This window comes from Impatiens glandulifera, chromosome 1 (assembly GCF_907164915.1).
Source record: "Impatiens glandulifera chromosome 1, dImpGla2.1, whole genome shotgun sequence".
NCBI classification, from domain to species: Eukaryota; Viridiplantae; Streptophyta; class Magnoliopsida; order Ericales; family Balsaminaceae; genus Impatiens; species Impatiens glandulifera.
The window spans coordinates 155,503,628-155,575,716 of record NC_061862.1 but is presented as its reverse complement, the minus strand read 5'-3'; the positions used below and the strand labels follow the sequence as shown (position 1 = coordinate 155,575,716).

Genomic DNA, 72,089 nt, shown 5'->3' with positions numbered 1-72,089 from the left:
GTTGATTAAAAAGTTATACTTGTTTTGTTATGTTGTAAGTTTGAACCATACCTATAACATTTTTAACCGTTTTAAGTTTATGAGCGGGTCAACCCACAATCCGACTCAAGTATCAATTACTCTCACATATATATCCAAATTAACTATATTTCTCGACCCGGCAATCCGGACACTTTAAAAATTAAGCATCATTATATATATATATATATATTAGTTAGTTAAAAAGTTGAACTTATATTGTTAAAATGTCCTATGTTAATCAAATTTGGTGTGAATTTATAATATAAAGTGTTATTAGTCTAGTTGGTTAAAGGAGTGTATTTGTTTTGTTATGTTACAAGTTCGAACCATACCTATAATATTTTTAACTGTTTTAAATTTATGGGCGAGTCAACCCACAATCCGACCCAAGTATCCATTTACTCTCACATATATATTCAAATTAACCACAGCTCTCGACCCGACAATCCAGACACTTTAAAAATTAAGCATCATTATGTATATATAAATTATAATTGACCTTCTACAAAAATGTCATTTTGATAAAATATGAATTTTACTCTAATAATAAGTGAAAAAATATTGCTAACAAATTGTCAAAATACATAACATAAACATAATACTGGATTATAACGTTTATCGATTCCCAAAACAACACAGACATAATCATTTATGAGTAACTCAACCATTAATTAAATAGCCGAATTGGCACACTATTTAGATCAATTCAAATTTCGACGCTCTTTTTATCCCTTCACAATTTGAAGATCATTATAGTTAAAGTTATACCAAATAAGATTTTGTCTTAAAAATTTGAAATGTCATTAATGTATTATTTATGTGATATTTATAAATAAATAAAATATTTATATAATTAATTTAAGGGAAAACTACCTAGGTGGTCCTCAAATTACTTACATAGCTTACTTTTAGCCCTTAAACTATTTTTGAAAATAAATCGCCTCTTAAACTTTCAGAAATGGTCACTAATGGTCCTTCTATCAATTTTTTGGTTAAACATAACGGTTTTAACTAAAAGCCCTCCAACAATTATGATAGTTTATTTTTGACCCTTCAACTATTTTGATAGTTGATTTTTAACCTTTGAATTATTTTTTCCCAAAACTATCAACATATTCAATTTTGACTATTTTTTATTTTGTTTTATGACAAAATTTGAAAATAATTTGTTCTATTGTAATTTATCAATGTTTTTTTTGACAATTACAGTAGAGTTTTAAACAATTGCAAATTCCTTTTTTATTTTTTTTCTTTATACAATAAGATAAAAAAAAATTGAATGTGATTAAACAATTGCAACATCTAGACAAATAATATTCATTAAAAAGTACTAAAATCATTTATAATCATCTTTTACATACTGCAGTTAAAAATCCAAAAATACTACAGTTAAAAACATAAAGACAAAACATTACACTTAAAATGAAAAAATATATACTCTGATAGTTTATAATATTCATATACTAAGCCCTAAAATATTGATTTTCCCATCATCATTTGCTTCATCCTCTTCTTTTGAATAGTCACTACAGTTAAAAAAACAAAAGGTCTACCATGCAATGTAAATACATTCAATAAATCAAAATATTCAAAGGATCACCTGATTTACCCACGTACACATATTCATAACATCAACATCGTTTACAATATTCCTTATGTTACATTTCAAAGGATCACATGGTTCCACATACGAGAAGAACATATTATTGTTGTCATACCTAGGTCTTTAGTCATTGCCTTAATCGATTGGAAAGACAATCTATCAACATCATAGTAATCAATGTAATCAACATCACCACAAACGTATAATAACCCATCTCTTCTTCCTTCATGATAAAGTTTAATGCTGAAAATTTTAGACTCAAGACCTATAACCCAATATATGTACATTGAAATAGTATAGAAGTTAGAAGAATATATAAATATTGTAAACTTGATATCAATGCATAATTAGAAAATGAGAGTTTTAATTGGAGAAAAATGAACATATTATCAAGTATATTATATAAACTAGTAAATTTATATTACTTAAACAAGTAGTCTTAGGTTTAAAAATAATATATCTTAAGTAACAAGTAGCAATATATCTTAATACATGGAGCAATATAAGTTACTACAGTAACAAGTAGTTCAAGTGATTTTTACCTAACTAGAAGAATCATTATATCACATAATAAATGTAATGTTTTCTTTCTTCCAGTATCTTTTCCTTAATAAAGATAAATTTATAGCAGAAATTAGGTACAAATGAGATAACTATAGTTAATACATGGAGAAATATATTTAAAAATAATATATCTTAAAGAAGAAAACTAAGAACTAGGTATACACCAACAAATACTTACCGTATACTCGATTGGAACTAAAATCGCAATTTCTAGGTCTAATCATCCAAGTCATTGCTCTAATACTATGAACTTTATCTTATGTCTTTCTTTATCCCTCTAGTAGAACCTTCTCTCGCATCGATCGCAACTTAGGGTTTCTCTACTTCTCTAGCAGACCATTCTCTTTACAAATCTATGAAAAAGAAGAAATACGATATTAGGTAAGTAGGTTGTCGTAGAGAAGATGTAGAGTCAAGAATGATGGTTGAAAATGAAGAGTCGTTATGATAATTGAAAATAAGGGTTTTAATTCGAGATGTTATGTTGTAACGGAAAAATTGACAGAAGGGCCTTTAGTGACCCTTTCTGATAGTTTGAGGGCCATTGGTGACTTTTCAAAAAGTTTAAGGGGTAATTTGTTTTACAAAATAATTTAAGTGTTAAAGGTAAGCGATGAAAGTAATTTGAGGGCCACTTAGGTAATTTTCCCTTAATTTAATTACCGAATTTCAGCGAATTAAGGGTTTTGATTAGCGAATTTGAAAGAATCGGGTTTTCATATTTGTGGTTGTCTTTGTGTCTAGATTAGCGTAAATAAACTGCATTTTGTGTTGTATGTTCTTTCTAGAAAGAATCAAAGTCAGAAAAAAAAGAAAAAAAAGAAAAAAAAGAAGTAAAGGCTAATGAAATTTTGGGTTTGGGAATATATTTTAGGTAACATATTGTTTTGCATATTGCTTTTTAAATATACATATAAACCAAAATATATCGTTTCAATAATATTATTCTTACACATGTAACAGGCGCGTGAGTATTTTTTATCTACAATTACATTTTTTGAATAACAGCCTCCAAGTCACCTATTTCAAAAGTAGATATGCACTATCTACCATTTAAAAAAATTAATATTTAGTATTTTAGTTAATTAATGTATTGATTTAATAAATGAGAAAAAATGTGAAGTAAACTAAAATAGAAAGCCTAATATTTGTGGTTTAAATCCACATTTTTATTCATTTTTAAAATACTTGCCTGCTTTTTTAAATCCATTCATTAACTAATTAATTATATATTTCTATAAAGTAACTTAATTTTATAAATATAAATATATATAAATGCATAAATAATTAAAATAAAATAAAATTTAAATAATATATATTAAAATAAAATATATTACATAAATATTAAAATAAAATAAATTTAAATAACAAGTATATTTTATATTTACTTAATTTTAAAATATAATATATATTTAATTAAAATTAAAATTGCTTACAATATTTTTTATATATATTATATATATATATATATATATATATATATATATATAAATTAAAATATTAATCTTACTAATCTTAAATATCATTACTTAATTTATTAATAATTATTCCAAATTATCAATAATTGTTATTATTTTTCATAAATATATATATATATATATATATATATATATATATATATATATATATATATATATATAATTATAGGGGAACGAAAGTTTTGCAGCGAATGTATAGTGAAGTGATGCGAAAGTTTTGCAGCGAATGTATAGCTAAGTGATGTGGAAGGTGACTGCCCATGATGACTAAATATAATTTCAAATGTTTATTTATCTCTCTCTTATTCATTAATAATTTATCTTTCTTATCTCCATTAATTATTTGTTTTTTTTTCTCTTCAATGTATATTAATAATTTATTTTAAATATTAATAGGTACAATAATAAAACAAATAAAAATATATATATTCAAATATATATTATATTTGATAAATATATATTTAAGAGAATAAAAAATAAAATATTTTTAATTAATTATTTCTCCCTTCTCTTTAATTTTTTTTATATTTTATTTTCTAATAAAATGTATTATAAATCCAATCAATTAACTCAAAATGTTATATATTATTTCTTTTTATATTATCCATAGTTAACTCTTATTCTAAAGTGTTTTTTTATTTACGTTGAATATTAATAGTTGATAGATTAAGTTATATTTATTTTGAATATTAGTATGTATGATTTGAGTTAGATATTGACAGCCCGGCAAGTCCTCTGGCTAGGGCAGCACACTCCCCAATGTAGCCCATTTAATAAAATATATAATTTATATATTAATAAATATATAAGATATATAGATAAATATATGATCTTTAAGAATATAATATTATAACAGAGTAGTCCAAGATGCAAACTTAAAATTTTGCTTAAGGAGTTCAAATTCCACTAAAAACAATATTTTTTTTAACCATTTTTATTACTAAATCTATGGCAACAAAAAAAATGAACTTTGTTTTATCGGGACTAGGGCATCCCAAAACTCGGGGCTATTGACAAATTCTTAGTTTTCCTATTATAACTCATTTTAAAAACAAATAAATAAATAAATTATTAATATATATATATATATATATTAATAGAGGAGAGATAATTAATTAAAAAAATTAAGATTTTTCATATTTATTTTATTGTTCTTTGAAATATATATTTATCAAATATAATATATATTTGAAAATATATATTTTGTTATTTATTTATTTGATTTATTATTGTTCTTTTTATTATTCTAATTTTTTTTAAATAAATAAGTTAAATAATAAAATATATAAATATATATTTACAAATTAATAATATAAATAAATTATTAATAAAGATTGAAAAGATAAAAAATAAATTATTAATAAAGAGAAGAGAGATAAATTATTAATGAATAAGAGAGATAAATAAACATTTGAAATTATGTTGAGTAATTAGGCCTAGTCACCATTTCATATCACCTCCCTACACATTCAAAATTTTGCTCCCCTATTAGACCTGGCGGCCACGAATAGAATTTTATTCGAGATTCGATTCGATTCGATTCGTTAAAAATTCTATTCGATTCGTCAAAATTCGATTCGTCAAGAATTCGAATTCGAATTCGTTAGAGTAAGAATTGAATACGGTTTTCAATATTTAAAATTCGAATTCGAATTCGATTCGGATTCGAATTTCTAATTCGACACAAATTATTAAATTTAATATTATAATAATAATAGATTATACGGTGTGACTTGTGAGTGTGAATGTAACTTGAGACTTGAGAGTGTTAATTACATATGTCAGATTTGGAACAAAAAATAATAAAGGACCGTGACTATGACTGATGTGAATGTGACTTGAGACTTGAAAGTGTTAATTACATATGTCAGATTTGGAACAAAAAATGATAAAGGAAGGAAGACGGAAGGCCATAGTATTTTTTGATGCATCAAATTCTTATAACCGTTTCATATTATTACCGTTTTTTTGTTACCGTTTTTACAAGCTTATTACACAAATTTATCAATTTTTTTTGAGGTTAATTTTGATATAGAATTAAAATTATAAAATTAATTCGAATTCGATTATAATTCGATTCGATTATAATTCGATAATAATTCGATTCGAATTCGATTCGAATTCGAAATTTTCATAATTCGTATTCGATTCGACTTATAAAGAATTGAATATGGTTTAATATTTTGATAAATTCGAACCGTGGTCAGGTCTATCGCCTATCCTTACACATATATATATATATATATTTTGAAATTATTAATTTTATTAAAAACAATTATAAGGCATAATTATTATTGTTGTTTCAAAATTGTTAAATTTAGAATCCAATTATGAATAGAGTCACATGGAGGCTTCAAGCCTTCAAGAATAAAAATTTGTACATTGGGAAAAAAAGTTTTTTTTTTTACCAAATTACCTTTTATCTTTCTATATTTTTATTTAATAATTGATTTATATTAAAAAAAAAGTAAAAGATAATTTTAGTATTTTAATATATAAATAGATAAATTAAATTAATGATGTGATGGTTAGGTTTTAAAATAAAAAAAATGAATTTTATCTCAATAACACATTTATCAAAAGTTATTTAGCGTCATTTTTTTTAAATTAGATGTCATTTGACTGTCTTGATAAGGTATAATGAAATAAAAAAAATAATAACCTATATAGAAACTAGTTATTAGAAATTATATATATATATATATATATATATTTAGAAAAAAAGATATACATATATTTAGAGAAATATAGAAGAGAGAATTTGTTAGACTGAATATGAACGTGGCTGAAAACATAATAAAAGAAGAAATTTTTATAATATTTTTATATTTTTTTTTAGTCAATGAACTCATCTTACATAATTCTCGTTCTAAAATTTCCTCACTTATTCCTCTTATATATGTATATATGTTTTTTTTTTAAATATAAATTAACTATTAAGTTTACCTTCCAAAAAAACAAATTTATTATTTTAATTAAAAATAATAAATTAAAAATTTATGAAAGCACTTGATTGCCTATATATATATATATATATATATATATATATATATATATATATATATATATATATATATAGCCGTATGCTAGGTCCAATAGGCTTATAAAAAGTAGAAATATGATTGTTCATATAGCTGTTGGGAAAGAGTGGCAATTTCTCGAGGTCACACTCCATCTTAGCTAAAAGTTTAACCTAGCTTGTAATGTATTTATTTAATATATTTTATTTAAATGTTTATTTAATATATTTTATTTTACTATTTATATAATATGTTATTTCGATAAAATATGTATTTTATTTTAATAAATTGGATTATAAATTTAACATTTTTTTTAATGTAACTTGTTTAAATTTTATTTAATGTTTATGCAAGGTGATTAAATATAATGTATTGATGATATGAGATATCTTTTCTAGAAATTCGGTGAAGGTGATCGGTGAACTCGTTGATGGTAAATGTTAGGTTATGCTTGTTCATTAGTGAGCATATTTTGTTTATATTTTCATTGTTGCTCTCAAATGATATTTTAAGTGTGCTTGATGACAAAATAAACATTCGTATTTTTGTATTGTTTTTGTCATTAGGTTTAAATCGTTTATATCTATTAAATAAACATTTTAAAAAATCGAGATGGAAGTTCATAATAGTGAACTAAAAATCTCTACGAGTACTGGAAAATTTTATAAGGGTATATTTGAGGAGTCATTTGAGGTCCTAAACTGAATTGTACTATTTTTTATTCAATTAGTACAACGCTAAAAAAGATATGTTGGAGGCTCATTTTTCGATGGAGGAGGTTTATGAGGTTATTAAAATGTGCGAAAGTGATGAAACGCAGAGATACGACGTGTTACTTTATTTTTTTTTTAAGAATGCGTGACATTTCTTAAAACCAAAATTATGGAAGGAATATATCATTTTTATCGTTTTTCATTATTTGATAAAAGTTGAATTTTACACAAAATATTTTTATTTCATAATTTCTCAAAATTAAATTAGATGGCGAATCTAAAAAGTTAAAGCTAGTCCAAAATTAAAACTTTTAAAACGAACTCTAAACTTGAGAGCAATGTGAGTTATGAGACGACAATTATCGAGCTGATGTGCGATACTCCCAAGTATGGATGACAATTATGATCCGCCCCGCGGTTTCCGATCTGAATTATCCCATTAATAGCATTTTTTCCCGGTTTAACCAGTAATTCACTATGAATGAGGGTGAAGATGATATTTGTGTTATCCGTCATGAAACCGTCTTAATCTCACTCTGATTTTACCCGAATACTAATAAATACAATTAAATATATATAATTAACAATATATTTATTTATTTTTCATAATTTATATAAAAAAAATATGTTATTTTTTATAATAATATAATTTTTCATATATTAATATTTAAAAAATCGTTTATATAATTTTATAAATATATTTTATTTTGTAAAAATATATAGTGTCCACGAGGATCATGGTAAAATAAACTTTAAAATAAAATGGGACAGAGATGATAAACGCATTTTTCGCCTCGTTTTAATTTGCCCCATTGTCATTCCTACTCTCATTCTCATAGACAAGATTTGAGAGTTACATAATTAATTTTTACCAATTATTGGACCCTGTATATTCAACTTGATTTAACTATAAACATAAATTTTATGAATGAATTTAGGTTGTAAAATCTAATAAAACAAAATTTATTTAAAATTATAAAATATAGTCTCTGTTTAGATATATATTATAGTTTATTCATTAGTTGAAGTCCAGCTACTCTAACTCCAGATCCATTCTTAACTATCATTACTTATGTTTGTCATTAACAACCTACCTAGCTATAAACATTTAAGAAATGAGAACCCATTTCATAAACATTATATAATAATGGATTTGATTGATTATAACATTTTTATCAATTCCCAAAGCTACACTCCATCGATCTTCCATCATCACTCAACTTTTCAAGTATTAAATAAAAGGAACTAATTCCAATTCTATTCGTCTTTCAAATTTTTTTTTCAAACTATTCAACTTTTCATTCACATTCCTAAATTACCTACCTTTCTCTTTTTAAATTATTAATCAACCTTTTAATTACATATCTTTCACATTAAATTCACTAATTATTTAATTTATAAATACAAATATATATAATTAAAATTAATAATATATATTAAATAAAATATATTACATAAATATTAAAATAACACATATATTTTATTTTTACTTAATTTTATAAATATAATATATATATAATTAAAAATAAGCATTATAAATTAAATAATACAAATAAATATTATAAACTAAAACAAAAATCATTATCTACACCTTTAATATTATATACTAAAATAAAATATATTATATTATATAAATAATAAAATAACAGTATATTACATTAAATATTAAAATAACACATATATTTTATTTCTACTTAATTTTATAAATATAATATATATAATTAAAACTAAACATATTAAATTAAATATCAAAATAAATATTATAAACTAAAATTAAATAAATAACATAAATCTTAAATAAAATAAAATAAATTAAACCTTAAAATAAATTACCTAAATTCTAAAATATTTATAAAAGTATTAATTTAAAAAACTTTAAAATTACAATAAATTACAATAAACTTTAAAATATATATGTTATTTTAATATTTATGTAATATATGTATTATTTTAATATTTATATAATATAATATATTTTATTTTATTTTAATAAATAATATAATATTAAAACTTTATGTGATATAATTAATTTTAGTTTATAATATTTATTTGAATTATATTTATAATTGTTTAATTTTAATTATATATATTAAAAAATATATATATTTTTATTTATAAAATAAAGTAATTAGTAAATTTAATATGAAAGATGTGTAATTAAAATGTTGATTAATGATTTAGAGAGAAAAAAAAAAGAATAATTTGGGAGTGTGAATGTAAAGGAAGATAGTTAGAGAAAAATTATTTAAAAGATAAGTATAACAAATTATTTCAAATAAAAGTGGCCAGTATTAATATCCTTCCTTCGGAAACTCTTCGTATCCTCCCAAGTTTATTAAATACCACCCACCATTAATGGAACTGGCAATTCGAAAATTGATCTATTAATATCTCATGTTCTTCATCTCTGAAACACCAACAATTATAGAAAATGAAACATTCTCGTTTGTCCGAAGATCTGATTCTTGAGTGTCTGGTTCGACTACCCAGAAAGTCCAGATACACGGCATCTCTTGTATGCCGTAAATGGCTTGAGCTTATCGAAAGCCGTCAATTTTACCTGCTCAGGAAACAACTTGGACTTATCAAACACTCGGCTTGCTTGCTCCATGCCCCTCCTGAGATGAGATCAGACAAACCTCCCACTCCCAGTTATGTTATCAATGTTTTAGACCCGTTGAGTGGTGAGTGTAAAACACTGGCCCCTCTTCCTAATTCCACAGTTGAGTTCGATGATCTTAGCCAGATTGTTAGCTCGCAAGGGAAACTCGTCCTTTTGAATAGTTATGATCCGTTCGTTAGTTCACTTTCGAATTCATTGTTTGTGTTTGACTTTTCATCTGGACGCTGGCGGCAAGGAAAGAACTTGCCAGCACGGAAGTTTTCTTTCGCGGTGGCTGCTTCCGACGACTTCCGGGTATTCGTCGCCGGTGGCTTTAGATTGTCAGAGCAAGACCGTGACTCAAATTCGGCATGGATGTACGATGTGATGAAGGACGAGTGGTCCGAGCTGCCTCCGATCAGAGATTATAAAGAAGGTCACTGCAGAGGGGAGTTGATTGGTAACGAATTCAGGGTTTTATCCATGTTCTCGACTTATATATACAATTTTGATGTTGGAGAATGGAGACATGTTAAAATTGTTCCGGATTTTTCCATGTTTCTATGTTCCAACTTCCATCCGTTTGATACATTACCATTGGGGGTTCGAACTTTATTGATTGATTATCAGAATGCACTAGATGGGGGATCGAACTTTATACGAGATGAATCAGCCGGTCATCTTGATAGGTTTGAGGTTCCTTATCACATTTTATCAAGCTGTTCTGTAGAGTTGCACTAAATTGAGAAAGATAAGAAATTATCAAATGTTATCAGATTTATGATGATGTTTATTCAATGTTCTGTTTAGAGGTGCACTGAATTGGACAGTAAGGTTGTGTTTTGTTTTTGTTGGTTTTCTTATCAAGAGAGTCCTACTTGTTTAAGGGCATCCTCTCATCTTCTTAGTGTTTTGTCCTTTTTCTAGCTATAACTTGATTATGTTGTTCTTATGACTGTTTCAATGAATATGCATTCTTAAATTCCTTTTCAAAATGAATTTTATTTAAATATAAAGTTAAATTCATAATACTGATTAGATATGTTATAGTATCTCCATTTTGAAAAAAATTATATATATATATATATATATATATTTAATTTTAATAATTTTGGCATAGTTTAACTTATTTTATTTTAATAAGTTTGACAATTATTTTTTTTTAATGTATCTTATTTTAGTTTTTATTTTTATGTTTACTCAATATATTTTATAATGTATTGCCGATAAAGATATGAGATCTCTTGGGAAAAAATCAAGACTTGGTCGAAGAACTCATTAAATTTTTGAAGAACCCCAAGATTGTTAACGCTAAATTTTATCTTATTTTTGTTTGTTGTTGATAATTTTTTTCTTATATTTTCATTATTGCTCTCAAATGGTTAGTCTCATTATATTTATAGGTGTAGATAATTTTCTTTCAATAAGTGGTTAGTGAATATGTGAATAGTTGTTTTTTTTTTTTTTAATATTTTGACGTTATGTTTAAACGATTATCGTTTATATCATTATAATTGACCTTTTAAAAAAATGTCATTTTGATAAAATATGAATTTTACTCTAATAATAAGAATGAAAAAATATTGCTAACAAATCGTCAAAACCCATAACATAAACATAATAATGGATTATAACGTTTTATCGATTCCCAGAACAACATAGACATGATCATTCATGAGTAACTCAGCCATTAATTAAATGGTCGAATTAGCTCACTATTTAGATCAATTTAAATTTCGAAGCTCTTCTTTAACACCAATTAGGCTTTCATTGTTACAACTATTAACGCTTATGCCCACTCATGAGACTAAATTAAGTATGAACAATGATAGTGAGTACGCACACTACCATTGGAACTAACCTATCCAGTTTTCCTAATAGGGAAGAGCTTCCGTAACACCCGTAACGAGAATGACTAAAATCCCTTTTAGAAAGAAAATATATAATCCACTGTAGGGCTGAAAATGAGACGAGCTGCTCGTGAGTTTTCCGCGAGCAACTCGGTCAAAGCTCGGCTCGAGCTCGGCTCATTATATAATCGAGCCGAGTTCGAGTAGTTATATACCCGACTCGAGTACTCATCGAGCTACTCGAGTTTATAATATATATTTTTAATTTTTAATATATATTTCATATTTAATTTTTATAATAAAAAAATGTATTTTATTATATTCACTCTATTGTATTCAGCCGTCAACAACAAAGAAAGCTAGGGTTTCTTTCTATAATCGGGTCCTCCTCCGTATTCGGCGAATCAGCGTAAAGCAAGTTCTTTCTCTTCTCTCCTCAGTCTCCAGAATCCTACCCGTTGTTCCGGTTGAAGACAGATCGAATATAGTAACTATTCCATGTGTTTTTCTGCGTAAATCTTCTTATTTGACAGATCGGGTTCTTGTTCTTGTTTCTTGAAAGTCATATGCTTTTGTGTTTGATCTTATCTTTAGAGAGAAAGTAGATGCATGAATGTTAATACAGTTTCCCATGGTTAAACGGGTTTGTGTTTGAATTGATTACAAGTTCAGTTGTTGTTGGTGATTATATATGAGAAAGAACAGAGAGGTGATGAAATTAGTTGCATCAACAACGTGCGGGGAGTATTTTTAGAACACCAACATGATTTTGATAAATCCATAGTTGTAAATCTATAGTTGTATTTTGGGTGGCTTTTAGATCAATCATGTCCGTACATGGTGGTGTGGCTGAAATTGAGAGCAATGAAGTTCAACAAGATGAAACATTAGGAATGTTGAAATTAAATTATACTAGTGTTGATGGGGAAGAATCACAACAAAATCAAAATCAAGAAGAACATGAGAAAGGTTTTCATATCAATAAAAGAAAAAAACGTCTACTGTTTGGAATGATTTTGAAACTGTTACGGCGGTGGATGGAAGTGAAAAAGCAAAATGCAAGCATTGCTTCTCTCATTTAACAATATGTAAAGGATCTACAACAAGTTTTTTGAGACACAATATAAACTGCATTAAAAAAAAGATAAATTTGAGAGAAGCTGAACTATAAATGAAGCTGAACTTTTTGCCAAGTGATTCAGGTTCAAATTCTCTTCCTTATTTACATACTGGAAAATTTGAAATGGAACAAATGAGAGAGGCAGGCTACTAACTGGGTTATGATGCATGAACATCCATTCACTATTATAGATGAGAAATGATTTAATTTGATGATGAAAATGAGGGATGCCTGAATGGAAAAAAAATTAATAGAGTTACTTGCAAGGCAGATTGCGTTAAGATTTTTGAGATTGAGAAAAGTAAGTTGAAAAAAAATTTGGAAAGTGTTCATACAATCAGTTTGACAACTGATAGTTGGAAATCAAAAAATCAAAAAATTGAATACATGGTTATTACAGGCCATTGAATTGATTTTTCTTGGAAGTTACAAAAAAGGTTCTAAGTTTTGCCAATATTCCACCACCAAGAGAGGTCTTCAAATTTCTAATGCTATTTTTAAATGTATGAAAGACTAGGGTATTGAGAATAAAGTTGTAATAATTACTGTTGACAATGCTTCGAATAATGATGTAGCTATTCGGTATATGAAAGATACCATTCGAAGGTCTAGATCATTGCCATGTGATGGAAATCAATTTCAGGTGCGTTGTTGTGCGCATATATTAAACTTATGTGTTCAAGATGGATTAGGATTGATTGAAGATATCATTGGTGATATTCGAGAAGTCGCAGAATATGTTAATTGCTCAGAGACAAGGCGTGTATAATTTGCTGAGTGTGTCCGACAATTGCAGTTAAAAGATCAGAAATTGATTCGTGTTTGTAAAATAAGATGGAACTCTACATTTAAGATGTTATGTTGTGCACTCAAATTTAAGGAAACTTTCAAAATGTTCAACGAACGCGATCCCTTCTACGATTGTTGCCCTTCAAAAGAAGGTTGGGAGAAAGCACAAAAAAATTGCTCATTATTAAAAGAATTTTGGACAACAACACACATCATTTTAGGTAGTGAATATCCCACTTCTAATTTTTTTTCTTCAAGAAGTTCAAAAAATAAAATCTACCTTGGATGGGCATGTGAATGATGAGGATTCTTTTATCAAAGAATTGGCTTTGAAAATGAAGAATTTTTTTGACAAGTATTGGGATGATTGCAACTTGTTGATGGCTTTAGCTACAGTTCTAAATCCAACCAAAAAAATGTTAGCAATTGACCTTTGTTTTCCAAAACTTTATTCTCATGGTGATGCCTGTTAAAAATCTTGTCTTGAAATAAATTACAAAAATATATATATAAAATGATGTACAAATAAATGAAATAAATAAAATATATGAAGAACAAAATCACCGATGTTGATTTGAGGCATGTGTTAGACACATTTTCCTTAAAACAGTTTCATCGTCTCCCATTTGTGCTGGAGCTTATCGTAGATGGCTGTCTCCCAAGGTACAATGAATCCAGTAATGATTCTGCACTGAAATCACTACTCGTCGAACTTGATCAGCGTACCTGAACTATTATCGGGTTTCAACGGAAATATCGAGCAAAGAACTCGAAGAACACTCACAAAACAAAAAGAAGACTTTTGGAAATTTAGAGTGTGAAAGAATGAAATGATGAAAGATTAGAGATGAAAGATTTTATATTATTGAAAAGTTAAACCATTAAATAAAATCATCATTTGATCCAACGGTTGGCATTGTTTGTCTCTTCATTACCTTAACGTTTTTCTCTTCATTATAGAGTAATTATTTGCCAAAACAATTAAGACATTTACAATTCAATACTAACGTTACATGGGTTTCCAATTTGTTAATAATAATATTAATTATCATAACAAATAATAATAATAACAAACTCATGTAAGTTACACTACAAATTAACAACATTTTGTTAATTGGTCATCAAAGAATTTTAGATCAATTAATTGATTTAAATTATACATTTAGATCAAATTTCACCATTTAATTCATGTTTGAATTTCATGTGAATTTGATTTGATTTTATTATCCACATTCTAATTTCCATTCATTAATGGAATTTTTAGAACTAGTTTAAAAATTCCTACAATGCTCAAAGAAATATGTGTAAGGTTAAAGATGCTCTTGCTAGACTTTATGATGTCTATGTTGCTGAAAATGCTTGTAAAAGGATTTCTCGTTATTCCATTTGGAAAATCTTGTCTCTTTCAACTCTATTGCGACTCAACGTGATTCTTCATCCAATTGGGATGACTTTGATGCTTATTGTGCGGAAATTGAGACTTCAGAGCTTTCAAAATCTTAATTATTAGACTATCTTGAAAATGGTCATTTGAAGAAGACTGAAATTCCCAAAGATTTTTCATGTTTAGATTGGTGGAAAATGAATAGACTACAATATCCAGTGTTATAAAAATATGTCAGCTGATATTTTAGCTATTCCTATAAGTTCGGTAGCTTTCGAAGCAACATTTAGTGCTAGGACGAGGGTCATTGATTCTTATCGTTCATCACTTTCCTCAGAGACGGTGCAAGTTCTTTTATGTGGAGGAGATTGGCTTTGACATTTGCATGGAGTGAAAAATAATACGAAGGTAAGTTAAATTTCAATACTCTTTATTTTACGTTAAAATATATTATTATTTGAACATTAATTTAACTATATATTGTTTTTTTACAGAAAGATTAAACTTATCAAGAAATTTGTCTTCCGGTGTTATTTTATGTTCGACCGATTTAATATGTTTTATTTTTGAACTTTTGAGTTTGGGCTTTGGAATTTGGATTCCGGATTCTAAGTAATGTTTTATGTTGAACTAATTCAATATGTTGTATGTTTGGACTTTGGATTTTAGATATTTTTAGTTGGAATGGTTATGTTTTAAGTGGAATAGTTTTATTGTGTAATGTTGAATTTTCTATTTGATGGAATGTTTATATTTTAGGTGAAATGAATGATTTTAGATGTTTGTTCAATTTGTTGTGAACTTTTGATATAGTGAAACTATTTTGAGTTGAAATGATTTGATATGTTTTAATTTGATATGTTTTCGAGTCGAGTTCGAGCTCGAGCTATAAATCGAACTAATCGAGTTGAGCTCGAGTCAAGCTCGAGCTGAGCTCTTGATCTCGGTTAAATCCAAGTTAATCGAGTTTGAGTCGAGCTCGAGCATTTATTTTGAGTTCGAGTTCGAGCTCGAGCCTTAATTTTAGTACTCGGTCGAGCTTGAGCTCGAGTTCGAGTAGTTGGAATTTTTCGAGCTCGAGCTCGAGTAAATCTCTACTCGAGCTCGGCTCGACTCATTTACAGCCCTAATCCACCGTCTGTAGTTCTTCATAGACGAGTCAGGGATCCATAATGACTTCATTGACGGATCACCGAGAAAGAAAGACGTTTTACGCATCATTTTAGGTCGGAAAATCCAACCTTCTCAGAAACACGCTTCAATAGTGAATCTATCATCTCAACCTTGGGTGATTGCGTGCAGATACATGTCCGAATGGAAATGTTCTTTTTGAAAGATCAACCAATTTGAGGATCATTATAGTTAAAGTTATACCAAATAAGATTTTGTCTTAAAAGTTTGAAACGTCGTTAATGTATTATTTATGTGACATTTATAAATAAATAAAATATTTATATCATTAATTTAACTAATTTTAACGAATTAAGAGTTTTAACTACCAAATTCTAGAGAACCGAGTTTTTACATTCGTGGCTGTCTTTGTGTCTAGATTAGCGTAGATAAATTGCATTTCGTGTTGTATGCACGGAAAGAATCAAAGTCCGAAAATAAAGTAAAGGTTTGTGAAGTTTTGGGTTTGGGGATAGATTAGTAAATGTTTGTGAGCCTCGCGCGGTTTAGTTGTCGACCGAGAAAACTAGCTCGATCAAACTAGCTAGCGATCGAGAATGTTGGCATAGTTTTTGACCGTAAATAGAGCGTCATATCTTGTTTTCTTAGATGGATGTCCAAAAAGGAATTCGACCGAGAAACACAACGTAAAAAAATATTAACTTGTGCCTCGCACTACTATAAAAATATTAACTTTTATTAATAAAAAAATAAAAATTTAAATGAATAATATTTTTTATAAATTAATATCATTAAAATTCAAATGATATAATTTTTTTTTTATAAATTAATATTATTAAAATTCAAATGATATATTAGATAATATAATGTATTATAGTTTTATTTATATTGTAAATTTATTTTAATTAATATAAATTTTTTAAATAAAATAATTTTTAATTTAATTTATATTAAAATAAATTTTACAGTGTAATAAAATAAATAATATATATATATATTAATATTAATTTATATTAATATTTAATTTAGATAAGGTTTATTTATAAATTAATATTTGTTATTCAAATATATTAATTTTATTTTTAGTATAATATTTATTTGAATTATTTAAAATTTAAATATTATATTAGATAATATGGTATGTTATATTTTGATTTATATTGTGTTTTAATTTTTATTTAAAATATTTAATAAAAATATTTAAAATGAAATAATTTCATAATTTAATTTATATTAAAATAAATTTTAAAATGTAATGAAATAAATAATATATATATATATATTAAAGTGAATTTTTATTAATATAAAATAAAATATTTAATTAAAATATAGTTTTGGTATTTAAATAATAAAATTAATTGATTAAATTGTTGATATAATGTTTGGATTTTAAAATTAAAACCGAATTTTATACCTATAATCCATCCATCAAACAAGTACTTACACGAAATCCTTAATCTTTTCAATTGCCAACTAAATAAGAAATAAGAACCCATGACATAAACAATTTTTTATTAATTCCCAATGCTACACCTTATACGTAGATCCTTCATGAGTAGAGTCGGGCAATGAGTTAACTAAATACGAACCGACACGATCCAACACGATATTTGTACGGAACGACACGATATGATATTATCTCACTCGGGTCTTGGGTTGACACGATATAAGCACGAGACGACACAGTCACGACACGATTATGAGTTTATACGATCGAAACACGGTTACGAGTCGATACGGACACGACACGAGTATAGACACGACACAAGTATAAACACGACACGACACGAGCACGAGTATACACACGAAACGACATAAACACAATTATGTCAAATAACCTAAGTTACCCACGTTAACATTTTCTAAACCTATTACATTTCTATTCAATTAATAAATTATTTAATTTCATAAATATAATATTTATAATTAAAATTAAACACATTAAAATATAATACTAAAATAAAATATTAACTTAAATTTAAATAATATAAATTAAAATAAAATATAAATTTATATGAATAAAAATGTGAGTCTATTAATAATTCTCTTTGATATTATTTTATTAATTATTTATTAATTTTTTTAATTATTTATAATTGCAATTATTATTAATACATTAAATAATAAATATATGATAATCATTTTAATTTTAATAATATAATAATATATATTTATAGATTTTACTCACCTTTCTCACTTTTTTTCCCATTTTCTTTCTCAAACTACTCAGTTTTACATTAACATTATCAAATTATCAAATGGTCACGTCTCTCTAAATATATTTACATTTTCATTAAATTTATAAATTATTTAATTTTATAAATATAATATATATAATTAAAATTAAATATACTAAAATATTAAAATAAAATATAAATATTAAATAAATTTTATGAATAAAAATTTAAGTATCGTAATAATTATCTCACATATTATTTTTATTAATTTACATATTATTTTTAAAATTTCAAATTATTTTAAAATTTTAATTATTATTAAAATATTCAAACAAAATATATGATAATAATTTAACTTTGATAATATAACAATATTTTATAAGTTTTAATAAAATTATAATTTAATATATATATAAATAAATAAATAATTAACATGAATGTCAAGACACGAAACACGAATTTAAACACGATACGAAAGAGTCCGTGAATCATAATATTTTGAGTAAGTCAAGACACGATACGACACACATAAGATTTAGACACGACACAACACGACACGATTGAGAGTCTAACACGACTTGCCCGAGTCGATTACGAACATTTATGTACAATGTTCAGCTCTATCCATGAGTCACTCAAGCATATTAATTAAACATAATAACGTTGGTTCTTGGTCTCTTCGACTCTTCCCAACTCCCAAGTTGATTAAACACCACCCACCATTATTAATAATGGCATTGGCAATTCCAAAAGGCAGACTTGCTAGTTAGAATTTCTCTATTAATATCTCTCATTTCTTTGTCTATTTGGAACAACAACAACCAATAAAAATGAGTCTTTCTAGTTTGCCCGATGAACTCATACTCCAGTGTTTTGCTCGTCTTCCCAACAAGTCCAGATACACCGCATCTTTTGTATGCAGTAAATGGTTGGAGCTTCTTGAAAGCCGTGAATTTTACTTACTAAGAAAACAGCTTGGACATTGTTGGGGAAAACCCTGACAGAACCACAAAAGAAGAAAAAAAACAAACTGAAAGAACACTAACAGAATTTGATAACGGAGTTCGGCCAAAATGTTGCCTACGTCTCCGAGCACTAAGGCTATCAATTAATAAGGAAGAAGAGATACAAATTTGGGTGCAATAAACTAAAGAGGGGAGAGTTTCTTTTATACACTAAGAAACTTCCCCAACTCCCATCATCTTCCGATGTGGGATTTATGCTAATTGTGAATATAGTTTCTTTTATATACTAAGAAACTTTTTTCACTCCCATTATCTTCCGATGTGGGATTCTAATTGTGCCAAAAACAACAAATCTCCACATTGGCACAATATCCAAATACTAATCTTCAATATTAAAAATAAACCTTCAGTGCTTCCAATTGGCGCTCTTCAGCGCCGACTCAAACGCGGAAGATGTTTACCAAATCTAAACAATTAGATTTGGTTTTCCCTATGTCTTTCATCTCAAACTCTTTACCCAATTGAGCCTTCAATTTATCAACTTCATATTGGCTCTTTGATGCTATCAACATATCATCAACGTACAAGAGTAGATAGATGTAAGACTCATCTTGCAATTTGCGCAAATACACACATGAACTGAATCTGCTTCTTGTGTACTTGTGCTCCATCATAAACTTGTCAAGTCGCTTGTACCATTGTCTCAACGATTGCTTCAACCTGTACAATGATCTGTTCAACTTGCAAACTCAATTTTCTTTATCAGTAACTTTGAATCCATCTTGTTGATAAATGTAGATTTCCTCGTTCAAATGACCGTGTATGTCTGCGGTCTTCACATCTGGTTGAGCTAGCTCCAAATTCATCTGCGCTACCAAGGCCAACAAAATTCTAATGGAAGAGTGTTTAACAACAGGAGAAAGTACCTCATTATAATCACCTCCTTCCTTCTGAGCGTAGGTTTTAACTACCAATTTTTCCTTGTAGCGAACATCAAATTTTTCAGGAAATCCTTCTTTCTTAGCAAAAATCCATTTACAACCAATAGCCTTCTTCTCTTTTCGTAGATGCCTCAACTTGCATGTCTCATTCTTCTGAATAGATTGCACCTCATCTTCCATAACATCTCTCATTTTTCCATTTTCAGTACTTCGACTGACATCTGAAAAAGTGGATGGAACATCATCTACGACTAGAAGTGCATAGGCCGCCATGTCAACAAACCGGCCTGGTTTTTGAGTAACTCGTCTTGGCCTGTTTACAGCAATTGATTCACGTTGTTCTGAAGGTTCTTGGGTTGGAATCTCTTCCTCATTTAACTCTTCGTCTGTCGTCGGAGAGTCACTAATTATTGGGCTCATCTTTATCTGCTCAAACTCCACCTGTCGCGGAGTACAATCAACTTTGTCTGGTGTTACCTTATTCAACATTGAATAATCATCAAAAGTAACATCTCTACTGATAATGGTTTTCTTTGCATCCAAACACCAAAGTCGATACTCTTTAACTCCCGTATTAAATCCCATAAAAAGAGCCTTCTTTTCTCGTGTATCCAACTTTGATTCAACTACATGATAATATGCAGTAGAACCAAAAATATGCAAAGAATCATAATCAGTTGCAGGTTTTCCAGACCATACCTCTAATAGAGTCTTGCCACCAAGTGCAGATGATGGTAGGCGATTTACCAAATGTTGAGCGTATGACACAGCTTCTGCCCAAAATTTCCTGTCTAACCCAGCATTAGACAACATACATTGAACTTTCTCCACCAATGTCCTGTTCATACGTTCCGATACTCCATTTTGTTGTGGTGTTTTTCTAACTATGAAGTGTCGAACTATGCCACACTCTTGGCATGACTTCTGGAATGGATCATTCTTGTATTCTCCACCGTTATCAGTCCGAAGAATTTTGATCTTTCTTCCTGTTTCGTCTTCAACTTGAGTTTTCCATTTAAGAAAAATCTCAAACACTTCACATTTGTTCTTCATCGTAAACACCCATACTCTTCTGGAAAAATCGTCAACAAAAGTAACAAAGTAATGTCTACCTCCAAGAGAAGAAGTCTTGGCAGGTCCCCAGACATCTAAGTGCACATAGTCCAAAATACCCTTGGTGTTATGGATAGTAGTGCCAAAGTTTACTCGCCTTTGTTTTTCCAGAATACAATGATCACAAAAATCTAACTTACAAACTTTTGTACCTTTCAACAATCCTTGCTTGACAAGAGTTTGTATAGATTTCTCACCAGCGTGCCCCAATCGCATATGCCATAGCTTTGTTGCCTCTAACTCTTTACTGCTCCCGGAAGTTGATACACATGATGTCCCATTTACTGTACTACCTTGATAATAATACAAATTATTATTCTTCCTGATAGCTTTCAACATCACTAGCGCTCCAGATATTACCTTAAGAACTCCATTTTCCAATTTCACATGTAGGCCTTTCGACTCCAAGGCCCCCAAAGAAATGAGATTCTTTTCCATATTCGGTATGTACCGAACATCTCTAATAATTCTGGTGGATCCGTCATCATTCCTCAGCTTGATTGAACCTATCCCCTTTATTTTACATGTATTAGCATCTCCCATGTAAACAACTCCACCATCTAGCTCCTTAAAGTCAAAGAACCATTTTCGAACTGGTGTCATATGATAAGTGCAGACTGAGTCCAATATCCACGCATCAGGATGTGATATTGTGTGTGACATCGATAAAGAGTATTCTGAATCTGCATCACCTTTGTTTTCTGCAACATTCGCATCTTCAGAATCTTTCTCTTTCTTCTTCAACTTTGGGCAGTTAATCTTCCAATGTCCTTTCTCACGACAGAAAGCACATTCATCTTTGGCAACTCTACTTTCAGATCTTCTTCCTTTCCCTTTTGATTTGCTCTGCTGACGGCCCCTGACCATCAATGCTTCATCTGATGTATCTACTTTGCTTTTCCTTTTATCCTGCTTTCTCAATTCATGACTATATAAAGCAGAACTTACAGCATCAAGAGAAACATTTCCCTTCCCATGAAGTAACGTTGTTTCTAAGTGTTCAAATTCATCAGGAAGGGACGATAGCAACATCAAAGCCAAATCTTCATCCTCAAACCTAACGTCAAGGTTTAACAAATCCGCTACTAACTGATTAAACTTAGTTATATGCTCATTCATCGTAGTACCTGATTGGTATTCAAACCGGAACAGTCGCTTCTTCATAAGGAGCTTATTCTGACCACTCTTCTTCAGAAACTTGTCCTCCAATGCTTGCCACAGTTTCTGTGCAGAAGTTTCATTCTTCACAGCATACTTCTGCTCTCTGGACAGGCACGACCGAATTGTTCCGCACGCCAATCGATTCATGATGCTCCACTCTTTTTCTTCTATACCATCTGGCTTTCCGACCTCAATAGCAACATCTAGACCCTGCTGAAAAAGACAATCTAGAACCTCACCTTGCCACATGCCGAAATGCCCAGTTCCATCAAAGATCTCCACCGCAAACTTCAAATTCGACATCGGTGTCCTCGTCCAGGATGACGAAGGAGTTGACGCCCCTTTTGAAGACTCCACCATGCCAAGGACGAACCTTCGGCTCTGATACCACTTGTTGGGAAAAACCCTGACAGAACCACAAAAGAAGAAAAAAAACAAACTGAAAGAACACTAACAGAATTTGATAACGGAGTTTGGCCAAAATGTTGCCTACGTCTCCGAGCACTAAGGCTATCAATTAATAAGGAAGAAGAGATACAAATTTGGGTGCAATAAACTAAAGAGGGGAGAGTTTCTTTTATACACTAAGAAACTTCCCCAACTCCCATCATCTTCCGATGTGGGATTTATGCTAATTGTGAATATAGTTTCTTTTATATACTAAGAAACTTCTTTCACTCCCATTATCTTCCGATGTGGGATTCTAATTGTGCCAAAAACAACAGACATATCAATCGCTTCGTCAAGCCACATCCTCCTCTTCCGACATGTTCTTCGAACCCACCTCCTACTCCAACTAGTCATGTTATCATTGTTCTTGGCATTGGGAGTGGTTTGTGTAAAACACTCCCTCCTCTTCCAAATCTCTCAATTCAAATTGATGATGATTGCAAGATTGTTAGCTCCGAAGAGAAACTCATCTTGATGAAAAATTCTGACCCCTTGAATCTTCATCTTGGGAATCCATTGTTTGTGTTTGACTTTGCAACAGGACGATGGCATCAAGGAAAGAGCCTGCCGGCAAGGAAATCAGCTTTCGCGATGGATGCTACCGTTGATGATTGTCGGGTGTTCGTCGCAGGTGGATACCATCCAGAAGGAGGAGGTGACTCTGACTCTTCATGGATGTATGATGTGAGGAAAGATGAGTGGTCTGAGTTGCCTCCATTCCAACATGTTCAGGGCATCAGCACTGGTAAAATAATTGGGGATAATTTCGTTGTTATGACTCTGTGCAGAATCAGGACTTGTTTGAAGACTCACATTGAGGTATACAATTTTGAATTACGAGAATGGAAAAAGGATCCAAAAAAAGTTTTCCGTTTAAGTTGGAGGCTTTGTGAGTATTGCTTTATTCCCAAAAACTCAAAAGAAATTCATTTTGGAGATAAAAATATGGTTTTATCTCAATAAACAAAATTCAAACAGATTGGACATATCAATCACGCCGCTTTCTTGCTTGCTCCAGTCTCATGCTCCGCTACGTTTTACCTGAGAGTCCTAGATTCATGTTAACGACATCTCTATTCTGTTTTTTATTTCTAGTTAAAATTTCTTGAAAAATCTTATAAATAAATTGATTATGTTGTACTAAGAGGTTGTTTGATCCTTGGGTTATCTGAATTTTATCTTTTAATTACTATTTTATCTTTTAAATAGATGAAATTGAAAATTGAGAAAGAATAAATAAAATTGAGTAATTTTGTATTTTGATGAATACAAATTTATTAAAAAAACAAACCATTATATCAATGAAAGGTCATAGTTGTTTCAATTGGAGATAAGATCTTCGACTACTTTTCACTCTTTTCTTCCTCAGAAGGAGAGGGACGTTATGGTAATAAAAGAAAACTTTTCTTTTATTACCATAATGCCCCTCCCCTTGTGAGGAGGAACAAAAGGAACACCTTAAAACGGTAGCAGAGTATATCCCATGTGTTTTGATGGATATGGTTAATCAAAATTGTTATTTGATGATTTAGATTGATACTAATGTTCAACTTTAAAATTACTAGACTAACTACATTATTTTTAATAATATATATTTAATATTTGTGTTATTATAAAATAAAATTTAATAAAAAAAATAAATTTAACATTTTCATAAATATTTACTCATTTTTCAAAAGTATCAATAAATTTAAAACTATTTATTTATTTATTTATTTATTTATCGAAGAGACATTTTCTATAACCATAACAATATATTAAAATTATTGTTTTCATAAATATTTACTCATAATCTATAATATTAAATAAATTTAAAACATACCAAATATACGAAAAAGATTGAAAATTGTGAGTGAACATATTGATTTTTATTGAGAATTTTGAAAACTATTTATAATAATTAAAATTAAAGATATTTTAGAATAAAATATTTTTAAATAATTATTTTATTTTATTTTTAAATTAAAAATTAAGAAAAAAGCTTAATTAAACGTAGGTACTTGTAGAACTAGCTTAGCTTAGTATGTCTGGAGGGAGAAAATATATTAATATTTAATTAATAAATATATAAATTTATTTGGAGAGAGAAAATATATTAATATTTAATTAATAAATATAGAAATTTAAAAATAAAAATTAACTATAATAACTAAAAGAGGCTAAATAAATCAATTTTTAACATATAATACATATGTTAAAATAAACTTTTATTAGTACATACGTCTAAATGAGCTAATATATTTTTAATGTGGGTTATGAGACGATGATTATCGAGCCGATGCACGATACTCCCAATCATGGATGATAATTATAATTTGTCACGTGGTTTTCAATCTGAATCGTCTTGTCGTGGACGATTTTTTCTCAGTTTAACTAGTAGTTCACCAAGGGTGTGGCGTAGATATTTGTGTTTTCCGAATCTGCCCCAATCTCACCATAATTATGCATTGAACACTAATAAATACAAATAAATATATCATAATTAACAATAATATATCAAATTAATAATATTATATTACATGAGAGAATAACTCTAGAGATTTTCGGTATGAATTTTTCGGTGATTTTCCGGCGACAATCGACATGAACGACACGATTTGCGAAGTAAGTGCTGATAACCTTAAATCTCTCAGAATTTCATTGGTGGCTTTTCTAGATTTGCGAGCATCAATGTGTTCTCTAGTCTTTGGTGTTCTTGAAGGTTACCTTTTGAAACGATTTTGTCGCTAAATCTTTAGGGTTTCTGAATGCCCTATTATTTCTGCATTAACCGTGCTTTATTATTTTGCTCTGCTCTTCAACAATGGGAAAAAAGAAAAGTAATAAAGTCAAGAAAGTCAAAGAGTTTGTTATGGAAGGTTGCAAGAAGATTACTGAAGAAGTCATTCAATAAAAAATAGGACAAAAGCAAAGGAAAATCAAATGTTGTAGAAAATTCAGAAGAAAATAATGCAGGAAAGCAGGGGAAGAAGATTTCTAAAGAAAATAATGCTGGAAAGCAAAGAAAGAAGGAAGGAGTCTAGAAGGTTGGTTACAATGAAAGAGTCAATTTTTTTGGCCTCAAAAAAAAAAAAAAATCACCAAGCTTCTAATGTGTTCTAAAAAATGAGAGATTATTCTTAATAAGGAGAAAGTCCAGCATATAACAATTCAACTCAATATTCATTATTTTCAGAACTGGAATTTGCTGGAAAAAAAAGAATATGAAGAGATAATAAACTGGCCAGTGGCTATAATGAGGGAGCAGATGAAGGCCCCTAAATCGAAGACTTATACTATCATGAGCAACTCTACCTATAAAGTAAATGAGGTATGTAATAAAAATGCAGGAAAAAAAGTTGAAGACCATGCATACAAAGGGAAAATCTTCTTGGGGGATGTTAAAACAAAAATAAAAGTACTTAATTCTCCTTTGGAATTTAAACTTCCCAATGAAGTAGAAGAAAAGTGCATAAAGAATGAGAAAATGTGGTGGTAGGGAATTATATTAGAAAAAACAGAGTATCATTCTCAATCACTAAAAAAACTTTAATGAAACAGTGGAAAGAAAATGGGCTGGAGAAGATCTCTACAAATATTAATGATCTCTAATTTTTCAATTCAAGAATGGATCGAATCTGAATGAAATTCTGGAACATTGGTATGCATATATTAGATCTAAATGCATGAAGTTGGAAAGATGGTTTGAAGAATTTGAACCTGTTAAGAAAACCTAAGTAGACAACACAGATATGGTTCAAGCTTTGGAATATCCCTGCACACATGTACAAAGCAGAAGCCATTAGTCATTTTGCAGGGTTATTCGGAAAACCATTATACATGGACCCAATAACAAGATATGATAACATTTATCATTGCTAGAATTAGCATAGATGTGAATTCTCGTAACACATTGCCGAATAATATGACAGTGGTCGACATGAAAGAAAAAATATAATGTCATGGGAATCACTTATGAGTGGAGACCGGAAATATGTACATTCTACAATATTTTCCAACATGCCAACACTAAATTTGCTCAAGCTATGAAAGATGAGCAGAATATACTGAAAGGCCAAGAAACAAAAAAAATTAGGAAAAAGAAATAGGGGAGTCTAAAAGTAAATAGCAAAATGTGAAAGAAGAGAAAAAAACAGAAACCAAGGAGGACTCTAAAAATGAAAAAATCAATGAAATTGAAGAAAATATATTAAGGGGGTTTATGTTGAAAAAAATAAATAAATGTAGCAATGAAATTAACATAGAATGAAGAAGATGAAGGAAGTTGATTCTCAAACAAGTCAAATTATAATACAGGAAATCAGAGAGGAAGATACTCAAAATAATCAAGCTGAAGTAGATGTTACTAAGGCTGTTGCAGAGGATACCATAGATGAAGTTGAAGGAAACAAAGTCAAGAATCTTGAGACTGATCTAGAAATTCAAGTTGAGAACAACAAGGTGAAGAGCCCGAAAATCATAGAAAATAATTATTTCTATCAAATCAGAACGGGTTAATATGGAAAAAAATCAAAATAAGAATAGACAGTATTCATCAACCTCTTCAGTTCATCCCATTTCATTTCAAAAGGAAGAGAAAGAGGAAGAAAAAGAAAAAGAGAAAGAGGAAGACAATCAATTGATACAACATTTAGTTTGGAAATAAAATAATGATTTGATACAGTTTATAATTTTTGTTTGTAATCTTTATCTGTATGTTTGATTGCTACTAATCATTTCTTTAAGGTCGTTTGATTGTCATATTTTAATCATAACTAAAATTTGTCTAATTTTAATAATTAACCCTCTCAATTTGGGATTTTAATGAAATGTTTTAATCGTTTAAAAAAAAATAATTAACAATCTATTTATTTATTTTTTCATATTTTATTAAAAATAATATTTTTTATAATAATATATATTTTCATTAATTACATTATATAATATTAAAAAATAGTTTAGATAATTTTATAATATATATATAGTTTACGAAAAAATTTCAAAATCAAACAGGATAGAAATAATAGTAAAAAAAACTTTGAAATAGAATTTTATAAAATATACATTTAAATATACAGTATATCGGTGCCTACACAAATTCTCAAAAAGGGAAAAAACTTTGTAATAGAATGTGGGTGAGATGTTAGATGCATTTCTTGAATCATATTTGGGTATTGCATAATTATTTTACCCTTTATATTGAACTAGTTAAAAATATATATTCTATAAATAAATTTATTTTTTATAATCTAGTAAAACTAAATTTTTTTGGATATTATAAAATATCATCTCCTTTATATATATATATATATATATATATATATATATATATATATATATATATATATATATATATATATATATATATATATATATATATATATATATATATATATAATTTATTTCACTATGTTAAAATCAACCATATTTCTAATTCCAGATACATTATGAAGTATCCTACTTAAGTATGAAAAAAAATGTCAATCCTTAAAGCTTAAGAAATGAGAAGCCATAATATAAACATAATAATGATTATAAGAGCATCAGCAGGGCAAATGACCTCTGCCCTCTTATTTTGTCAAATTAATGTAAAGCGGGCACATATTGAACTTGGGCAAAACACTCCAATGCTTCTGCCCGCCCTCTTATCTAAATAATTTAAAGGTGTTTTAAATAAATAACTAATTTATACTATTATAACTAATATTCCTATATTATAGGAAAATTTAAGAATTTAAACTTTAAAACGTGTTAATATAATTAATAAAAAAAATATTAATTTATTTAAAATATATATTTATTAATTAAATATATAAGTAATTTAATTTAAAATATTTTTATAATTTAAAATATATTATAATATTAAAAACTGAAAATGACCTACATAAAAACTGAAAATGACCTACATAAATAAATTGAAATATAAAATATTTTTATAATTTAAAATATATTATAATATTAAAAATATATGAATAAATTTGTGAATATATAACTAATATTATTATATTATAGGAAAATTTGAGAATATATAACTAATATTTTTATATTATAATAAAATATAAAATATTTTTATAATTTAATAAAATATAAAATATTTTTATAATTTAAAATATATTATAATATTATTATAATTTAATATATAATTAATATTATTATAATTTAATATATAATTAATATTCCTATTTTATAGTAAACTTTAAAATATATATTTATTTAATGTTATTATAATGTTACTTTAAAATAGTAGAAAAAAATATTATAATTAAATTTATAACAAATATTTCTATATATTATAATATATTATATTATCTAATCATGAAAAGGTCAGAAGAGGGCATGACCGGCATAGAGGACACTGCCCTCTTTTTCCTTTTATCTACAATGCAAAAAATGAAAAAAACCAATGACCTGCCCTTTTCCACGCTGTCCGATGCGGGCACAGGTCATGCGTTGGAGATGCTCTAACATTTTTATCAATTCCCAAAGCCACACTCATCGATCTTCCATTGACAAAATATTATATTTTTAAATGAAAGCGGACAGTATTAATAGGTTAGTTCGATGCTACCTATACAGGTAGTGCCTGTATCCATTAAGGCACTGCCATTTGTACAAAGAGAAAATAATCAACAAATAAGGAAGGTGATGCTTCACTTTTATGTATAAGTGTCATTTTATGAGTGGAATACAGGTACTGCCTGTATGGATAGCATCGAAATAACCGTATTAATATGACAACAATAACTTGATCTCTTCGTCTTCTCCCTAAAGTTTATTAAATACCACCCACAATTAATGGGACTGGCAATTCGAAAATTGATCTATAAATATCTCATGTTCTTCATCTCTGAAACACAAACAATTATAGAAAATGAAACATTCTCGTTTGTCCGAAGATCTGATTCTTGAGTGTCTGGTTCGACTTCCCAGAAAGTCCAGATACACGGCATCTCTTGTATGCCGTAAATGGCTTGAGCTTATTGAAAGCCGTGAATTTTACTTGCTCAGGAAACAGCTTGGACATATCAATCACCTGGCTTGCTTGCTCCAATCCCATCCTCCTCCTCCTCCGAAAAAACGCAAGATGAACTCATTCTTGAACCCACCTCCACCTCCACCTCCAAGTAGTCATGTTATCAATGTTTTTGACCCTGTTAGTGGTTTGTGTAAAATACTCCCACCTCTTCCTAATCCCGCATTTCTCATTGATGATGATTGCAAGATTGTTAGTTCTCAAGGGAAACTCATCTTGATTAAAGGCATCAGCAGAGGTGAAATAATTGGGGACAAATTCATTGTTATGACTCTCTGCAAAAGCCTTACGAGTTCGAAACGCGACATTGAGATATATAATTTTGAATCACGAGAATGGAAAAGGTGTCCAAACAAAGTTTTGATTTCGCAATGGAAGCAATATGAACATTTCTCTCCGAACGAAACAGATGAGAGGACGTCGCAATTTAAATTTTATAATCTACCGCTTGGTGATCGATGGTTACGGATTTATTATAGGACAGGGAGAAAGGAAATCGAGTTTATGTGTTTACAAGAGTATGATAAGAATGTTAAAATTGAGGTGCCTCTTCAGATTTATGGTGATGTTTATTCAATGTGTCCTATAATAGAGGCCCACTAGTTTTATTTTCATCAGGAATTATTGGGTAAGATAATGTCTTTGTTGATTTTGTTGTCACGCAGGACAACAGTCCTAGATTCATGTTAAGGACATTGTCTCTTCTGGTTTTGTCATTGTTTCATTTTTAGCTAAATTTCCATGAATGGTTTTATAAAAAAATGATTATGTTGTTTGAAGTTGTTTTAAGGAATATGGTTATTTGTGTATCTTAAAAGGTTTAAGATATTATCATTCAAATTAATATAAATTTAAAATGGGAAGTGTGATAGTTTTGTTTAGTAACATGCATGGCTACCAAGGTATTAAAGATTGTAATCTTTATACAAATGGATGTAATCCAGAATTTTAGTTCAACCTTGGTGGAAAGGCAAGGCCATGCCGTCAAATAGGTTTTGTTACTATAGGTTTGGGTGTATGATCGGAGGGAAAACGAGTCGAGCAAATAAATATTAATACAGTTTGTGAAGTATATGTATCAAGTTCATGATTGTCACATATATAATATTTATAGTAATAAAAAATCATTAAAATATTAATAGAGAGGATAATAAGATTTTGGTACTGCCCTCAATTGATTTCGATGCTTATTTATAGTTCAGTATCATTCTGATTTTTCAGTTTTAGTATTTTATCTGGTTTTCTAAAACGCAATGTTGTCGGTCATTGATCTTCCATGGTTGTCTTAAATCTGAAAGCTCTTTTGATTAAAATGTGCAGGTATTGCTTTAGGTTGGAAACAAGAAATGTTGATTAAAATGTGAAACTTTAATTAGTTACTCTTCTAAAGATTGCAAGATTGTGAAAAATATCAATCTTACATCAAATTACCGAGAGGAAAAACAATCAGAAAATGAATAATTATAAATCAAACATTGAGTAAAAAAAATAATGATTTTTATGGTAAAACAACTAATAAGGTATTAATATATTAATAAAATAAAATAATAATTACAAATATAGAATATTTTAATATTTTGGTCAATTAATTAAAGTATGATAATGGTCCCCGTATAGTTGAGTGGTGAGTAATCGATGGTCGGAGTCGAGAAAAGATTACTCCGATCGGGGTCGGGATTGGAGTAGGGCTGCAAATGAGCCGAGCCGAGCTCAAGATTGTTTGAGCTCGAGCTCGACTCTAACTCGAGTCGAACGAGTTTATAAATTTGAGCTCGAGCTCGACTCGACCATTACCCTCAAGCTCGGCTCGAAAACTTTAACAAAAATTAAATTTTCAAATCAAAATTTATTTTGAAAATGAAAATATTAAACTGCTATAACTATTAACCTTCAAAACATATGATATTTTAAAATGAAAATATGAAAGCATCAAAACTATTCAAAATTTCAAAACATAATATATAAAAAGTTTTTTTTTTTACTTTATTGCTGAATTTCCTTAAAACAAAAAGAAATTAAAGTTATTTAAAAGAAAAAATTAATAGCGATCCAAGATAATACTACAATTGTGAATAAATGAGAGATAATAAAAAAAAAATGAAGCAATCTCTTGTAAACGAGTGAGAAAAATAGTGTAAGTAAGAGATAATATAAAGATATGAAAAAACTTATGAATGAATGAGAGATAATATAATGAAATAAAGTACTTTTGTGTCAAATGATGAAAAAAAAGTATTAGGGTTTTGCTTTTTAACTTTTTGGTAATAAGATATAATAATGTGGATCGTGAGCTTGATATATGGACTTTGAAAAGAGAGTAAAAAAATATATTTGTTTAAAATTCTTAATATTAAAATAAATAAATATATTATATATTGTCATGCTAAAAAAAGTTCGAAAACAATCGAGAAAATATTATATGAGCTCGACTCGAATATTAAACGAGTCGACTCGAGCTCGACTCCAACTCGATCAAAGTTGATCTTTGATTGAGCGGCTCACAAGCGGCTTAGCTCATTTGCAGCCCTAAATTTGAGTGTACAAAAATTAAACCCGAAACTCGATACCCAACTATATTAATATATATATATATATATATATATATTATTTTATTTTTTTGTTAATGAGATAACTTTCAAATTCATAATTATTACAATAATTATATATTATTTATTATACTCTTATTCACGCTTCGTTTCCATAATAATACTTAAGGTCTCGTAACTAGGGTTGTAAATGAATCAAATACTTTTGATTCGATTCAGTATTCGTATTCGAATTTTGATATTCGTATTAGTAATTTTGTGATTCGAATTCGAATAAAAATATTCGATTCGATTCGACTAATAAATGAATACGAATACAAAATCAAGATATTCGATTCGGTATTCGCTAATATTCGATTGAATATTCGATTATATATATTATATATATACCATTTTATTAATTTTAATTTTATAAATATTATTTATTCTAAAACCTTAGTACATATATATTTTTTCGGTTGAAAACTTGAAACCCACATCTAGTCATTCTGCTGCTAATCACTCAAAATTACCACCGCCTCCATCTCATCTCTTCTCTTCACCAGTCGACGTTACTTCGGTCGCCGCCGCCGCCTCCATGTAGTTCTCTTCTCCGCTCGTCGTCTTCTCCACTCGACACTACTCTAGTGATTTCTCCGGTGAGTCATTTTCTTCTCCGGCCATGTATTTCTTGACCAGCTGTAACCCATATCTAATATGACTATTAAATATTGTATATCATTTAGAATATAGATATATTTTTTAACATTTTAAGCTCTAATTACATATTTGTTATGAAAGGGGGAGAAAACTATATATATATATATAAATGATGATGAATGTGATGGTGCCTTGCTAATTGAGAATGTGAATGTTGATGGGGAGAAAGATAAAAAAGAAGGTAAAGATGATGAAGTTGAGGAAGAAGGTAAAAATGTGGAAGATGGTAAAGATGATGAAATTGAGGAAGATAAGGGGCATTTTGAAAGGAAAAAGAAAAAGAAAGTTTCTAAAGCTTATACCGAATTCATTGAAGTGATCGGAAATGATGGAAATTTTAAGTACCAATGTATATATTGCAAAAGTCTTCTTTATAGGCCAACTACCGATACAACAAGTCATCTTTAGAATCACTTAAAGAGGTGCGTGCAAAAGAAAATGCACACTGAAAAGCAAAAGACATTGCAATTTCAGCCTATCAAATCCAAGTTTGAGATGAATCCTCTGTCAGATGGTAAATATGATCATATGAAGCAAAGAGAGGCCATTGCCCATTGGATTTTAATGAATGAGCAACCGTTTAGAAAGTTTTGATTTTACCTTCATGTTGAGTATCAACCAACCACTATTTGAAAAGATTTCTCGTGCCACGATAAAGAAAGATGTCATTAATGTATATGACATAGAAAGAAGAAAAAATTACAATTGGTGTTGAGAGACATCAATAAGGTTTCCTTAACCACTGACATTTGGAAGTCAAAGGTGCAAAAGATTTCTTATATGTGTGTCACTGGTCACTTTGTTGATTCAAATTGGAACCTTCACAAACGACTTCTTAGCTTCATACCTCTACCTCCTCCACATGCTGGTAAATTATTTTTTATAATTAAAATTTTTTCTTGCATTATATATATTGTTTAGTAATTTGATTTGTTTATTTGGTATTCATGTCATGATATCTTTAATGGGCTTATGAAGTGTACAAAAGATTAGGAGATAGAGCATAAAGTCTTCACTATCTCTGTGGACAATGCCTCGAACAACGATTCAGCAATTCGAATTGCTAAAGAAACATTCTCTAAGAGTCGTAAGTTGCCATTGGAAGGTAAGTTGTTTTATGTTCGGTGTACTGCACATATATATATAGTTTTCTCCCCCTTTTATAACAAATATGTAATTAGAGCTTAAAATGTTAAAAAATATATCTATATATTCTAAATGATATACAATATTTAAAAGTCATATTAGATATGGGTTACAGCTGGTCAAGAAATACATGGTCGGAGAAGAAAAGGACTCACCGGAGAAATCACTAGAGTAGTGTCGAGTGGAGAAGACGACGAGCGGAGAAGAGAACTACATGGAGGCGACGACGGCGACCGAAGTAACGTCGACTGGAGAAGAGAAGAGATGAGATGGAGGCGGTGGTAGATTTTGAGTGATTAGCAGCAGAATGACTAGACGTGGGTTTCAAGTTTTCAAAAATATATATATGTACTAGGGTTTTAGAATAAATAATATTTATAAAATTAAAATTAATAAAATAGTATATATATAATATATATATATATATAATATATATATAATATATATATATATAATATATATATATAATATATATATATAATATATATATATAATCGAATATTTAATCGAATATATAGGGAATACATAATCGAATATCTTGATTTTGTATTTGTATTCGTTTATTAGTCTAGTCGAATCGAATCGAATATTTTTATTCGAATTCGAATCACAAAATTACGAATATGAATATCAAAATTCGAATATGAATACCGAATCGAATCAAAAGTATTTGATTCATTTACAACCCTAGTACAGTCCAAACACATATAGAAAGATTACAATTTTTTTTTTCCAGTAGGGTTGGAGAAAAAAGGCACCCAAAACCCATTATGGATGCCTGGTCTAAAGTTTATATATATATATATATATATAAACTTTAGAAATATATATATATATATATATATATATATATATATATATTTAGAAATTAACTTAGTAAAGTTCAATTGTTTAAGTTAATTATAATAGGTTAAATAAATATTTTTAGTAAATAAAAAATATATATAATATTTGTTAATATTATTATTTTTAATTGATATAGTAAAATTATTTAAAGTTATGCCTAAAATATTAAATTATATTATTTTTAAAACATAATAGAAAATATTTTATTATATATACCAATGTATTAATAATAAATGAATGACACTTCATTTCCCTACATATTTCCTTGATTATTGCTGAATGAAAGGTGTCAGATTATTGCATCATTGATTGACAGTTAAAAGGCATTTTCTTAATTATCGCATCACTAATTGATAGTTAAAAAGGATTGTCCTTATTTAGTGCATCATTAATTGACAATTAGAAGGAATCCCTAAATTAGTGCATCACTAATTAACACTTATAAGGAATGCCCTAAATTAGCGTGTCATTAATGTAATATCTAGAATTGGTCCTATAAATACCTGTGAGGTATTACATTGTAAATCACCAAGTATTCAAGTGATATAATACTATTCTTTGTAAAAGTTTACTCTCCCTCTAGAATTCTTGTATCAATTCTATTAAACGCTGAGTGTTGCATCGAGTAAGACTGACTAGTTACTCGTTCTTGCGAAGATCGTAACTAGTGGCGCACGGATCGTTAGTGAAAAGACTGAGCCCGTGACAATTACTATCAGAGCTGAAATGACGAAGAGATCGGAGGAAAGTTCAAATGTCGTGGACGAAGTAGGGAATCTTCCCCACGGGACTAGAGAAGATGGTAGGAACTCTCGCAAAGTTCAGGTGGGAGGATCCAAAGCTACCAAAGAAAGTAGAACTCTCGCAAAGTTCGTTGACATTATCGTCAGGTTGGAGAAGGTAGAACTCACCGTGGCGTACAGACAAGATAATGCTGGGGACCTAGAGGAATGCAAGGTGCCCTAAACGAAGGCTTGTCCAAATGTCAAGAGCAAACTCAGATCGTGGAGCAGACCCTCCTTGGTGAAATCAGTACCTTGATTGAGAAACTCGAAGTAATGACTTTTAAGTTACAAGGCCTAAAGCGTATTTAGGCGAGAGGAATGTCGGGCGTGCGCCTGTAGGAGTCCCCAATCCGATAAGGATAGACGTTCCAAGGCCTAAAACGTATTTAGGCGAGAGGAATGCGAAAGAGATCGGCAACTTCTTATGGAGTCTGGACCAGTATTTCAAAACACTCGGCCTAGTAGAAGAGGCGAGGAAGATAGATACCGTCACGACATACCTGGAAGACACCGCAATGTTGTGATGGAGGCGAAAGAGTAGCGACATTGAAAGAGGTACATGTTTTATAAATACCTGGGATGAATTCAAGGAGGAACTCAAGAGACAGTTCTATCCTGAAAACGCCATTCGAGAAGCAAAGGCCAAGTTGTGGCGGCTCTCACAAAGAGGGAGTATCAAGGAGTATGTCAAGGACTTCATCGCTACTCTCCTTGAGATCCTAACTACTCAGGCGATGAAGCCTTGTTCGCCTTCATTGATGGTCTACAAATGTGGCAAAGTTGGAGTTGGAACGACGTAGTGTCCAAGATTTAAGCTTCGCTATTGCCGTGGCTGAATCTCTTGTCGAAATGAGAAGGCAAGAGAAACCAAAGTTGACCTATGAGAGGAATGACAATGGGAAAAATGGTAGGGACCATATCTATAACAATGAAGACCCAGTTAAGTTTACCAAATCCAATGGTAAAGGAGATCGGGACGAGAATCGTGGAGAGAAACCCCGAATAAAGTGTTTCTTTTGTGAAGGGCCGCACAAAGCAAGAAAGTGCCCTATGAAGAACAAACTATCATCATTGATGGAGGAGCAAGAACGCCTTCACGATGAAGCTTGCTTGGGGTCGTTAAACCTAATCAGTTTCGTTACTGCAAATTTTGATGAACCAAAGTCCGCAAAGAAAGGACAACTATTTGTGGAAACTAAAGTAAGAAACCACATATTTAACGCTTTGTTGGATACGGGAGCCAACAACAATTTTCTAGAGGTAAAGGAGGCAAGAAGATTGGGGATCAGGTACACTAAGGAGCAAGGGTGGCTTAAAGTAGTCAACTCGGCACCAAGTGCAACTTATGGAGTTGCTCGTAATGTAAAGATCAACTTGGGGAGTGGACTGACCTTTTAGATTTCTCCATTATTGACATGGATGACTACAAAATGGTTCTCGGCATAAAGTTTCTAGACAAGGTAAATGTCATCCTACTCCCTTCTTCCAATATGATGTGCATTCTAGACCAAGGCAATACTCGCACAATACCTTTAACAAGAGAGGGCAAGAGAGAAACTAGGCACCTATCTGTCATGCAACTCTCAAGAGGTGCGGAGAAGACCTACACATCATCTTTTGTCACCGTGAAAGAAGATAAGAAAACTGCGTCAAAGAGAAGATACCTCCAGAAATTACAATTGTCCTAGAGAAAGGTCATGATGTAATGCCCGTTGGATTATCAGAGAAACCCCACCATAAGAGAGAGATGGATCATAGAGAAGCGTTAGTCAAATGTACTAAACCATCGATGGTGGTTCTTTATCACATGAAACCTCCTAAATTTGAGGAATTGAAGAGGCAACCGGATGAGTTTCCATTCAAGAAAGAGAAGTGCGAAATAGCCAAGACTGCCAAAAGAATGAAGAAATGGGAGGACAAGAAGAGAAGACACTTGGAGTTCGAAAGAAACCGAGTGATAATAAAACTTCTCCTCCATCAAGGGAGACAAATTTTCAAAGTTCACCAGGGGCTTGTGAGACAATACAAAGACCCTTTCTTAGAGAAGAAACGGGTTGGAAAGCTAGCATGTCGCTCAAAACTTCTATCATATGTGGAGACATCATCCAGGCCTACAAGAAGGACGCGACGAGGACGTCGCCAAATTGAGTTGGGGAGAATGTCACGGCCCAATCTTACTGGCCCAGGAAGAGGAGGAGGCTTAAAAAGAATGTCACGACCCAATCTTCCTAGCCCAAGAAGAGGAGGAGGTTTAATCTCGTTTAAGCCCAACACAAGAAATGTTCTAGCTGGATGGAAGGTGTCAGATTAGTGCATCATTGATTGACAGTTAAAAGACATGTCCTTAATTAGCGCATCACTAATTGATAGTTAAAAGGATTGTCCTTGATTAGTGCATCACTAATTGACAATTAAAAGTAATCCCTAAATTAGTGCATCACTAATTGATAGTTAAAATGAATGTCCTAAATTAGTGTGTCATTAATTAATAGCTAGAATTAGTCCTATAAATACCTCTGATGTATTACATTGTAAATCACCAAGTATTCAAGTAATATAATACTATTCTTTGTAAGAGTTTACTCTCCCTCTAGAATTCTTGTGTCAATTCTATTAAACGTCGAGTGTTGCGTCGAGTAAGGCTGACTAGTTACTCGTTCTTGCGAAGATCGTAACTAATGCCGCACGGATCGTCAGTGAAAAGACTGAGCCTGTGATACTATGCATGGAAATAATTGAAGTCGGAAAATAAAGTAAAGGTTTATGAAATTTTGGGTTTGGGATAGATTAGCAAATGTCTGTGAGGCTCGCGCGACTTAATCGTCGACCGAGAAAACTAGCCAACGATCGAGAATGTTGGCATAATTTTGACAGTAAGTAGCAGCTAACACCTAGCGCCGTACCTTGTTTTCTTAGATAGGTGACAAAAAAGGAGTCCGACCCAAAAAAACAAATGTCTAACCAAAAAAAAAAGGGAAAAAAAAGGAAAAAGAAAGTGCTACGAGGGATTGAACCCAGGATATGCACTGCTGCTCGTGCGGCACTATGCAACACATTTGGTTTATTTATCTAAGCTTTTCCATTTACCAAAATGTAAAATAAATATTCAACCTCCCTGAATTAAAACTTGGGATTCCTTGTCACTGTCCAACCTACGAACTCTAGACCAACTGTGCTAGGACCGCACATACGTCCAGACCCGAAACCCATTTGTGCTTTGCTCAGGCCCATATACGTGCTCCCAGAACCTATGACCATGCATAGATTCGCCCGCTGGACCGACCCGTGAGCTTGCCTAAGGACTTGTGTTACTTCTTCATATTTATCATTTTCTTTATTTAAATGCCTTGATTAATGTTAAAAATATATATATATATATATATATATATTTCTATAAGAAATAATAAAAATTAAATATGTTATGTTGGATTTTATTTTATTTTTAAACTAACATTTTTTTTACATGATTGAAATCACCATTACATACTTCCAATTCACTGTTACCCTGCCTATTTTATGATGTAATGAATAAATAAAGTGCAAATATAATATTATTTTAAATGGTCAAAAAGTTTAAAATAAAGACGATAACGTGATGAATAAATGATATATAGAAGCAATACTCATTCTCACGTTTAACCAAATACCAAACCCAAAACAATTTTTTTAAATGCGTTTTACACACAAAACGAGCTATTGCGCCCACCATTTTGATTTCTCGTCTATTCGAAACCCAAAAGCATCCAGGTGAGTTATGGTGCGTCGATTATTGAGTCGATTCGTGATACTCCCAAATGACGAGATTTGGGTGTTACATACAGTTATTTTCTTACCGATTATTTGATCCTCTATTGAAAAAAAAAACTAAAATTATAAATTGATTTATATTTTAAAATTTGATAAAAGTAAATTTATTTCAACCTTATAAAATATTGTCTTTTTTTTAGACATATAAATATAGTTTATTACATTTGGTTAAAATCCAGGAACCAATTCTCAAACTAATTTTGTTTGATTTTCAATTTCTCAAACTAACCTAATTTATTCATTTATTCCTAAACTAACCTACTTTACTATTCAAGCTCATTTTTCTTATTTTTTTTTATTTTTTTTAATTTATTTATATTTAAACTTATTATATATATATATATATTTTAATTAATATTTTTTATTAAAATATTTAATTTTCTTATAAATTAGATTATTTATATTTTGATGTATATATTTACATTATTATTTATATTTTAAATTATTAATTTTATAAATATTATAATTATAAATTTAATGTATACATTTACATTTCAATTATTATTTATTATATTATAATAAATATTCAACCTACAATTCACATAAATAATTAATAAATTCTCATATCCATAACCATATATAATAATTTAATAATTTATAAAAATAATTACAATCGATCTTCCCTAAATTATTGACAGTTTTACTCAAAATAATCTTTGATTACGTTTCGTATAATCTTCTTGGTCACACTTCTCACAAATTATAACATGATTATTCATGTATAACCTTCTTGGTTACACCTCCCACAAATTATAATCTTTTATGAGTTATCCATCTCAATTTGAATACACTCACTTTGACTTCGTTAGTTTTTTTTTTCTTTTTTTTCAAAATTTCACTAGAAATAAAATTATCATATTTCTCCCAATTGAGAACGTCTAATATTGATTTTCTTGAAATATCTGAAATCGTTAACACTATATTTTATGTTAGGTTTGTTCGTTGATAAATATTTTTTACTTATGTTTTTATTATTGTTTTTCAGATGTTTAATCTTGTTATTTTTTAATTTATTTGGTGACATTTTGAACAATCGTGTTTTTTTTATAACGTTTTTGTCATTATATTTAAACCATTCTCGTTTATATAATATTTTTTAAAATAAAAATATAAAGTTATATATAATAATAATTAAAATTAAATATATATTAAAATATAAATAATCAAATTTATAAAAAAATAAGAATTTAAAATATTAATTTAAATATAAATAATAAAATTTATAAAAATAATAATTTAAATATTTTAATAAAAATAATAATTTAAATATATATATATAATAATAAGTTTAAATATAAAAAAAATTTAAAAAAATTGAATTTGAATAGTAAATTAAGTTAGTTTGGGAATGAATGAACAAATTAGGTTAGTTTGAGAAGTTGAAACGTGAAACAAAGTTAGTTTGGGAATTGATTCAAAATGCTGCTACTCTAATTCCCTAATCCATTCTAAACTATCCTGGTTTATCTTAGAGGAGGTTGCATTAAATCCTTAAACTTTTCGACTGTCAATGAATTAAGTAATGAGAACCCATAACATCAATAACATCCATAACATACACATAATAATGGATTATAACATTTATTTTTTATCAATTCCCAATGCTACACTATATACATCATCGATCCTCCATGAGTCACACAAGCATATTAATTAAACATAATAACGTTCGTTCTTGGTCTCTTCGTCTCCTCCCAACTCCCAAGTTGATTAAACACCACCCATCATTATTAATGGCTTTGGCAATTCCAAAAGGCAGACCTGTTGGGTAGAATTTCTCTATTAATATCTCTCATTTCTTTGTCTTTCTGGAACAACAACTAATAATAAAAATGAATCTTTCTAATTTGCCCGATGAGCTCGTTCTCCAGTGTTTTGCTCGTCTTCCCAACAAGTCCAGATACACCGCATCTTTTGTGTGCACTAAATGGCTCGAACTCCTTCAAAGCCGTGAATTTTACTTGCTCAGAAAACAGCTGGGACATATCAATCGCTTGACTTGCTTCGTCGAGCCAAATCCTCCTAATCCTCCGACATGTTTTTCTCGTATTGATAATTATATATTAATTTTTTATTAATTTTAATATAATTAATAATAGAAATTACCTATAAGATAAATATTAAAATAATAATTAAAAATAATTTATATAAATACAAGGGCAAAATAGTCTTTTACACGTTTTACTATTTTCTTATACCACTAACCAAACACAAAATAATAAAATCTATATAATTTATAATCTCAACCAAACACTAAAACATATATAATTTATATACCTCATAATACATCCTTACAATTTATATAGAGGGTATTTAATATTTTAGTATTTTGGTTAATGAAATAAGTGATATAATTGTTGAAAAATAATTGATCCAAAAATTAATTTTAGATGAATTTTTTAAAACAAAAAAACAATCAGGCCTAAGTTTCCTTTCTCTTCGTTTTTTTTTTAAACTCACCACCAAAAAGAACCAAAAACCGAAAAAGGCCTTAATTAATTTTAAAATATAAATAATGAGTAATTTTAGTGGTTAAATTTTACAGGATTGTATGTATAGAAATAATTTCAGTTTAAGATATTTTTAACTGAAAAATTCATTTTCAAACTCATTTGGGTATAAATGTCCCATTAAATAATAATTCTTCTTCAACCGAAAAACTCATTCTTAAACCCAAAATAATATTTTTATAATATTCTTTCTTACATCAACTTTTATAACTTTTTAATATCACCTATATATTTTACAAACTTATAAATTACATTACAATATTATAATATCATCCAAATATTTTAAACTTAAATATAAATTAATTATAAAATTTTATTAAAAATATTATATATATATTAAAGTAATTTTATTTTTTAATATTATTATAATATTTTTTAAATATTATTATAAATTTATGTTATATAAAAAATATTATATAAATTAATTAAATTAATAATTATTTAAATAAGTTTAATATAAAATATAGGATAAAAATAAAAATATAAACAAATAAAACATATAAATGAATAAAACATATAAATAAATTAAAATATAAATAACTTATATAAATTAATTATATAAATAAGTTTAATATATAAAATTGATAAAATAAAAATTTAAGGGTTAAAATGTAAAAAAAAGAGTATGCGTTTGCTATAGTATTAACCCAAATATGAGTGCTTTGGAGAGAGAATTTAGGATATCCCAAATTGGGTTTGCATTTGATGTACAATGGTTACATCTGTAAATTTTTTATCTTATATTTTTTTTTATTTTATAAATTGAACTTTTTATAATTTTATTTACGGATTAACCCGCTATCAAATAACTATTGTTCCATCTATATATATTTAAATTAACCACAAATTTAAAATTTTAAAATTAAACATCATTATATAATAAGAATTATAAATTTGAAAATTTATTTAATTAAAATGTAGATTATTAAAATATTATTTATATTTTAAAATTTTAGTTTTGTATAAAATAAATATAAATATTTTGATATTTTAATTAAGAAATTAAATATTTTAAAATAATCAAATAATTCAAAATAAAACATTTAATCAGACTATTACAGTTTCATTCAAATTTGGAAATTCTATAATATAAAAAGGAAAAATATATTATTACATTTACATTTTTTTTCCTACATTACCCTTTATTTTATTTATAATAATTACATTTCCATTCTTTTTTATTTCTAATAAGTACAATTTCTTTTTTATTTGCTAATAAATACATTTCCTTTTCCTTCTTTTTTTTTTCTAATAATTATATTTTCCTCTTAGGTCCAGATTGACTTTATTATTTTGTTTCAACTTTTTAACAATATAATCATATGACTCAAACAGTATTATCTAAACAAGTCCATATATTTATTAAAATAGGATTATTGTAATATGGTTGGATAGTTGTAATCTTGGTGAGATTACAAAAAATGAAAAGATGAATAATTTCTTACTGCTACACAAAAACCATTTTCAGCAGAATCTAAACGGCAGTACCCATTGCTCTAATTCTGCTTGAATTGATTTCAGGTATGAACAAGAGGAGGGTCGTCCTAACAATCACAAATGACAAAGCTAAGGAGATTTCAACAAACAACAACGAAATTCAAGGAGATCGGAGCTGGAATTCAACCATGGACTGGACTGAACTTCCAGGTGATACAGTTATTCAACTTTTTTCTCTTCTGAATGATCACGATAGAGTGAATTTATCATCTGTCTGTCAAAGTTGGTGGTCTCTAGCTGCTTCTCCATGCTTATGGCGGTCCCTTGATCTTCGAGCGCGCAAATTTGATATCTCTACAGCCACATCTCTTGCTTCTCGATGTTCTTCCCTTCAGAAACTTTATTTTGAAGGAGAAGAATCTGCTGAGGCCATAATCAGTCTCAAAGTAAGGACTTTGATTCAGCTAAGTGGAAACTTTTATGGGAGAGTTAATGACGTAACTTTATCTAAAATTGTAGATATGAATAAGTTACTTGAAATCATTGAATTCGGTTCTAGCTATTGTACTGGAATCAGTAGTGAAGGAATCAAATCAATTGCTATGTGCTGTCTTAATCTCAAGAAGCTTTGGCTTTCAGGCCTGAAAGAGGTTAACTCGATAGCGATTAATGCTCTAAGTAGCAATTGTCACAGTTTGGTAGAAATTGCGTTTACGGATTGTGAAAAAGTGGACGAGATAGCCCTGACAAATCTCGTATCAGTTCAATTTCTCTCAATTGCTGGAACAAAACGGTTGAATTCATATCATGTTATAGAGCATTGGATTAAGTTTGAAAATTTGCTAGCATTAGATGTCTCGAGAACAGACATTAGTGCAAATGCTATTGATAGATTACTTTCCTATTCTCCAACTTTAAAGGTATTATGTGCTTTCCATTGTGGGGAAATGGAGCAAGATATTAATTTTAGCCCTAGAAATAAAATGGGTGTAGAGTTGATATCCATTCTAACTTCCATATCCACATTGTTGGATTCTCAAGATATCATTATGATCATGCCATGGATTGAACAAGTTTTATCGCGTTGCCTTCTTCATTTTGCAAATATCAATCAACTTCTTCCGACGAGACATTTTTGGCTTTATGGAGGTATAGCTTTAATGACTAAGTTTTTAAAAAGTTTGGAAGAGGAGGTACAAAGAAGGGCAATTAGAATAATTCCAAAATTTGCGACGCTTACTTATAGAGGGGTGGACGATGATGATATTATTGATCAACGAGTGGAGGCAATAGTAGATTGGGTAACAATCTTTTTAAATCTAGTCAAATCATCCGGCGAAGGAGTTAAATTAGAGGTGGCTAAGGTATGTAAGAATATATAATGCGAGGATTTAGATATTTGCATTCTTCTACCTATTCTTCTACCTGTTGTAATTATATTTGTTTATATTTGTTTTTCAGGCAATAAATATGTTGTTTTCGAGTGAAGAATTTGCGAGTGTGACAGCCAAAAGAGGGATGGAAGTTCTAATGAAATTGCTTGAGTCTAGGAATAAATTTATCCTTGAGGAGGCTAGTAATGCATTAAGGTGTTTGCGTGAAAGGGTGCCAAAGAATCAATATAAGGTTGTTATTTTTATCATATTCTCTATTTTTGACTATCCAACTAATAAAAAGTTATTTATAACTTTTTCTTTTGTAGAGTATTATTTTCGAGTGTGGTGACTTAGAAGTATTGAAGAACCTTTTACAGAGATGGACTTCTATAAGTGAAAATGTGTTGGTAAATTCTACGTCTTATTTATTTGTTTCACTTTATTTAATTTTTATATTTGATCACTCACAAAAATCTCCAGTTAAATTATGACATTCTTGAAGAGAATTAACTTGAATAAAATATTATTTTTATTCATCTTCACTATTTTCTTATGAACAAACTTTTTTACAGAAAAATATTATTGGTACACTAGCAATTATGACATCAGATGAAAGAATAAACGTGGAAATGAGCAAAAATGGTTGCTTAGATGCACTTGTGGCTATTACTCAGAATTGTGTGTTTGTTGGAGTATTGGAGCAGGTAAGATAATTTATGTCTTTTTAAACTTGCTTTCTGATAAATATTAGTAGGTAATATAAAATCTATTTTCAAAAGAAAGAATCTCAATAAAACTATTTCAACCCAAATTCACATTTAATTTATGAAATGATTACATTCAAAATATATCTTCACATGTGAGTCTATTTATTAATTTTTATATCTTTTATATATATATATAACTGTTTTTTTTTGTGTAGGTTGTTCAGGTCTTTGCTAACTTGATAGGAAATACACATACAAATGACAACAATATAATAGTTGGATACAAATTACGTGCCCTTCAAACACTTGTACAGCTCATTCGTTCACCAGATAAACATACATGGTATTTATTATAACAACTTATTTTGAACGTTACTTAGTTTAAATGTTTGTAATTATTGTATATGTATTAATGTGAAAAACTCAATTAATAAGCGTGAATTCATATATTTTTTTAAATTTGGATAATCTCATTTAAATAATTTACACTAACAATAGATTATTGTGAATTTATTATTGGTGCAGTCAAGAAGCTGTTGAGGCACTTAGTAACTTGTCTTTTGATGAAAGGAATCGGGAAGCAATTGTAGCTGTTGATGGCATTGAAACTTTGGTAAGTAAATCTTTATGATAAAACTTCCATTGCTTCTTGTTTAAATTATATCTATTTTTTTCTTATTATGTGAACTACACTTAAATAATAAATTAAAGTGTTTAATAAAAAAAGTATCATGAAATAGATTCATACAAGTACATAGATTCTTTTGTCAACTATTTCAAAGTTACAATTTTCATTTCAACCATAAAGTTACAAAGTTGAAATGAGTTCTACCACTAGATGAGGCCAATCACAAATAAGGGATACAATTAAGTTTTCTCATTGAATTGACTATACAAACTAGAATAACACGGAAAGCAACACAATATATCGAAAAAGCTTTAAGCACAATTCTTTTTAAGAATCCTAAATTATTCTCAATTGAAATGGAACAACTCCGACCATGATGGATGGACTAAAGATACCCAATGGGAATGAATCTGAAATGGATCAGATATGATGGAATCCATTTGGTTTCAATATTTGTGGCACCCACGAGAGGAATGTGATGCCACAAATAATTTTATTTTATTTTTGCTATTTTATCTTTGAATTTTAATGTGGGTCCCTAAATATATTTAAACTTAATTTATCTCAAACTCAATCCATCACTCTCACAAACGATAAGACAAACTTGAAAAAAATTGAAAGAGTGAAAAAACAAGAGTGAACTCCCCCAATTAATGCATGGATAGTAGAATAATCCAATTAATGCATGGATAGTAGAATAATCCGATTAACTTTTTAGGAGAGTTTCTCTGTAAGGTTTTATTCGAGGGTTTTTTTACAAAACTAAATCACTCTCAATTGACACCATAATGTTTGGCCTAAATCTACCCAAAGGGAATGAAGCCGAAATGATTTAGATATGCCACTTCGATCTCAACATACCCAAAGATTTTAATACCATAAACAATTCTTTTTTTTTTTCTTTTCGTCAATTTCTCATTGCATTTTAATGTGTGTTTTCCAAACATAGCCGACTTTACTTTATATCAAACTCAATCCTGGTCTCATCATTTCCACAAACGACAAGACAAACTCAAGAAAAATTAAAAGAATGAAAACACAAGGAAAAATTAAAAGAATGAAAACACAAGAGTGAAACTCTCCCCAATGGACCATAGAATAATCCAATTAGCTTTTTGTGAGTGTTTATCTCTTAGGTTTTACGCATAATTCTTTTTGACAAATCGAAATCACTCTCATTCGGAAGACTATAGCGTATGGCCTAAATCTACCCAAAGGGAATGAAGCCGAATCATTTCGATATGATGGAATTCTCTTCGATCTCAACATACCCAAAGATTGTAGTGCCGTAAATAATTATTTTTCTCTTTTTGTCAATTTCTCCTTGCCTTTCAATGTATGTTTTTCCAAACATAGTCAAGTTACTTTATATCAACTCAATCCTTGTCTCATCACTTCCACAAACGACAAGACAAACTCAAGAAAAATTAAAAGAATGAAAAAACAAGACTGAAACTATCCCCAATGGACCATAGAATAATCCAATTAGCTTTTTGTGAGTGTTTATCTCTAAGGTTTTACGCATAATTCTTTTTGACAAATTAAAATCACTCTCAATCGGAAGACTATAGTGTATTGCCTAAATCTACCCAAAGGGAATGAAGCCGAAATGATTAGGATATGATGGAATCCCTTTAATCTCAACATACCCAAAGATTGTAGTGCTGTAAATAATTCTTTTTTTCTTTTTGTCAATTTCTTCTTGCCTTTAAATGTATGTTTTTCTCAAATATAGCCGAGTTTACTTTATATCAAACTCAATCCTGGTCTCATCACTTCCACAAACGTACCAGACAAACTCAGGAAAAATTAAAAGAATGAAAAAACAAGAGTGAAATTCTCCCTAATGGACCATAGAATAATCCGATTAGATTTTTGGGAGAGTTTATTTATAAAGTTTTACAATTGTTTTTGACAAATCTAAAAATCACTCTTAATTGGGATGGAACAACTCAGACTAGAGTGTATGACCTAAACCTACCCAAAGAGAATAAAACTGAAATTGATCACATGTGATGGAATCCCTCTCTGACTTAGATAAGGATTGTGGTGCCAAAAATAATTCTTTTATATTTTTCCTTGTATTTCAAGGCGGGGTTTCCATGTATATCTCTTCTCACTTTATCTCAAACTTAATCATGATCTCATCAGTTCTACAAACTAGTAAAGTATCATAAAAGTTCAACCAATCGAGAAATCCAATCTCAGAACAAATGAAAAACTTGAATGCCTAATTTAATGAATTTTTCTTCCAAACTCTGGTCTCCACCACAAATTATGCCTCGATAATTTCCTTCAAAATCTTCACTATTAGAGGAAATAATAGTAAGCTTCGGATATAGTCTAAGAATACCAAATCACTTATGTTTTCCACTTGTTCTGTGTTTTGTTTCCACAATCTAGGCATTATTTTACCGTTTCATATTTTTTAATTGCGATATAGGTTCATCTTCGTTTTTCATCTTTGTCTCGACTTATTTTTTTTCTTTTCTTACTTCATTTTTAACTCCTAATATATTTTTCTTCTAAGTAGAAATGAAAAATTCAAACATTTTTTTTATGTATTGTCAAATATCTCTTGTGATCTAAAATCAATAATTAACTAAAGAAATAAATTAAAATTAATAATGTCAATTTTATTGTCCTTACTTGTTTTTATTATAATAGTTTCAGTTTATACTTAAAAAATGTCAATTTTACAGGTTTGTTTAGCAAAGGAAACTACCAATTATTCATGGATAAAATGGAAGAGAGCTAGTGAGGAAAGAATTCGGACTAGATCACAAAACCTAATAGGTAAAGTAAAAAATTAAGTTGATTTATTTAGATTTCAACATTTATTTTGGGTTGAATTTACTATTTTTAATTTCATTTAACAATTTAATTATTTTTATAGGACATTTTAGACGTTTTAGAAGTCTAATGTCTCATGCCCTCTCTATTAAAGATGTAAGTACATATTATGTTAACTATTTAGAAATAAATAAATAATAGAGGGCGGGAAAATATTGACAGAAATATGTAAGGAAATGATGTGTCATCCTTCCATTAGATTGAAAATGTAATAGAATAGAGAATTTTAAAATTTTCAATCTAATGAAGGAATGGCATATCATTTTCTAATATATTTTTGTCAATACTTTTTAAATAACTATATGAAATAGTTAATGTGAGTTACATTTAAAGAAATCTTTGACTGATTTTGCTCAGGATATACATGTCACTATAATGGCAACCCTTTGGAATCTTGTATTCAAACCAGAAATCGCTCTTCGTGTAGTTGAAAAAAAGGGAATTCAAGTTCTTGTACGCATTTGTTTGGTTTCCGGGTCTGAACTAGCAAGATTCTTGGCTATTTTAGTAATGGCTTACATTTTTCATGTCCTCCCGGAAGGATGCATATACACTATAAGGTACTAGTTTAATATTTGTTTCTATTTATTATATGGTTGGAAGTTGGAACATTTATAATAATATGTTCTTATGAATAGAAATTCATCTAATGAACCAACAAAGACTTTAAGGATTGGAATGAAGCATATTGAAGATTTTATTAACAGTTTCTTGGATGATGAAACACTTAAATGTGATGATTTATCTTTAACATCCATCGATTTGTATCGAGCTGTTGAGTTTGCTCGTATACGGGATGTGCATCAATTGAAATGCAGGTATCTAATGGAAGCATTATTTCCATAAATATATTATAATTTCAAGTTTTAACTTTATCTAAAAAAAATTTGAAATATTTTGTTTGTTCAGTGGAACCGAAATTGCACGTTTTGTTGACATGTTAGGAAGTTCATATTCATCAATTAAGTCATGCGCTGCGTTCACTTTAATGCAGGTATTCTTGATAATTACATCTTTTGATTTTTTTTTAACTTTTTAAGTATCTTTTTTTTGTATTGTAGTTTACTACACCAGGTTACCAGAATAGAGTGCATCATATTCGTCTTATAAATGACAAGAAAACGGTTAGGATTTTGCGGTCGACATTCTTATGTTGGAGTGCACCTTTTGCGGCCAAGATTTTTTCTAAAATAGTAATTCGCAATTTGAATTATGATAAACAATCATCCTCCTCCCAACTAACTTGTTAATTGTTGAAATGGTTTATGGTTGAATAGTGAAACAATAATTACTTGTGTTTGAATATTCAGATGTCTACAACTTTTGACATATGGTTTCTGCTCTAGTTTAAGAATTTACATAATTTTGGAAATGGTCAAACTAGTTTGTCTTTTTTTAAGTTATATGTAACTATATTAGGTAAATAACTATTTATTAAATTCTCATTATAACATCCTAAATTATCTAAACAAGTTAAAAATATATATATAAACAAATATCCATTCATATATTTATTTTTCTTAAAATTATACACATTCTTTTTAGTTAGATTATGTCCTTTTTTATATCAGCTAATAAACTAAACCCTTAAGCAAGGCCTTTGTCTCCCTTCCCCTCTCTTTTAAGTATAAATTGCTTTTGAATAAATGAGATCAAACCAATCTTTTTCTTCCAACACTACAACAAAATTGACTTACGGCGACGCTTAAAAAGACTTCTGCCAACCCTTAAAAGCGTCGCCAAAAATGTTACCGACGCTTATTCTTGCGTTGCTAGAAGCAGGGTGGGCGTAAGTTATAGCAACGCTAAATTAAGCGTCGGTAAACATAATTTAAGCGTTGCTAAAAGTATGTTTAATTTTTAACAATTCTTTTATATTATAATATTTATTTTTTTTACAATTTTACCTGAACATTTTTATTTTTAAATTAAATAATTATTAAGAAAAATTATTTCATACAAAATTTTTAATTATAACAAAATTAACATAAATTCTCCCAACAAAATTATCTTATAAAATTATTTAATAAAATCATATCATAGTCACAAAAATCTCAAACAAACAAAGTAGTTTTGAACAACAAAAATGAAATAAAAATTTGGAATGGATGATTTTTATCTACTTGATCTTCTCTTCGGCCTCCACTGCAATTATGTAAATGGATATTATTTTTAAGATAAGAAATAAAAAAAAGGTATATCGATGTGAATTAATTATAGATATGTAACTAGAACAAAAAGTGGAAACTATGATTCCGAAATGAAAAAACCCAGAAACTTTTAGAGTTTCGAAAAGCTAGGTTTAATCTTTGTATTTGTTTTAAATAAGCCTTGTAATGTAAAGATCCATTGCAGTCTTACCTTTGAACTCTGACAAATCTGAACAACGTCCTATGGAGCCTGGAAGATCTTTTAGTTGATTATTTGAGCATTTAAACCTACAAACCACAAAATTAAAATTCATGCAAACAAGAAATGATATGCACCTGTCTATATAGATGCATAACTAATATTTTTTCTCGTGACACGTACATACTGAACTCACTGTCCATATTTTATTCGAAGCTAATATCCTAACAGCATTGACACAAAGATGGATAAATCATTAAATTTTTAAGAAAATGAATCATATGATTGTTCATTGTACAATGAAAATATAATCTTATCCAGGTAAAGCAATTGGAGTATCATGTGTCCAACCTCAAATAATCAGGAAAAAAATATGCACACATGGAGTTGCCAACTACACCTCTTAACAAATGAAGAAAAAGTCAAGGTAAAGAGCCTACTTGACCAAAGCAGTTGCCGATCCAATTTCTTCAGGTATGCTGGATATCATGTTAAATGAAACATCTAATGATTTTAGCATGTGAAGCCTGTAAAACAATCATACAGATCATCAATTGGACGATGCCATTTCCAAAGCACAAAATGATTAAGCAAAAAGAGGGACAATTAAAATACAAGACCTCAAAAAAGAACAAATACAAATTAAATAAATCTAAAGAAACCAGTTACTAGAAAGAAATGAACAATACATACTCGCCTATGGCAGCCGGCGGGAGGGATTGTGTCTAACATTAAGTACAGACAATAAAGGCAAGTTTCTGAGATCTTCCCTCAACGATTCAATGTTATTATGCGCTAAAATAAGCTTCTGTAGCTCCACGGTCTACAAACATTAACTTTCTTTAGTAACATCTTATGTCAATTTATCTTAGCTGATTCAGAATGTTAAAAATGAAGGAATGCGAATATTACCTCCCACCATTTCTCACTGCCTCCAATAGCATCCATGCTTTTGTATACTTCATTTGGCACTTCACTGATACAAAATAAGAACAACTAAGACATAAAAAACATATTTAACAAATTTCTCATCTAGGAACATATCTTTAACAACGAATGATTTCTCTTAGGCATACTAAGTGTTGTAAGGATATAGTAAGAAGGTAAGCATAAGTTGTAAGTACTTAAAGCAGAAGATTATTTCCTTCTGCAGATGGAAGAATACACATCTCTTTCCAAAAAATCTCAAAAAAACAGACAAATGCATCTGACTTTAAAAACATAAACAGTTTAGATCACCAGTGATCACGCATAGAAGAATACAAGCTACAGTCTAGACATTAACAGTATATGAACAAACAAACAAACTACAGTCTAGACAATAGAACCAACAAATACACCTAAGATAGTCCATCCGATTAGTCGCTTAATTAGGATTACAAGTGAAGAAAATGAGATAAAGCTTGAGGAATCATGAACTGTAAAGAGAGATGAATCACCTTAGTGAACGGTTGGAGAGGTTGAGGGAACCGGAAGCTCTTGCATCTTTCAAGAAACGATCCATAGACGGAAACCGGAAGGTCTTGCTCTTATTTAAAAACAAGTCAACCACACATAGCCAGAAAAGTTGCCAATGTTTTTCTTTCCTGTCATAAAAAAATAGAAAGGACTATTATAATGCTCATAAATGAATACACTATACCAAAGTCAACCTTCAACCCTGTTAACAACAACCACATTCATTATTCTAACTCCCCGTTAATTTACTCTATTAACCTCGCTCCATTAATCATACTTGTGACCCTATTTGATTAGCCATCAAAATAATACTAATAGATGTCAGAAATGGGCATTTCTGCCATTTCAGCATAAATAAAACCTGACCCATTGATGAACAAACCAATTGATGCCATTTAATAATGAATGATAAATAATGAATAATAAAAAAAAGGGATTTCCAGACCTGATTTCTCCCATTAAACACAGCTCCTCTTCTTATACCATTTTCCAGTCACCATTGCTCACTACTTAACCAACCAACCAGATCCATTCAAGAATCAGGAAACAGACAACAACTTCTTCTTCTCCTTCTCTCTTATTATTATTATTATTCAAAAATTAATAAGAAGAAGAAGAAAAATTACAGATTTTTATGATTGCTTTCACTTTCAGCCTCCTCTCTTCTCTTTAGTAGTATTATCTTCTATTTCAAGAGCTGCACAACACTAAAGCTTAATTATCAATATATTAGAAAAAATGGGAATCCACCTGATTATAAATAAAAATAAGCTAACCTCATCAGGTAATAAATGAAGAAACAGCAACCCCATGACAGGCATATATCTATATGAGAATGTTATATTACACATCTGACCAATGATCTGAACAGCTTAGAATAGAATAGAATCTAACCTTTTTACATAATCTCTTTACCCACATGATCCAAAAAAATGAACAGAAAGAACTCTTTGGATGATGGGTTGCAGTTTAGAACTCCAAATCTGTTTTTTTGCTCTTCTTCACAGTAACTCTGCTGACACCAGGAATGAACTTCATTCCAAGCTTAAGCATTGCCTTCCTGCTCTTTTTCTCGCTTCTGCTTTGCTTTAATCTGCTAGTTGCATCAACTTGACCTGCCATCTTCTCAAAATGTTGTCACATTTAGTCAAACATAATCTTCTTCATTACATGTACTTGAAAAACAAATTAGTTAATTGAGTATTCTTTAAATTTTGTAAGGAAATCATTTCTTTTGAATGTCTGACATCTCTCAAACACAGTTCACAGAATATGATAGCATGAAAGCTAATTAACATCAATATTGATTTCATATAGAACCCTAGAGAGCTCAGTCTTAAACAAATGTGTATTTGAACAATAGAGACTGGAATTTGAATCAATCTGTACAATTTATCTTCAACGTCATCTTCATCTTTGTCATCATCATCCTCATCATCGTCATCCTTGTCATCATCATCTTCAATAATAAGTTTCCCAGACTGCATATTACAGAACCATAAGTTCAACACAATGATTATTTTAGCTTGAAATGTGTGATCGAGTTAAGAAATCAAACAACTAGAGTTATGCTAAGAGGAACTGCAAACATTTGAACAAAAAAAGGTTAAAAACATTAAACTCTGTTTCAATCAAGCAATAATAGATTAAGAAATCAAAAAGATGATGATATTGATACGTACCTGAATTTAAAGGAATTCAACAGTAACATTATCAGAAATCAGAATTAACAATTTCATTAACAGATTCAATACTAACCCCAAATCTAATTGCTAAAGATTCAATACTATCACTCTCTCCCATCACGTAACCCATCGGGTAGTTCCGCAACTCACTCGAACATCCACAAAACAGATTTAACGAAACAATTGATCCAGCTCTAGCCGCCCTAGTATAATTAGGAAGAAAAGCTAAACCCTTGTATGCATCGATCTTAATATCGTGAAGAGATCCTCTGTTTTCCCTAATTGTAAACGTCATATTCGTCAAATAATTATTTAATAACGGAGAACAGGAACAATTCTTACGGATGAAGACGCAATCTCGACCGTTTCATTCGACTGTGATATCGTGTGGAAGCACGTCAAACATGGATTGGAGCAGTTGAAGTGTCTCGTTTGCGTTTGGCTTGAAGGCGAGGAAGAATGAGGCAATGAGCATACTCGAGATGAATCGGAACACAGATAACACAAATCTAGAATTGTAGAATTTAATTGAGATGAATATTTTACATACATAGAAATAGAGATGAGATGAATGGAGAGACTACTCACGAATTGGCTGCTGCAGAGAAGACGAACTGGCTGCTGGCTGCTGTGAAGAAAGAACTGATTAGGTTAAAAAATAACAAAAATGAATTTGGGATTGAATTTGGGCTTTTCTACGTATAGAATAATTCTTAATTTTAAAAAATATATAAGTTAATTTTTTTTAAATATATATAATGTTTAATTATTTTTTTTTTTAGTTTATATTATTTTTTTACTTTTTATTTAATTAAATTTAAATAATTATTAAATAAAAAATCGATTTTAATAAAAAAAAATTAATAATACTATAAAAATTAAAAAACTATGTTATATAAAAAATAATAATAAAATTTTATGGTTAATAAAATTTTAAGTCAATTTTAATTTAAAAAAAAATAAAATAATGAAATAAAATATTTTTAAAGTTTAAAAGTAAAACATAAAAATATAAAAAATTAGAATAGTTAAATTGTAAGGTTATTATGAAAGTTTATAAATATATATTAAAAAATAAAGGTGGTTGTATAGGTATAAAGGTTGGGAAAAGTTTTTTTATCTTTTAGTTTTTACCCACGCTTAATATGCGTTGGCATATAAGCGTCGCCAAAAGTCTTTTTTGTTGTAATGCAAATAGACAAACAGTTTAGAGAGTTTGTTTGATCCTGAATGTTTTAGGATTTTTATGGGTTTCCCTTAAAAAAAGGTATTATGTGATAAGAAAAATGAATTATTTAAGATAAATTATTAAAATTTTAATTAATAAATTAAATAACATAATTGTTTAAATGATACAAAATTAAGTAAAAAATAAGTACAGTACTATGGACGAATAAATTAAACCAACTCTAAAGCTAGTTCGAATGGTTATCATTATTATAATATTTAATCAAGTATATAATATATATTTTTTAATTATAATATAATATATCTAATTAAATATATTTTTTTCAAACCACCCTCAACGTATATTCATCCATTCATCTTCTAACAACTTGCTAACTCAATTTCTCAAACTAACATTCTCATTTTTCCAAACTATCCAATATCTCTTTTTAAACAATTAAAAATAGCTTAAATATCATACATTAAAATAAAATACAACTTAACTTAAATATTATATATTATAATAAAAATAAAATTATTAAATAAGAAAAGTCCAATAAAATATATATTTAATTTTAATAGATTTAGCTAAGTTTAACCTAGCTTGTAATATATTTATTTAATATATTTTATTTAAATGTTTCCTTAATATATTTATTTTACTATTTATATAATATGTTATTTTGATAAAATATGTATTTTATTTTAATAAATCGAGTAATAATTTGACATTTTTTTTTTGTGATGTATCTTGTTTTAATTTTATTTAATGTTTATATATATATATATATATAATATTTTATTTAAATGATTATATAATATTGACAATAACGGAGTCTTTTCTAGAAAACCAGTGAACTCATTGATCTTTTTGAGAATATCTAAATTCGTTGAACATAAATAATTATGTTAGGAGCGTATTTTATTTATATTTTCATTATTGCTCTCAAATGGTTGCTTTTATGGTATTTTAAATGTGTTTGGAAATAAAATAACCCCATATTTTTGTATTATTTTTGTCATTATGTTTAAATTATTTATATCAGTATAAACATTAAAAAAAAATTGAGACAGAAAGTTCATGACAGAAGGTTATATCTAAATTGAATTGTATTATTACTTTGATTCAATTAAGCAAAAATATATGTTATAGTTTATTAATGAGTTAAAATCCAGCTACTCTAATTCCAGATCCATTCCTAACTACCCATACTTATGTTTGTCATTAACAACCTACCTAGCTATATAGGAGAGGTTGCCTGAAATCATTTAAGAAATGAGAACCCATTACATAAACAACATTATATAATGATGGATTGATTATAACATTTTTATCAATTCCCATCATTGCTCAACTAAGTATTAAATAAAAGCGGCCAGTATTAATATCACAACAATAACGTTACTTCTGAATCTCTTCGTCTTCTCCCACCATTATTAATGTTCTTCATCTCTGAAACACGAACAATTATAGAAAATGAAACATTCTCGTTTGTCCGAAGATCTGATTCTTGAGTGTCTGGTTCGACTTCCCCGAAAGTCCAGATACACGGCATCTCTTGTATGCCGTAAATGGCTTGAGCTTATTGAAAGCCGTGAATTTTACTTGCTCAGGAAACAGCTTGGACATATCAATCACCTGGCTTGCTTGCTCCAATCCCATCCTCCTCCTCCTCCGAAAAAACGCAAGATGAACTCATTCTTGAACCCACCTCCACCTCCACCTCCAAGTAGTCATGTTATCAATGTTTTTGACCCTGTTAGTGGTTTGTGTAAAATACTCCCACCTCTTCCTAATCCCGCATTTCTCATTGATGATGATTGCAAGATTGTTAGTTCTCAAGGGAAACTCATCTTGATTAAAGGCATCAGCAGAGGTGAAATAATTGGGGACAAATTCATTGTTATGACTCTCTGCAAAAGCCTTACGAGTTCGAAACGCGACATTGAGATATATAATTTTGAATCACGAGAATGGAAAAGGTGTCCAAACAAAGTTTTGATTTCGCAATGGAAGCAATATGAACATTTCTCTCCGAACGAAACAGATGAGAGGACGTCGCAATTTAAATTTTATAATCTACCGCTTGGTGATCGATGGTTACGGATTTATTATAGGACAGGGAGAAAGGAAATCGAGTTTATGTGTTTACAAGAGTATGATAAGAATGTTAAAATTGAGGTGCCTCTTCAGATTTATGGTGATGTTTATTCAATGTGTCCTATAATAGAGGCCCACTAGTTTTATTTTCATCAGGAATTATTGGGTAAGATAATGTCTTTGTTGATTTTGTTGTCACGCAGGACAACAGTCCTAGATTCATGTTAAGGACATTGTCTCTTCTGGTTTTGTCATTGTTTCATTTTTAGCTAAATTTCCATGAATGGTTTTATAAAAAAATGATTATGTTGTTTGAAGTTGTTTTAAGGAATATGGTTATTTGTGTATCTTAAAAGGTTTAAGATATTATCATTCAAATTAATATAAATTTAAAATGGGAAGTGTGATAGTTTTGTTTAGTAACATGCATGGCTACCAAGGTATTAAAGATTGTAATCTTTATACAAATGGATGTAATCCAGAATTTTAGTTCAACCTTGGTGGAAAGGCAAGGCCATGCCGTCAAATAGGTTTTGTTACTATAGGTTTGGGTGTATGATCGGAGGGAAAACGAGTCGAGCAAATAAATATTAATACAGTTTGTGAAGTATATGTATCAAGTTCATGATTGTCACATATATAATATTTATAGTAATAAAAAATCATTAAAATATTAATAGAGAGGATAATAAGATTTTGGTACTGCCCTCAATTGATTTCGATGCTTATTTATAGTTCAGTATCATTCTGATTTTTCAGTTTTAGTATTTTATCTGGTTTTCTAAAACGCAATGTTGTCGGTCATTGATCTTCCATGGTTGTCTTAAATCTGAAAGCTCTTTTGATTAAAATGTGCAGGTATTGCTTTAGGTTGGAAACAATTGTTGATTAAAATGTCAAACTTTAATTAGTTACTCTTCTAAAGATTGAAAGATTGTGAAAAATATCAATCTTACATCAAATTACCGAGAGGAAAAACAACCAGAAAATGAATAATTATAAATCAAACATTGAGTAAAAAAAATAATGATTTTTATTGTAAAAAAAACTAATAAGGTATTAATATATTAATAAAATAAAATAATAATTACAAATATAGAATATTTTAATATTTTGAACAATTAATTAAAGTATGATAATGGGTCCCCATATAGTCGAGTGGTGAGTAATCGATGGTCGGAGTCGGGAAAAGATTACCCTGATCGTGGTCGGGATTGGAGTAGGACTGCAAATGAGCCGAGCCGAGCTCAAGATTGTTTGAGCTCGAGCTCGACTCGATTAAGTATTTATTAGATCGACTCTAACTCAAGTCGAACGAGTTTATAAATTTAAGCTTGAGCTCGACTCGACCATTTCCCTCAAGCTCGGCTCGAAAACTTTAACAAAAATTAAATTTTCAAATCAAAATTTATTTTCAAAATGAAAATACTAAACTGCTATAACTATTAACCTTCAAAAACATATGATATCTTAAAATGAAAATATGAAAGCATCACAATTATTCAAAATTTCAAAACATAATATATAAAAGAGTTTTTTGTTTCTTTATTGCTGAATTTCCTTAAAACAAAAAGAAATTATAGTTATCTAAAAACAAAAATTAATAGCGATCCAAGATAATACTAGATCCAAGATAATACTACGATTGTGAATAAATGAGAGATAATAAAAAAATGAAGCAATCTCTTGAAAACTAGTGAGAAAAATAGTATAAGTGAGAGATAATATAAAGATATGAAGAAACTTATGAATGAAAGAGATAATATAATGAAATAAAGTACTTTTGTGTGAAATGGTGAAAAAAAAAAGTATTAGGGTTTTACTTTTTAACTTTTGGGTAATAAGATATAATATTGTGAATGTGAGCTTAATATACGGACTTTGAAAACAGAGTAAAAAAGTATATTTGTTTAAAGCTCTTAATATTAAAATAAATAAATAAATAAATTATATATTATCATGCTCAAAAAAGTTCGAAAACAGTCGATAAAATATTATATGAGCTTGACTCGAATATTAAACGAGTCGACTCGAGCTCGACTCCAACTCGGTCAAAGTCGATCTTTGATCGAGCGGCTCACAAGCGGCTTAACTCATTTATAGCCCTAAATTTGAGTGTACAAAAATTAAACAAACTCGATATCCGACTATATTAATATATATATATATATATATATATATTTTATTTTATTTTGTTAATGAGATAACTTTCAAATTCATAATTATTACAATAATTATATATTATTTATTATACTCTTATTCACGCTTCGTTTTCATCATAATACTTAAGGTCTCGTATCCATTAATTTTCACATTTTTTTAATAACATGTTATTTTCTCTTAACTTTTTATCTTCAACATTATTCTCTCAAGCTTTTCTAACATTTATTTTCTTTATTTATTTTTTTTCAATTCTAGGAACAACAAATTTGTTATATATTGATAATTAATGTTTTTATTTTTTTGTTTGATATTATTAATTTTAAAGTTTTTTTTTTATGATTTAACAAAACTTATATTTCTTTTTTTAACATCTACAATCTTTACATATATCTAATCGAATAATTTGGTACCCATTGGAGATCGAGTATCCGACGGATCGGGAATGAATATACAAATAAGTACATATCGTTATTCTTAATTGTGATTGATTAAAAGAGAATAAAATAATGTTTTTGAGTTATTTTAAAAAAAACTCAGAATGAACCAAGATAAGTCTTGCCTTTGATCCAAATAATAATGATTAGTATGAAAAGTTTATGTGAATTGGGTAACTGTAATCGACTCACAAAAAAACGGGTACTTAAATGTTTCAAATTTTTCGCTCCGGAGTGAGTGATATGGTGTTGATATATTATAAGAATTTTTTTTTTTAAAAATTTGTTTGTTTAAAAAACATATTTTTAAATTTGAATCTGATTTATAAAAGGAACCCTTTGTTGTTTGAAAAATGATTGAAAGATACAATTTGTGCGAGGAAAAGAGTGAGAAAAAGAGAGAAGGACGTGATGTAATCTGATTGTTGAAAAAATAAAATTATTTATTTATTTTATCACATTTTTTTCTTTTTCTAATCAATTAGATGATTTTATATCATTCTGTCCTCTAAATTCCATATTCTTCTTGTTTTATAAAGTATATATATATATATATTTATTGACTTACTAAAATTTTGTTCACTTGTTTAGATTAAATAATTATTTTTAATAAATAAAAATTAACTATTATAATATTTATTATTATTATTATTATCAGTGGCGGACCCAGAAATGTTTTCTCGGGGGGCCAAATAACGTAGCATTTTTTTGGCGATCAAATAAATACATTTTTTAATTAAAATTTTACTTGGTAATTACATAAAATACTAACAAACACAATTACAAAATACTAATAAGCACAATGACTAAATTATTCTTGTTCATGAGTCGGTACAAAAGAAGACAAATTTATTCTACGAGGTTCCATTTGTTGAAAATATTGCAATATTGGCTCATTTTCAATTGTTGAGAAAATATATTTCTCAACATATACAACTAAACTATCATTCATCCATTCATCTCCCATTCGACTACGCAAATTAGTCTTCACGGTCTTCATTGCGGAAAAAACCCTTTCAACTGATGCAGTTGCAACTGGTAAAACTAAAGCCAACCCTATCAATCGATAAACCAATGGAAAGACTATATGTTTTTTCTGTTCTAACCAATTTCTGAGCAAAAATTTTCAAGTCTTCAATTGAAGAAAATTGAGGATCATCCCGCAAATTAAATAAGTAAGTCCGAAGTTGTTGTTCCAAAAATAAATAATCACTGCCTGTGAAATCTTGGAATAAAGTTTGGCAAGACGAATGAGTTTACGAATATCAAATTTGGAGAATGAATTTCTGGGATGAAGACATGATATGCAATCAAATAATTCTGTATTAACTTCTGAAAAACGATTATTCATTTCTTGCATAATCAAGTCAACAACCTAGCATGAAATAATAAATAATAACTATTAGTAGATAATAGATAATATATAATAACTATTAATAAATAAGAAATAATATTTATTATACCTGACAAAAGATTTCCACACGATAATGATGAAGATTAGTGATGAGTTCCCCTTTTCCTCTTCGCATACCATTGCTATCAATTATCATATGCTCATTTATATCAAGTATTGAGAGTGTAATTGAGAAAAACTGTTAACTTGGTCCAAAATGTCATGCCATCCATCTTCTCTAAATTTTTGTAATTGATTTTTCGAACTCGCAATCAATGACATGGCTTGAACTATATTTTGATATTCTCTTTGTAGGCAAAGTGATAACTCACTTGTAATTCTCAATAAATTATTTTATCAAATACAACACAAAAACAAATTCATAAAAAAAACTAACTATATAAAAAATATAAAAAATCTAATTTAATAGGTTTCAGCCTAATTTTATAAGAATATAAAAAAAAATAAAAAATATTAATAAAAACAAAAATACAAAAACGTGATAAACATATATTATCAAGTGAATAGACATTCGAAATTACAATTATAGAATGTTAATGCATATAAAAATAATATATCAAATTCTTTATTTAAATACTGAACAAAACCAATGTAACTATTTTAACTTGTTTATTAATATTAATTTATATTTTCTTATAAATTTTTGAAATAGTTTAAAATTAAAAAATATAAAAAACTATTATTATTTTAATTTTTATATTATTATAAATATAGGGTTTGAACACCTGACCTTAAGTTCATCGTTCAGCTTCAAAGCCAATTAGATTAAGAGTTACTTGTTAAATATATATATATAAAAACAAATTATTGTAAGGTTGGGGGAGGCCCGTACCCCAAGGCCCCCTTGTAGGTCCGCCACTGATTATTATTACTTTTAATTGATATTGTAAAATAATTTAAAAGTTATGCCTAAAATATTAAATTATATTATTTTTAAAACGCTAATAAAAATATTTTATTATATTTGAAAAATGTAAAAAATTTTGCATTATAATGAAATCAAAGAGTTCTTTGTTTGAAATTAAATAATATTATTTAGTAATATAGGAGTTAAAGATCCCAATTTTTCCACATTCCCCTCACATGATAAAATAGTCATTAAAAAAATTGTTGTTTTTAATTTTTTTTGAGACAAGGAGATCAAAGAAAAGTTGGGAGAATACAACCCCACCCTTAATTTAATCTAGAGTCTAGACCTCCCTTAAAATTATTATTGTGGATAATTTTAAACTGATAATGTTTATTTTATTAAAATAATTAAAATAATTTGATATTATAAATAAAATAAAATTTTTAAATAAATAATATTTTAGTTAATAAATTGAGTAATAATATGAATAAAAAAATAATAAAATAATATTGGAGTAATTTGAATTATTTAAATAATCAAAACATAATGATTTGAATTTAAAATTTTAAAAAGTTATAGAGAAAAATAAAATGATTGTGGATGTGTTGATAAAAATATTTAAAAGGTATATATATATATATATATATATATATATATATATATATATATATATATATATATATATATATATATATATATATATATATATATATATATATATATATATATATATATATATATATTGGGAATTATAAAATTCAGTTTATACCTCCACAAAGTTTTTGTTGGAAATTGAATTATTAATTTTGATATTTAAGTCACTCTTTCCAGTATTGTGGTATGTATTAATATATAATAATTTAAAATATATTGTATTTTAATATTTTGGTTTAATAATTGAGTGATGTGATAAATGAGATAGGGTAGTGAAATGATGTTTAATTAGTTTGTACTAAGTCCAATATTCTTTCATTTTAATTTTTTCAATCTTCGTCTTTGAGCACCAGGAAATAGGAAACGAATCCGAGCCTATATCGTCTTTGAGTTGTAGAAATCAAAACACTTTCTTTTAGTTATTGAGTCTAAATTCTTTTATTAGGTACCCAAACCGAACTTCCACCCAAAATAACCTAGAAACCAACATACAAAATAAATAATCGAACTGCTCGGATACATCATGTTGGGTTTTGGGCTCATATTTTATTAGAGTTTATACATTGGGTTTAAGAATTTGATGTATTCCTATAAATAGAGACATTGTAACCTAGGGTTACTTGGATCATTATTTTATGGAAAATCAATAAAATGGACAACTCCGAGGATGTAGGCATTATTGACCGAACCTCGTTATATCTTGTATTCATTATTATTTTTTAACACTTATCTTTATATCTTTTTTTATCGTGTATTTAAATTAGATAATTTCTCAACAAGTGGTATCAGAACATGTTTTGAGAATATTTATCATAATATATTTATGAAGATATGATAGAAACTCTAACCGTCATTGAAGAAGTTTTGGATATTTGTGTTTTTGTTGAAGACTGTTGGTTGTTTGAGAAAACGACATTGGTTGCAGAAGAATTATCTATTATGAAGATTTGAGTCGAAATCTTCAGTTGCTAAAGAGATGTCAACTGTCGTTAAAATATTTCTTAGATTTTGGTGACGATGTTTTGAGAAGAAGAGAGAAGAAGACAATGTGTCTTTTATTCTTCTCGAAGGCGCCAATGGGTGCAGGTGACGAAAAGTCATCGTGTATGCAGCGACACCAGAATGAAGAAGATTAGGTATATTTTTTTGACTTATTTTAATTTGGGACATATAGTCTATTAAAATATAAAATATAAAAAAGAAATATATATATATATATATATTCCATATATATAGATATTATATTATGTTATAATATAATATATATATAGAGAGAGAAATGAGCGAATCATATTTGAAGTGATCAACAACTAAGACTTTTTCAACTAAGATATTTTTTTAAGTCTCGTTTGACTTCATAAAATAGGTTTAAACCTATTTGATTCCAATTTTCACAAGTAAAGCCTTATTTGATTTTAAACAAATTCTCAAATATTTGTATGCTTTGATCTTGAATTTGTATTGAGGCTTATTTTACTTAAATTGATCAAAGATGGTTATTTGTGATTTAACTGCTAAGAGATTTGATATTCGTCAATATGGAGATGGAAATTTGGAGTTGGAAAAGAAGGTGAAATACTTATTCGATGTTGCTGATTGTGAAAGACAATTGATGCAACATATAAATTGTTTTCTAATTAAAGCATATTGCTTTAAGGTTTTTTATTGCAAGAGTGAGGTTTTGATATGTGTGTATAAAGGTCGAATTTTGATTTGTATCAAACATTGTGGGTAGGTTTTGATTGGAAATCTCTAGTGAGTGCTAGTGCGAAGTTGTCAAGTGCGTGTTGATGCCTCGAAAGTTTTACCAAGAATGATAATTTCTAAGGTATGAACTGAGGGTGTACTATAATCATATACATAGTTTGTTAGATTCTTTATATGCATGATTTGGCTAGAAAAATGTGGAGAACAAACGATACATCTTCATGCTTGTTGAAAATTAGTTAGAAGTTTTTTTATAACTGATTGTTGTCTTGGAATACATGAGTGACATTATTTCACTATGTCGAGGGCTTTAACTCGAAGAAATTCTCAGCTAAAATGAGTTTGGAGAGATTTTTCTTTGGAAAACGGTTATTGAAGAAGTCAAAATTAAAAGAGAGGCAGAGAGAAAATCTAGCAGCAATTTTTTGTCTGTAGTCGCGCAAGGATTAACGAACTGAAGATTGGAGTTTTAAACGGAGTCCGATTGAGCTTAAATTTTGTCGAGAGGTCGGTAACTTATTCCTCTACATTTTTAACGATCGGATCAAGGTTTGGACGTATCGAAGTTTGATTTTCTAGGGCTTAAAGTTTCTGCCTAGTTTGAGTTTTATTTGACTTGTTTGGCACCAAAATGTTTGTATCTTTTTGGTTAGGACCTTTTATCTTATTGGAAGAGTTAATCAAGATGAAGACGGGGATCATAACCAACAAGATAAAATATCCTCTTTTTGGTTATGACCTCGTCTTGAGTCTTCTCTCTTTCTATCAATATCTTATTTTTGAGAAAGTAGACGATAAAAGTTTGTTTTGAGTGTTCTTAGTTTTTTTTGGAATTAAAGGAGAACTAGCATGACACTCCACAATCATGGTTCCCCACTTAAACTCAAAACGCTTCCAAATGGAATTGAACCCGTAACCTTTTAGTCTCTTAAGTGTTCTCAGTTTTTAATAGATATCTGATTTTGAAAAAGTAGACGATGAAAGTGCATCTTGGATATAATCGGTATTTTGGTTTCATTCAATTGTTGGACTTAAAAAATAAGACACTCGGTTTGTGGCAAACAAATGTAAAGATTATTTTGACATTATAAAGAATTATTAATTCTAGTTTTCGCATATGTTAATGAGTATGAACAAAAATTGGGAAGAGATGTTGAAAGTCTCTCGTCGTTGGACTGATGTGGTTATCCAAATTTATTTGGTGTTATAAACTCTATAATTTTATCTTCTAAGAGATTTTGAGCGGAATTAGAGGTATAATGATTTATCTCGTGAATGGCTCGAGTAGTGAAGATTGATGTGTGGCTCATAATATTTTGATGGTGGAGATTGTTATTCTTCTAAGGGCTCTTGAGTGGAAGTGGAGGTACGAAAAATTATCTCATGAATGACTCAAGCAAAGGTGAAGATTGAAGTGTTGAACCCACTTATTTCTTGATGGCTTGACTTTTATCAAGGTAGAGATTGATGGGTACGGCCCGTGTATTTCCTAAGGGATGTGAAATTCGTCAATGTGGAGATTGTTAAATTTGTAATTTATTCATCACATCTCAATAAGCGCGGTATTCGCCCAATGTGGAGATTGTTGGGTTTTGGACTCATATTTTATTAAAATTTATACATTGTAATGGGCTTTAAGCCTTTATTGGGTTTATGAGTGGTAGTTTAGTCTTTTTGGCTTTTGATGTACTCCTATAAATAAAGACATTGTAACATAGGGTTACTTGGACCATTATTCCATGGTAAATCCCCCCGAAGATGTATCCATTATTGGTCGAACCTCGTTATATTTTGTGTTCATTATTATTTTTTACCACTTTATCTTTATATCTTTTTTGTCGTGTGTTTAGATTAAATCTTTTCTCACCGACTAATTATGGATCTCAATTTTGTTATAATTAATATTGTTTTGCATATTGCTTTTTAAACATGTAAACCAACCAAAATACATCAAGTTTCAATAATATCATTGTTACACATATAACAGGACGTGAGTGCTTTTTTTTCTTTCTACAATATTACATTTGTTGGATAACAGCCTCCCAAGCCACCTATTCCAAAAGTAGATATGCATGATCATGATCCGCCTTTGATTTTGATTTCGGGTTCATCCAGTCCAACTTTTTATTTATTTATTTCATGTTTCTAGATATTTTGAGAATTATACAAGATTACTGTTTTATTTCAAACCGGGTAAGATAAAAAAAAAACATAAGGATCATTTAGGACTAAGTTGGACTTTAATTTTGTCCACTCTATCTAATTGGCTTGCCGAGGGGAAATTTGATCAAATGACCCTCAAAAGAGGGTCTTTCTCATATTTAACCTTACAAATTTCTATTTTTATTTTTAACAATTTTTTTAATTTTTTTCATTTTTACCCTTACTAACTTTTTTTAAAATCAATTACCCTATTTTCAATTTCTTTCCCTCTTTCTTCCCCCGCTCCCGACCGTTACACTTCCCTCCCCAGCCCTCCCCCAGACGCCCCCACGCCCAAGCCTGAACTCCCCCAACTACACCATCCCCGACGTTCGCCATAGGACGACGCGCAACCCCTCGAGCCCTAACGATAGCCAAGACGCTTCCAGCCAGCCTCTTCGATGATCGCCAAGCCCCGGACGCTTCTAGCCCGACTCCCCGACATTCTCCCAACATATCTCAGGTTAGTTCGTCTACTCCTCCCTCTCTTGCATGTTGAGTATGAAATGTTTTAGGGTTTTAGTTTAGGTTTAGGGTTTGAAATGATGAGAATGATATAGTTTGAAATGCTGAGAACGTTTGTGAATATTTGGTATATGTTTTGCTTATTCTGAATGTTGAGAATGATATATTTAAATGTTGAGTATGAAATGTTTTAGGGTTTAGGGTTTGAAATGATGAGAATGGTATAGTTTAAAATGTTGAGAATGTTTGTGAATGATTTGTGAATATTTGGTATATGTTTTGCTTATTCTGAATGCTGAGAATGGTAATGCGTTGAGTGTGAGCTTGGGCGTGGGGTTGGCGTGGAGGTTATGCGTTGAGCGTGGGCTTGGGTTTGGGCGTGGGGTAGTGCGTTGAGCGTGGGCGTGTGCGTGGTCTTGGGCGTGGGCTTGGGCGTAGGGGCGTGGGGTAGTGCATTAAGCGTGAGCGTGGGCGTGGGCGTGGGCTTGGGCGTGGACTTAGACGTGGGGCGTGGGGTAGTGCGTTGAGCATGGGCGTGTGCGTAGACTTGGGCGTGGGGCGTGGGGTAGTGCGTTGAGCGTGGGCTTGGACGTGGACTTGGGCGTTGAGCTTTGGCTTGGGCGTGGGATTGGGCGTGGGGCGTTGGGGTGGTGCGTGGTTTCAATTATTAATATGATTTTACTGTTTTTGATCTACCAAACATGATTGTGTTAGAATTAAACTAATTCCATTAATTAAATGGAAATGATATTTGGGCTAATGAAATTCACACCAAATTCAAATGTGAATTAAGTGTGAAATTAATCCAAATGAAATTCACATGAAATTCAAATGTGAATTAAAGTGAAATTAATCCAAATGAAATTCACATGAAATTCAAATGTGAATTAAAGTGAAATTAATCCAAATGAAATTCACATGAAATTCAAATGTAAATTAAGGTGAAATTTCATCCAAATAAAATTCACATCAAATTCATTGTGAATTAAATTTGTTAATTGTTACAATTAACATAAATGTCTTGAATGAGGCAATTAACAAATGATGTTAATTGCCATTGTAACTACAAAATATTTATTGTAGGATGTAACTTGCAAAGATGATGAAAAGGCAAACAACGATAACCATTGGATGAATGGATGATGGATTAATGACAGTTGGATTAAAGAATTGATTATGAGTTTAATTTTCAACTATAAATATCCCTTCACATTGTATTCCTCTCTACACATCATCTCATCACTTCTCTCTCAAGAATTCTAAAGTCTTTCCTTGTTCTTGTGAGTGTTCTTGTGAGTGTTCTTCGAGTTTCTTGACTCGACCATTCTTGTGCAAAACCCGGTGATTGTGATTCAGGTACTTTTGTCTAGTTCGCTGTTGTAGTGGTTTTCTGTGCTAAATCATTGCAGGTTCCGTTGTACCCTGGGAAGCAGCCACCGACGAAACTCTCCAGCACAAACGGGAGACGGTGAAACTGTTTTAAGGGAACTGTGATTCCATAGGCCTCGGAGCAAACGAGAAGATTTTTCTTCATTTCTTAAATAATCTGTTGTATTTGTTTTATTATCATTGTATTATTTTTCATATATCATTTACATGTAATTTTTATGAGATAAGATTACCAACAATCTTAAAACAGTGGAAAATATTACTTATCTTAGATTCTTACACGTTTCTGGTTTTGTGATTCAGAAATGACTACCGAAACACCTACTTCTAACATGAGGATGCCGGTTCCAGCTAACCATCTAGATAAGCCAGAAAAGTTTGATGGCTCAAACTTTAAGAGATGGCAGCAGAAGATGTTCTTCTACCTCACGACCTTAAGTCTTGCGCGATTCCTCACGGAGGATCCTCCCACTCCCAAAATCGATGAGCCAAACGTGGCTTCATCGTCGGATGCAAACGTGCATCCGAAAGTTGATGTGCAAGCGGCTTCGGCCATTGATGCTTGGCACCATTCAGATTTCTTATGCAGAAATTACGTGCTGAATGGCTTATCAGATTCATTGTACAATGTGTACAGTGAAAAGAATACGGCCAAAGAACTATGGCAATCTCTTGAACGTAAGTACAAAACAGAAGATGCGGGTGCAAAAAAGTTTATGGTCGGTCGATTTTTGGACTACAAAATGGTAGATTCAAGACCGGTCATTAAACAAGTTCAAGAGATCCAAGTTATTTTGCACGAAATTCATGCTGAGGGCATGATTTTGGGAGAAACTTTCCAAGTGGCTGCTATTATTGAGAAGTTGACACCGTCTTGGAACGATTTCAAGAACTACCTTAAGCACAAGCGAAAGGAGATGAACGTAGAAGAATTGGTGATTCGTCTACGCATTGAAGAGGAAAATAAAAGCGCCTCAAAGAAATACTTTAGTCAACATGTGGCTAAAGCAAATGTGGTTGAGCATGGTAAAGACAAGAAGAAACATAATTCTTTTGTCAAAAACCGGAGCCTTAATCCTAAAGGAGGAATCTCTAAGAAGTTCACGGGCAAGTGTTTCAATTGCAATGGCATGGGCCATAGATCTTCCGATTGCAAGAAGCCGAGAATAATTCGAGAGGCTAACTTGACTCAAGGATTATCGAACATGGATCTATGTGCGATGATATCTGAGGTTAACTTGGTGGGATCTAATCCACGAGAGTGGTGGGTTGATACAGGAGCTACAAGACATGTTTGCTCCAACAAAGAAGTATTTTCAAGCCTCGAAGAAGTGAAGAATGGTGAAAAGCTGTTCATGGGGAATTCTGCCACTTCTGACATACAAGGTGAAGGAAAAGTGGTGTTAAGGTTGTCTTCAGGGAAAGATTTAACTTTAACTAATGTGTTGTATGTTCCAGAGATTCGGAAAAATTTGATATTCGGATCTCTTCTAAGTAAGCATGGTTTTAGAATTGTGATTGAGTCGGATAAAATTATTTTATCCAAAGGTGGAATGTTTGTAGGTAGAGGTTATGCTACTGATGGGCTTTTTAAGCTAAATGTAATGGCAGTTAAGCCAAGTATGAATGAAAAGAATAAGTCTTCTATTTATTTGTTGGAGTCTTCCATTTTATGGCATGGTAGATTAGGTCATATTAATTATGATTCGATGCATCGATTAATAAAACTGAGTAGTATACCTACATTCGAAATTAATAAGAAACACAAGTGTGAAATTTGTGTTGAAGCGAAATTGACGAGATCATCCTTTCGAAACGTTGAAAGAAGTAATAGACCGCTTGATTTAATTCATACAGATGTGTGTGATTTAAAAGGAACACCAACACGTGGTGGAGGAAAATATTTCATTACTTTTATTGATGATAACACAAAATATTGTTATGTGTATATTCTTAAAAGTAAAGATGAAGCCATAGAGAAATTTACTCTTTATAAAAATGAGGTTGAAAATTAACTTGGTAAAAAGATCAAGGTGTTAAGAAGTGATAGAGGAGGTGAATATGAATCACCTTTTGCCGAGCTATGTGCTCAACATGGTATAATCCATGAGACGACAACACCTTATTCTCCTCAGCAAAATGGTACAGCTGAGAGAAAAAATAGAACATTAAAAGAAATAATGAATTCACTTCTATTAAGTTCTGGTCTACCACATAACATGTGGGGAGAAACTATTTTGACAGCTAATTACCTTTTAAATAAGGTTCCACGAAAGAAGCTAGATAAGAGTCCATATGAATTATGGCATGAAAGAAAACCATCATATGAATACTTACGAATGTGGGGGTGTCTAGCTAAGGTAGCCGTACCATTACCTAAAAAGTTGAAAGTTGGACCAAAAAATGTTGATTGTATATTTATTGGATATGCACATAACAGTAGTGCTTATCGTTTTCTTGTATTTAAATCGGACATTCCGGATATTCATAAGAATACGATAATGGAATCGAGAAATGCATCGTTCTTTGAACATGTACTTCCATATAAGTCTAATGAAGAACAACGTTCTCCAAAAAGATTTCTTAAACTAGATGAACAAGAAAAGGAGAATGAAGT

The 72,089-nt window shown here is 29.5% G+C and overlaps 2 protein-coding genes across 6 annotated transcripts; one reads left to right on the top strand and one right to left on the bottom strand.

The window, feature by feature from the left end:
* Positions 1-36,695: 36,695 nt before the first annotated feature.
* LOC124912265 (protein ARABIDILLO 1-like) lies at positions 36,696-50,780 on the top strand. The gene is made up of 14 exons (XM_047452853.1): positions 36,696-36,788; positions 36,897-37,452; positions 37,515-37,706; positions 43,955-45,234; positions 45,332-45,496; positions 45,573-45,653; positions 45,819-45,950; positions 46,169-46,296; positions 46,479-46,566; positions 49,792-49,994; positions 50,073-50,252; positions 50,344-50,428; positions 50,496-50,558; positions 50,745-50,780. The coding sequence occupies exons 1-14, from the start codon at positions 36,696-36,698 to the stop codon at positions 50,778-50,780; spliced, it is 3,282 nt and encodes a 1,093-aa protein (XP_047308809.1).
* A 654-nt stretch (positions 50,781-51,434) lies between these two features.
* Positions 51,435-55,542, bottom strand: LOC124917321. 5 transcript variants are annotated; one of them, XR_007097119.1, is made up of 12 exons: positions 55,515-55,542; positions 55,269-55,435; positions 54,136-54,722; positions 54,018-54,066; positions 53,868-53,938; positions 53,687-53,747; positions 53,223-53,369; positions 52,696-52,759; positions 52,477-52,606; positions 52,224-52,310; positions 51,796-51,872; positions 51,435-51,579 (listed from the first exon to the last, which is right to left on the bottom strand). XR_007097119.1 is itself a non-coding variant. In XM_047457780.1 (4 exons), exons 2-4 carry the CDS (start codon positions 55,295-55,297, stop codon positions 54,408-54,410), a joined length of 549 nt encoding a protein of 182 aa, XP_047313736.1. In that variant the 5' UTR covers positions 55,298-55,435; positions 55,515-55,542; the 3' UTR covers positions 54,253-54,407. The 5 variants fall into 5 exon arrangements, 2 of the variants coding, with proteins under 2 accessions (XP_047313736.1, XP_047313742.1); XR_007097121.1 differs by having other exon boundaries at positions 53,223-53,750; positions 55,000-55,435; XR_007097120.1 differs by having other exon boundaries at positions 53,223-53,747; positions 55,000-55,435.
* Between the last annotated feature and the right edge of the window lie 16,547 nt (positions 55,543-72,089).

Excerpts from the sequence above, each read along its gene's own strand:
- LOC124912265 (XM_047452853.1), top strand. The coding sequence starts at position 36,696 with ATGAATTCAAGGAGGAACTCAAGAGACAGTTCTATCCTGAAAACGCCA. Across the intron at positions 36,789-36,896 it reads GCGGCTCTCACAAAGAGGGA|TTGGAGTTGGAACGACGTAG; the intron begins GTATCAAGGAGT and ends AATGTGGCAAAG. Across the intron at positions 45,654-45,818 it reads CTATAAGTGAAAATGTGTTG|AAAAATATTATTGGTACACT; the intron begins GTAAATTCTACG and ends ACTTTTTTACAG.
- LOC124917321 (XM_047457780.1), bottom strand. The coding sequence starts at position 55,297 with ATGAAACGGTCGAGATTGCGTCTTCATCC. Across the intron at positions 55,205-55,268 it reads TCGAGATTGCGTCTTCATCC|GGAAAACAGAGGATCTCTTC; the intron begins GTAAGAATTGTT and ends GTTTACAATTAG. Across the intron at positions 54,723-54,999 it reads CTTTAGCAATTAGATTTGGG|TCTGGGAAACTTATTATTGA; the intron begins GTTAGTATTGAA and ends TGTAATATGCAG.